This window comes from Salvelinus namaycush, chromosome 8 (assembly GCF_016432855.1).
Source record: "Salvelinus namaycush isolate Seneca chromosome 8, SaNama_1.0, whole genome shotgun sequence".
Classification (NCBI taxonomy): domain Eukaryota; kingdom Metazoa; phylum Chordata; class Actinopteri; order Salmoniformes; family Salmonidae; genus Salvelinus; species Salvelinus namaycush.
The window spans coordinates 46,449,416-46,521,504 of record NC_052314.1 but is presented as its reverse complement, the minus strand read 5'-3'; positions in this window follow the sequence as shown (position 1 = coordinate 46,521,504).

Here is a 72,089-nt window from a genome sequence, read left to right as displayed (position 1 = left end):
TTGACAACTTTGCCAGCGATGTTTTTACGTAAGGACAAACCTTTTGCGCACAAGTTAGGCCATAGGATAATCAATTATTATATATGTATACCTGCCTAATTAATACGCAATACACATAGCTACATGATACGCCTATACATTTAATTTACACCTGGCGCCAATGCGTGATTTAGCCTACGCATAACTAGACTCAAAGGAGGGCACAGACGCTCAACACAGTGGCTTATTATAATACCGTTGTAAATGTGACTTAATCAAAACGCTCAGATGCATCAAGATAAAACATAAAATACGCACACACACACATACACTATTTCCCAGCACATGTATAACACACAACATACACGATTCATGTTTTTTAAACAAAAATGCAACAAATGGGAAACTCTTCTTTATGAGGTTGTACTTGGCGAGAGGACAAGTTGTAATTGCTGATAGTTTCTGAAGAAGGAAGGGAGGCTGCCCCTATCTATCAATCTTGTCCGTGATGAAAGAAGACTTTCACCTTCGACTGGAACCCATTATAAAGTCGGTCATGTGTAATCTATGTCTGTGGGTTGCAGACAGATGGATGACGATAGATATCAACTCGCACGACCAGCGCATGACAGATGTAGCGCCGAAGACGCTCTAAATCATTAGGCCTAAATGGCACATTTAGTGTTGTCACTTTATGTAATTCAGTCACAAGTCTAAATGACACAGGTTGCTGTCAACGTGTAGGAACATAGCCTATGCCAGAGCTCTAGCCTATGCTGCTTTTGGTAACAATGGAGCAACGCGCAGAAGCTAACGTTTCAGGACAGAGACTCCCTGAATAATTATGATAGCCTAACTATTAGGTCTACAAACTAGCCTACACAGTAATACGAAAATAAAAATAATACTGTAGTCGTTATGGTAGACCATTCATCCTCATATTGTAGACTATGTAATCATGTTCCAACGCCTGCTATTCGGTGGAAATAAATAGGCCTATCCCATAATGATGGCTTATTTTTCTTTCAAATAATATTGAAACATTTAGTCTATAACGAATGTTGGCATATCAATTGGTTCGCCATATTCATATTTGTGTAACACAATAATTTTCACTATTTGTTTATTGCAGGAAATACATGAAAATGCATGATAACACATCAGGTGCCTACCTGTTTTAGGAGGATACAAATGCAGACTAGGCTTAACCCTTGTGTTGTCTTAAATTATATTTTTTCAATTTGAAATTTGATGACTTTTCCTAGAGTGACCCCAACATTAGAAAAAGTAAAACGTCACCTTTGTTCATATTTCCATGAAAGCTGTACACCACCAGGGCACAAAGATTGTCTTAGGGTCATTTTTGACCCAGCAGTTATAAAATCATATACACACACACACACACACACACACGCACACACACACACACACACACACACACACACACACACACACACACCACACACACGCACGCACACACACACACACACACACACACACACACACACACACACACACACACACACACACACACACAATGAGAAATTGAGATTATGTGTGCTACTGATTGAACTCAGACAAAACTAAAACCTTCTTGTGCATGTGCAGCATCTACACTCCATGACTCCACACATGACTCAAGTTCACAGACAACATTTAAAAACAATTCTGACAAAATAAACAGCATTTCAGACAAAATAAATGTTTCTTGAAAGCATTGTTTACAAATGGGGAATGCAGTCAGAGGCTATAAAGGTGCTGTAGATGACAGTCCCCCCAGTTCTCTCTTTGCTGAAGCCACGAGTGCACGTTTCAGTGCCCAACAGGTTGTAGATGAGATTTTTTCAGATATCCAGGAGGAACAAGAATGTGGTCCTCCTGAGCACACTGCACAAAACGGCTGAGATCAGTGATCGTGAGGACAGGAAGCCAGCCATCATCCTGGACTACAACCAAAACAATGGAGGCGTGGACAACCTGGACAAGGTGATTGGAACTTACAGCTGCAGGAGGATGACTGCCCGCTGGCCCCTGGTCATCTTCCATAACATCATTGATGTGTCTTCATACAATTCCTTCGTGAAATGGAACAAGATCAACCCTATCTGGATGCCTGATAAGCAAAACAAGAGGAGGGTGTGCCTGGAGCAGCTGGTAAAGGCACTTGTAACCCCACACATTCAAAGAAGGGAGCGCCTCCCCCGCACAGCAGCCTCTACAGCACTTGTGAAAGCTTTTCTGGGAGCTGAATCTTGTCCTGATCCACCTGAGGCTGCAGCTGGGGCAGGCAAGAGGAGGAGATGCTAATTCTGCCCACCAAAGAAGGACTGTAAAACAAATACTATGTGCTGCACATGTGAGAAATACATCTGCAAAGGCCATGCACACACACTTGCACAAACACTTCCTACATGTGCTAATTAGAGTTGATTGATTTATGTTCTTCACGTTTTTGTTTTGTATCTATTATCTTCTTTTATTCTTATTTATTGTTGTTTATACACCTTGTGGGTGGGGGCAATGGTTAAAAAATGGGAGAAGACTAGTATTTTGTAGTTGAATTCCTCATTGTACAGTATATACAGTTGATGTCGGAAGTTTACATACACTTAGGTTGATATCATTAAAACTAGTTTTTCAACCACTCCACAAATTTCTTGTTACCAAACTATACTTTTGGCAAGCCATTAGGACATCTACTTTGTGCATGACACAAGTAATTTTTCCAATAATTGTTTACAGACAGATTATTTCACTTATAATTCACTGTATCACAATTCCAGTGGGTCAGAAGTTTACATACACTAAGTTGACTGTGCCTTTAAACAGCTTGGAACATTCCAGAAAATTATGTAATGGCTTTAGAAGCTTCTGATAGTCTAATTGACATAATTTGAGTCAATTGGAGTTGTACTTGTGGATGTATTTCAAGGACTACCTTCAAACTCAGTGCCTCTTTTCTTTACATCATGGGAAAATCTAAAGAAATCAGCCAAGACCTCAGAAAAATATTGTAGTCCTCCACAAGTCTGGTTCATCCTTGGGAGCAATTTCCAAACGCCTGAAGGTACCACGTTCCTCTGTACAAACAATAGTACGCAAGTATAAACACCATGAGACCACGCAGCCATCATACCGCTCAGGAAGGAGACGTGTTCAGTCTCCTAGAGATGAACGTACTTTGGTGCGAAAAGTGAAAATCAATCTCAGAACAACAGCAAAGGACCTTGTGAAGATGCTGGAGGAAACAGGTACAAAAGTATCTATATCCACAGTAAAATGAGTCCTATATTCACATAACCCGAAAGGCTGATCAGCAAGGAAGAGGCCACTGCTCCAAATCCGCCATAAAGCCAGACTACGGTTTGCAATTTCACATGGGGACAAAGATTGTACATTTTGGAGAAATGTCCTCTGGTCTGACGAAACAAAAATAGAACCGTTTGGCCATCGTTATGTTTGGAGGAAATATGGGAGTGGCTTGCAAGTCGAGGAACACCATCCTAACCGTGAAGCACGGGGGTGGGCAGCATCGTGTTGTGGGGGTGCTTTGCTGCAGGAAGGACTGGTGCACTTCACAAAATAGATGGCATCATGAGGAGGAAAGATTATGTGTATATATTGAAGCAACATCTCAAGACATCAGTCAGGAAGTTAAAGCTTGGTCTCAAATGGGTCTTCCAAATGGACAATGACCCCAAGCATACTTCCAAAGTTGTGGCAAAACGGCTTAAGGACAACAAAGTCAAGATACTGGAGTGGCCATCACAAAGCCCTGACCTCAATCCTATAGAAAATTTGTGGGCGGAACTGAAAAAGCGTGCACGAGCAAGTAGGCCTACAAACCTGACTTAGTTACACCAGCTCTGTCAGGAGGAATGGGCCAAAATTCACCCAACTTATTGTGGAAGCTTGTGGAGTTTGTGAAACGTTTGACCCAAGTTACACAATTTAAAGGCAATGCTACCAAATACTAATTGAGTGTATGTAAACTTCTGACCCACTGGGAATGTGATGAAAGAAATTAAAGCTGAAATAAATCGTTCTCTCTACTATTATTCTGACATTTCACATTCTTAAAATAAAGTGGTGATCCTAGCTGACCTAAAACAGGGTATTTTTACTTGGATTAAATGTCAAGAATTGTGAAAAACTGAGTTTAAATGTACTTGGCTAAGGTGTATGTAAACTTCCGACTTCAACTGTAAGACTATCACTATTTTGCCAAAAAAGTTCAAGACTGTTATTGTTTCCCTTAAATAAAATGCATTCAAAACTAGTTTCTGCACATTTCCTCTACTTTCTTAAGCTATACAAGTGCTATCTCTAGCTAAAACAATTATGTTTACACCTATGCAGTACCTTTAACAATAATAATAATAATAATAAACATTTAGTTTAGTAAAGAAAACAATTATGACAGGTGTGCTGTAATAAAAACGAGTGGCGTCCACTGATTAAATGCAGTCTTTCTGCATTGTGAATAGGGAAAACCCAGATATTCACAAAGTTTGTGATGAATGACCGGTTGTTTCTTCATGCAAAATAGATTTGGAGTTGTACGAACTAAAGCACTTTGTAGTGAAAACAAATCGCAATATCCACTTGGCTGGCAAGGGGCCAACAATGTAACCACGTTACCATGCAATGAGCCAACACGTTTGCACATTTAGATTCACCAAATGTCCATTTGTAGCCTATATTAGAATTGGAACCCAATGGAAAGCCTACCTCAATAGGCTACATGCACCTTAAAGTAGTGTAATTTAGTGTTTACTTGGGCTGCACAAATCAAGAATATGTTTGGTCTATGGACATGATGCCCTGTTGTTGTAAATTGCATAGGCCAAATTTAGGCTAATTGATTTTAGTAAATTATCAGTTAGTATGCAGTCTTTGTATAGGCTATTGCAAAAAAAGCTAGGTCTATATAGCCTACTGAAAATAATTACGGTCTGAACGATACATTTTGGTCTTCTGAAGATAAGACGTCGTAACAGGTTCCATTGAGAAATTCACATTGTACTTTTATCCTGTTAAGGCTAGGGGGTGCTGTTGTCACTATTTATGGAAATCGTGTAATTTTTGAAACGGCTTCCTACAAACTTCTTGATCGTACAATATGCATATTATTATTATTATTGGATAGAAAACAGTCTATAGTTTCTATAGCCGTTGAAATTTTGTCTCTAAGTGGAACAGAACTCATTCTACAGCAATTTCCCTGACATGGAGTCAGATTTCACACATTTTGGCCCCTGTTCTGGAGTCAGTTTTAAGGCCACTGTTATTCCTATGAGTATACGGACACTGCTTACGTCTTCCCCTGGATGCCTTTACGTGATGACGCTTTGAATGGTATCGATTGCCCAATCACAGCCACTATAAATGAAAAAATCCTGTAGGTAGGACCTCTTTTCTAGGTGCGTCATGCACGCGGAGGATACCGACCTACTGTTTTTCCAAGCATTAGTGTAGCCTGTTATATTTCTCCGGTCATATTTTTACTCGTTATAGGAGTTAAAAACATCATAAGGTAGTTAATTTAAAGCGTTTTATAGCAATTTATATCCGTTTAGTGCGATTTTGGGACATTTATTTCTGAGCCACTGTGAATCTCTGGGCACCGTTCCAGTTCATGCCGAAGGCAATGTGCATTTCTGCATGGCAAGAGGACAGCTTTCGACCAAAAGACGATTAGACCCAAGAAAGGATTCTTTGCCCAAGATTCTGATGGAAGAACAGCTCAAAGTAGGAACAATTTATTATGATAAATCGTGTTTCTGTCGAAAAATGTTAGTGGCTTAGGACGCCATCTTTTTTGACGTAGCTTCGCTTGGCGCAAACTGTATTGAAAAGTAAGGATAATTTAAAAAATGTAATTCCGCGATTGTATTAAGAATTAAATTGTCTATCAATCGCTGTCCACCCTATATTTTTTAGTCACGTTTATGAGTATTTATGTATACGACTAGATCACTGTCTAATATGGCGCACGGCATTTTCTGACCAGCTCGGCTACTTTTCTCATTGTATAACCACGATTTTGGTGGCTAAATATCCACATTTTCGAACAAACTGTATATGTATGTTGTAATATGATGTTACAGGAGTGTCATCTGAAGAATTCTGAGAAGGTTAGTGAAAAAATTAATATCTTTTGGCGATGTTGACGTTATCGCGCTCTTTGGCTAGAATCAATGCTGGGGTAACGTTTGCATATGTGGTATGCTAATATAACGATTTATTGTGTTTTCGCTGTAAGACACTTAGAAAATCTGAAATATTGTCTGTATTCACAGGATCTGTGTCTTTCGATTAGTGTATGCTGTGTATTTTTACGAAATGTTTTATGATTAGTAATTAGGTAAGACACGTTGCTCTATCTATTTATTCTAGTCGATTTGTGACGGTGGGTGCAATTGTAAACTATGATATCTACCTGAAATATTCACATTTTTCTAACAAAACCTATCCTATACCATAAATATGTTATCAGACTGTCATCTGAGGAGGTTTTTTCTTGGTTAGTGGCTATCAATATCTTAGTTTAGCCGAATTGGTGATAGCTAGTGGTGTTGGTGGACAAAGAAAAAATGGTCTCTTTTGCTAAGGTGTTTACCTAATAGATTTACATATTGTGTCTTCCCTGTAAAACATTTTAAAAATCGGACATGTTGGCTGGATTCACACGATCTGTATCTTTCATTAGCTGTATTGGACTTGTTAATGTGTGAAAGTTAAATATTTTAAAAAAAATATTTTTTTTGAATTTCGCGCCCTGGCTTTTCAGTGGGGGGGGGGGGGGGGGGGGTGCCGCTAGCGGCACCCCAGTCCTAGACAGGTTATCCCTGTGCTGAGTTCCAAGAAAAAGCCTACAGTATTGCCTCTCTCGACTTTAGACGTTCATGTTTGTTGTCTTCTGCCGAAGGACCGGTGTTATTACGCCAAAAGAATGACGTGTCGAGAATGATAGATTCCTGCGCTTTCATCTCGCACCAGCATTCGTGCTCTAATTTCACCTCAGTAATCGTCGGACACACCCTCCCCCTCGCATGAACCATGTCATTTTACCTCTATGTTGCCAGCTCGTGGGTTTTTATCCAAGACAAGCCGGAAGGTTAATTGAACTACGCTGGGACCATGCTCACTGTGCCAATAGCGTTGAGAAAATAATCAGTAATTAATTTCACATTTATAATATAATGTTTGGCTGTAAAATTTCATTTTGGGGGGGTTCAATGTGTTGATGTGTATGTCACCCCTAAACCTTGAACCCCCTTAGTAACATTTCTATCACCACATCATGCTAATCTTGAAGTCTAGCATGGATAGATGCACAATGTCAAATATAAATGTCATGAGTCATGATATATTAGTCCCCTATGTGTTTGAGTTGAAATCATGGGTTTACACATTGTGACACATCTTGTGTGTCAGTTTGTTCATCAGCCTCAAACTTAACTTAGTGGGGATAGACTGAATCTACATTGACATTTTCTCACAAAGCTGTCTTCATGTCTACTCATTAAAACAGTATTCTTATTTTGTTTTGCAGGGCCTCCACAGATTCTGTAAGGCCATGCCTCTGAATTAGTATACCACCCCTCTCGACTCAGTGTGGCACAGTATACATCAACCACAAGTCATCAATCACCATGCACAAACTCAAGAATTTAACAGCATATGCTATTCACTGGCATTGTGAATGTTAGAATGTAATTTGCCACAGGGCAACAAACAAAATGTATTAAAGGTGATTTGTCTTGTACTCCCTAAGAGCATGGAATAGATATCACCCTTTGGTTGACAGGCAGACCACTGACTTGTAAGTTCAGTAAGTTCAGGATGTAAATTCAAGACTGTGGTGTCCCACAGGGTTCAGTTCTAGGCCTATTTTCTGTTTAGCTGTTCCCCCAATGTCATGTCATTAGCTGGTATATAATCTCTCTTCTCTCATGTTGCTGATGATGCACACATCTCCTTGACTCTGGGATGAAAGCTACTACCAACGTTCCTCAACTCAACAGTATGAAAACGATGTCCTTTCTTATATACATTTACATTTTAGTCATTTAACAGACGCTCTTATCCAGAGCGCCTTACAGTTAGTGCAAAAACCTAACAGAGGTAGTGATGAGGATTGGAGGGATTGATGAGAGTGAAATTAAATTGAGAGGTATTTCCGATGAAAGGATACAGATTGAGGCATGAAAGGGAAAAAATGCTCTAATGATAGAGGGATGGACGTTGCTGGGAAGCAAGTGATAGCAGGGTTACCAAACTTGTGACCTGGTTAGGTGGGGTGGTGGACACTTGTCATAGCTGTGCAAGGTGAGGGACAGATGAGAGAGAGAGAAAGAGAGTGAGCAGGGGAGGCTCAGCCTCTCGTTAAGACTGTAATTATGTGTGCATTATGGAGGAGAACAAAGCCAGGCCCTGCAGCTATGGAGCAGGGATGTGCCCTTACTGTGGCTTTTATTCACACTGGGGGGAAAAAGTTAATAACAATACTTCTAAACTCAGCCCAGACTGCTTGGCGTCTCCCCTCCCACGTGTGTGTGTGTGTGTGTGTGTGTGTGTGTGTGTGTGTGTGTGTGTGTGTGTGTGTGTGTGTGTGTGTGTGTGTGTGTGTGTGTGTGTGTGTGTGTGTGTGTGTGTGTGTGTGTGTGTGTGTGTGTGTGTGTGTGTGTGCAGAGCACATATGATACAAAGAAAGCGCTGCACTTTACAGTATATAAAATCTGTCTTCATACACAATTGGAGTCAGTCTGAAAATGTGTACATTTAGACCTGGATATAATTTCCTTTCAGTTTAAGGTTTGGTTTGGACCCAATCTCAGGTCTATTCTGGGATGGAATGAATCTCTGTTTTAAAATATGTGATCTTCAACATGGTTTAGCCGCTGGTGGCCAATTATAAGCTTTGTTCGATGCAATTGATAATGAAGTTTAATAAAATAGATAAAACATTGGAGCTCCTCAGGGCTCCTCTCTACCAAGGCAAATGTAACGTGAGACTAATACTTGTGCCGTATAGAGTAATCAGCCACAGCCTGGCCATAACCACAATGGTGTTACAGAATGAGGCCCCCTGGTACAGATTATGTTTTATTATGGCTACACCTGTAGAGACTACAAATGTCTATTTTTCTCATGCAGTTTCTACTTTACAGGCATTTAGTGTTTTTGTTGTTGTGTTTTTTAAACCCCACGCTGACAGATCATGTGGGCAAAATAAGAACATCGAAAGTGTGCGTGTGCATCAGTGAGAGTGACTGAGGTGTGTGCGTCACACCACAGGCAACCAAAAGCATCAACAGTTAGTCTTCAATAATCAATGGATTTGTCTATTTAAGCCATGCTTTTGGTGTGCTGTCTGTCCATCTAATTTATTGTGGATTTTATTAATCGGGATTCTAGGAAAATAGGAATAGGAAAATCAAAACGTAGCCCATGTGCTCTGTAAATTAATTAAGATGGTTTTATTAAGTTTAGGCATTATATTGTATAGGCAAATTACACATTTTGCACATATTAATCAATATTTCATATCTGTAAATAAAATAATACATGTCCAGTGAACATTTTTGTAAAATGGTGGACAAGAAATGCGTAATTTCTCATTCTGATTATTAATAACAGACACATTCACGATTTCGCGTAGCTATAAACTTGTCCTAACCATGGTCAAAACTACCTATTTTCCTCAACAAATAGAAACATTCTGACACTATTATCAAATTAAATTGTTGGTCCATGTTTAGAACTTGCGGATATTATAAAAACAAAATCGTTGTTTAAAATACAATTTGCCATTTTTGTCGTTTCCGAAATGAAGTGCATGCAGTTGAATCGAAAAGATAAGCTAAATGGGTTTATATGCCCTATAGAAATATCGCCAATTCATCAAACTTGGCAATGCCAACCATATCATTTCGAAGTGGACAATAGGAGAATTGATTAATTCAGCCTTATGCTATTTTTGCAAGACTATTGATTTGATTATTTGTAAGATGTAGGCATTGCGCACGAATTGTCGTGTGTAGCCTGTTGTATTATGACAGATTTTTATCTTATTTTAGGTTGATGGATTGCAGATGGCGTTCGTTGTTATACTTCTGAATACATATTATAAAGGCTTTTAATGAAATAAAGAACGTCATTGGTTGGGTCAGGGTGGGTGTTAGTACTAGACAACAAGATATTTGAAGAACAATATTTTTTATGATGAGAAGGTATTAGCCTAGGCTGAACAGTTTTCTCGATATTGTTCGTTTTATTAGCCAAAGGACAAGGCTTTCACTTTCGGGAATAGAATATATTGAAAGGACCATGAAATTCACTACTTTATGTTTATCTCTGCTCTCCTCCCCATAACCTTGACCATTGTCTGAACTTAAACCTAAAGCTTCACAGAATAGATATAGGGTTACCAGCTGTCATAACAGAGTACTCATGCATTGTTTCCCGACCCAATACTTTTTTATCCGTTAACTGAATAGGAAATTGATTTATTTATTTAACTTTTATTTATAATTGTGAGCAATTCAAAATGGTTGAATAATGTCTCTTTGTCTGTCTGAGTGTTGGCTACGACAACACTGAGTCATACAAGGACAACAACACTGAGTTATACAAGGACCAGATGCATTACTTCAGCAACAGTTAAATGTTAGGCAATTCAGGATGGTTCCATTAGGAAGTTACAGAAGTGGGGAGACATTATTTTCACCAAAACAGCAGAAGCCTGAGTGATGGCATCAGCAGCATGGGATTTTCCCACAGCAGAAACCAGTTGCTTATAAGTCTTAAGAGTTCCAAAAAGAGGGAGTCCTTTATTAGGCTACTGGCCAATCCTTAAAAAGAGAGAGATACTAGCTGAGGTATAACAAAGTAAAACCATGTTATCCATATCTCTGAATTCAAGCACAGATATTGCTAAAATGTGGAATACAAGTAGTCAGTTGTCTGCCCTACATACACAAACAAATAGCATGAGGATATCTTAATGCGTCTGTAAACACACAGATACAATACGCAGAAAATATCAACAATTACAATGTATTATGAATGTAAACCTCACTTTTTGGTGGCTGTTCAATAGACAACTTTCCAGGTCAAATTTGCTCTCATTCAGTGCTGTATGGTCCTGACTGACCAAAATGCATTTAGTTAATAATACAGTGTAGACATTGTTAATGTTGTAAATGACTATTGTAGCTGGAATCGGCTGATTTTGAATGGAATATCTACATAGGCGTACAGAGGCCTATTATCAGCACCCATCACTTCTGTGTTCCAATGGCACGTTGTGTTAACTAATCCAAGTTTATCATTTTAAAAGGCTAATTGATCATTAGAAAACCCTTTTGCAATTATGTTTGCACAGCTGAAAACTGTTGTACTAATTAAAGAAGCAATAAAACTGGCCTTCTTTAGACTAGTTGAGTATCTGGAGCATCAGCATTTGTGAGTTCGATTACAGGCTCAAAATGGCCAGAAACAAAGAACTTTCTTCTGAAACTCGTCAATCTATTCTTGTTCTGAGAAATGAAGGCCATTCCATGAGAGACATTGCCAAGAAAATGAAGATCTCGTACAATGCTGTGTACTACACCCTTCACAGAACAGCACAAACTGGCTCTAACCAGAATAGAAAGAGGAGCGGGAGGCCCCGGTGCACAACTGAGCAAGAGGGCAAGTACATTAGAGTGTCTAGTTTGAGAAACAGATGCCTCACAAGTCCTTAACTGGCCGCTTCATTAAATAGTACCCGCAAAACATCAATCTCAACGTCAACAGTGAAGAGGCGACTCGGGGATGCTGGTTTTCTAGGCAGAGTTGCAAAGAAAAAGCCATATCTCAGACTGGCCAATAAAAAGAAAAGATTAAGATGGGAAAAAAATACAGACACTGGACAGAGGAACTCTGCCTAGAAGGCCAGCATCCCATAGTCACCTCTTCACTGTTGACGTTGAGACTGGTGTTTTGCGGGTACTATTTAATGAAGAATTCCAAGTCACCAGCCTCTTTGCATTTGTGATGCACATTGGGATGTTCCGGTGCCCTCTTATCTTGTCCGGGTTGAGCTGACACATTGCTTCTTACAGACAATCATGTCCACGATCCTGGCTATCTGCACTGGAGTTGCCTTATATGTTGACTTGGTGACATTATGGTGTATGGGAAGGATACAACCATACATGACAAGCGCATAAGGCTACTATGAACCAACACAACCTGTTGCTCATTGACAAGAAATGCCATCAACTTAGTGGGGCTTCTTCACGTCATAGGAATTGCACCTCTCCAATGTCAATGAAATCCTAAATCTCCCAGAACTGTCCTCGATAGACCCACTCCATCATCAGTCCTCCCCTCTGGCATTTACTAGAGACAGAGAAACCATGGAACTGGACTGTCACATGTCATAAGACCATTAATCAGCCAAAATGCCATACCCAGAGTTGATATTAAGACAATAATACAGAATTCCCCTCGACCACGCTCACATATTGTGGAAAACAAATATTTTTTCCTATTAACCCCCATTTTAAAAGAGCCAACTTCATCGTCGATTTTGAGTTATAAAGAAATTACAAAACATGCAGAAAAGCTGCTGTGTTGTTCAATGTACATGTAAATAGGTCAAAAATCCTGACCTATGACTCGCAATGCTCCCAAGTAGGGAAATAGAGCCTGCGAGAAGAGCCCTATGGCTTCAGGCTATTCAGTGTGGGAGATGTCCAAGTAGGCTAAATGTAGCTATGTGTGTGGAAAACATTTAATCACAGGTAAGACATATAGCTTGTTTAATATAGTCAATTTACACTGTAGTATAGTTTAGTAACGTGTTTAGTATAACTCAACTCCCTACTTGTAGTGAGTACTTCTAGTCTGTTTGTTTGTGCTGTTGGTCTTGGCTAGCTTAATGTTCCATTCTGTAGCTAGCTAGCACTCACTCATGTGGCTTCTAGCACCATCATGAAAAGGGGCACGAGGGGAAGCCCTACAATAGTATGTTTTTCTAAGTAGTGAGAATACTCGGGAGCAGGCACTGTTAAAATTAATATTTAGATGTTGTACTTTTCTTACATGTAGTTTTGTAATTGACTAAAACAAGCAGACAACAAGAAAATAGTGTTTGAAAAAGGTAAAAGTATTTGCTGTGAGCCAATGGGGTAACCGAGGTAACCACAGGTTGTTTTCCCCACAGGTCCACGGCGTTCTATCTAATATTGACTGGGACTATCTGGAAATTATTGGCGTGCATTGCTGTAATATGTAAACTCAGCAAAAAAAGAAACGTCCTCTGACTGTCAACTGTGTTAATTTTCAGCAAACTTAACATGTGTAAATATTTGTATGAACATAACAAGAATCAACAACTGAGACATAAATTGAACAAGTTCCACAGACATGTGACTAACAGATATGGAATAATGTGTCCCTGAACAAAGGGGGGTGTCAAAATCAAAAGTAACAGTCAGTATCTGGTGTGGCCACCAGCTGCACTAAGTACTGCAGTGCATCTCCTCTTCATGGACTGCACCAGATTTGCCAGTTCTTGCTGTGAGATGCTACCTCACTCTTCCACCAAGGCACCTGCAAGTTCCCAGACATTTCTTTGAGGAATGGCCCTAGCCCTCACCCTCCGATCAAACAGGTCCCAGACGTGCTCAATCTGATTGAGATCCGAGCTCTTCGCTGGCCGTGGCAGAACACTGACATTCCTGTCTTGCAGGAATCACGCACAGAACGAGCAGTATGGCTGGTGGAATTGTCATGCTGGAGGGTCATGTCAGGATGAGCCTGCAGGAAGGGTACCACATGAGGGAGGAGGATGTCTTTCCTGTAACGCACAGCATTGAGATCGCCTGCAATGACAACAAGCTCAGACCGATGATGCTGTGACACACCGCCCCAGACCATGACGGACCCTCCACCTCCAAATCGATCCGGCTCCAGAGTACAGGCTTCGGTGTAACGCTCATTCCTTCGACGATAAACAGAAATTCGACCATCACCCCTGGTGAGACAAAACCGCGACTTGTCAGAGAAGTAGCACTTTTTGCCAGTCCTCTCTGTTCCAGCGACGGTGGGTTTGTGACCATAGGCAATGTTTTTGCCGGTGATGTCTGCTGAGGACCTGCCTTACAACAGGCCTACAAGCCCTCAGTCCAGCCTCTCTCAGCCTATTGCGGACAGTCTGAGCACTGATGGAGGGTTTGTGCGTTCCTGGTGTAACTCAGGCAGTTGTTGTTGCCATCCTGTACCTTGTTTATTTTTTAAACCTTTTTTTAACCAGGTAGGCCAGTAGAGAACAAGTTCTCATTTACAACTGCGACCTGGCCAAGATAAAGCAAAGCAGTGCGACAAAAACAACAACACAGAGTTACACATAAACAAACGTACAGTCAATAACACAATATAAAAATCTATGTACAGTGTGTGCAAATGTAGAAGAGTAGGGAGGTAAGGCAATAAATAGGCCATGGAGGCAAAATAATTAAAATGTTGCATTAACACTGGAGTGATAGATGTGCAGATGATGATGTGCAAGTAGAGATACTGGGGTGCAAAAGAGCAAGAGGATATGTAACAATATGGGGATGAGGTAGTTGGGTTTGCTATTTACAGATTGGCTGTGTACAGGTGCAGTGATCGGTAAGCTGCTCTGACAGCTGATGTTTAAAGTTAGAGAGGGAGATATAAGACTCCAGTTTCAGTGATTTTTGCAATTCGTTCCAGTCAATGGCATCAGAGAACAGGAAGGAAAGGCGGCCAAAGGAACTGTTGGCTTTGGGGATGACCAGTGAAATATACCTACTGGAGCGCGTGCTATGGGTGAGTGTTGCTATGATGACCAGTGAGCTGAGATTAGGCGGGGCTTTACCTAGCATAGACTTATAGATGACCTGGAGCCAGTGGGTTTGGCGACAAATATGTAGGAAGAGCCAGCCAATGAGAGCATACAGGTCGCAGTGGTGGGTAGTATATGGGGCTTTGGTGACAAAAAGGATGGCTCTGTGATAGACAATATCCATTTTGCTAAGTAGAGTGTTGGAGGCAATTTTGTAAATGACATCGCCGAAGTCAAGGATCGGTAGGATAGTCAGTTTTACGAGGGTATGTTTGGCAGCATGAGTGAAGGAGGCTTTGTTGCGAAATTGGAAGCCGAATCTAGATTTAATTTTGGATTGGAGATGCTTAATGTGTGTCTGGCAGGAGAGTTTACAGTATTACCAGACACCTAGGTATTTGTAGTTGTCCACATATTCTAAGTCAGAACCGTCCAGAGTAGTGATGCTAGTCGGGCAGGAGGGTGCGGGCAGCAATCGGTTGAAGATCAGGCACTTAGTTTTACTTGCATTTAAAAGCAGTTGGAGGCCTCGGAAGGAGTATTGTATGGCATTGAAGCTCATTTGGAGGTTTGTTAGCACAGTGTCCAAAGAAGGGCCAGATGTGTAAAGAATGGTGTTGTCTGCGTAGAGGTGGATCAGAGAATCATCAGCAGCAAGAGCGACATCATTGATATATACAGAGAAGAGAGTCGGCCCGAGAATTGAACCCTGTGGCACCCCCATAGAGACTGTCAAAGGTCCGGACAACAGGCCCTCCGATTTGACACAATGAACTCTATCTCTACGAACTCTGAAGAAGTAGTTGGTGAACCAGGTGTAGCAGTTAATTGAGAAGGCAAGGCTATTGAGTCTGCCAAAAAGAATGCGGTGATTGACAGAGTCGAAAGCCTTGGCCAGGTTGATGAATACGGCTGCACAGTACTGTCTATTATCGATGGTGGTTATGATATCGTTTAGGACCTTGAGCGTGACTGAGGTGCACCCATGACCAGATTGCATAGTGGAGAAGGTACGGTGGGATTCGAAATGGTTGGTGATCTGTTTGCTAACTTGGCTTTCGAAGATTTTAGAAAGGCAGGGCAGGATGGATATAGGTCTATAACAGTTTGGGTCTAGGGTGTCTCCCCCTTTGCCAACAATGTCGGCAGATCATTTTAGAAAGAGAGGGTCCAGATTGTCTAGACAGCTCTTTCAGAATATCAGCTATCTGGATTTGGGTGAAGGAGAAGCGGGGGGGGGGGGGGGTGCTTGGACAAGTTGCTGCAGGGGGTGCTGAGATGTTGGCCGGGGTAGGGGCAGCCAGGTGCAAAGCATGGCCAGCCATAACAAAATGCTTATTGAAATTATCGATTATCGTAGATTTATCGGTGGTGACAATGTTTCCTATCCTCAGTGCAGTGGGCAGCTGGGAGGAGGTGCTCTTATTCTCCATGGACTTTACAGTGTCCCAGAACTAGAATTAGACTACAGGATGCAAATTTCTGTTTGAAAAAGCTAGCCTTAGCTTTCCTAACTGACTGAGTATATTGGTTCCTGACTTCCCTGAAAAGTTGCATATCGCGCAGGCTATTCGATGCTAATGCAGAGCGCCACAGGATGTTTTTGTGCTGGTCAATGGCAGTCAAGTCTGGGGTGAACCAAGGGCTATATCTGTTCTTAGTTCAATTTTTTTTGAATGGGGCATGCTTATTTAAGCTAGTTAGGAAAGCACTTATAAAGAGCAACCAGGCATCCTTTACAGGATGAGGTCAATATCCTTCCAGTATACCTGTGCCAGGTGTATTAGAAAGGCCTGCTCGCTGAAGTGTTTTAGGGAGCGTTTGATAGTGATGAGAGGTGGTCGTTTGACCGCGGACCCATTACACACGCAATCAATGAGGCAATGATTGTTGAGATCCTGGTTGAAGACAGCAGAGGTGTATTTAGAGGGCAAGTTGGTCAGGATGATATCAAAGAGGGTGCCCATGGTTACGGATTTAGGGTTGTACCTGGTGGTTCATTGATAATTTGTATGAGATTGCGGGCATCTAGCTTAGATTGTAGGACGGCCGGGGTGTTAAGCATGTTCCAGTTTAGGTCACCTAACAGTACGAACTCTGAAGATAGATGGGGGGCGATCAATTCACATATGGTGTCCAGGGCACAGTTGGGGACTGAAGGGGGTCTATAACAAGCGGCAACAGTGAGAGACTTGTTTCTGGAAAGGTGGATTTTTAAAAGTAGAAGCTCGAATTGTTTGGGCACAGACCTTTATAGTATGACGGAACTCTGCAGGCTATCTCTGCAGTAGATTGCAACTCTGCCCCCTTTGGCAGTTCTATCTTGTCGGAAAATGTTATAGTTGGGGATGGAAATTTCAGGGTTTTTGGTGGCCTTCCTAAGCCAGGATTCAGACATGGCTATGAAATCCGGGTTGGTGGAGTGTGCTAAAGCAGTGAATTAAACAAACTTTGGGAGTAGGCTTCTAATGTAAACATGCATGAAACCAAGGCTTTTACAGTTACAAAAGTCAACAAATGAGAGTGCCTGGGGAATGGGAGTGGAGCTAGGGGCTGCACAGCCTGGGTTAACCTCTACATCACCAGAGGAACAGAGTAGGAGTAGGATAAGGGTACGGCTAAAGGCTATAAGAACTGGTCGTCGTGTGCGTTTGGAACCGAGAGTAAAAGGAGCAGATTTCTGGGCGCAGAAGAATAGATTCAAGGCATAATGTACAGACAAGGGTATGGTAGGATGTGAACACAGTGGAGGTAAACCAAGGCATTGAGTGACTGTGAGAGAGGTATTTTGCAATTTATTGCCCGGGCCACATCTGCAGTCCTCATGCCTCCTTGTAGCATATCTAAGGCACGTTCACGCAGAGGAGCAGGGCATCTTCCTATTGGTGTTTTCAGAGTCAGTAGAAAGGCCTCTTTAGTGTCCTAAGTTTTGATAACTGTGATCTTAATTCCTTACTGTCTGTAAGATGTTAGTGTCTTAACGACCGTTGCACATGTGCATGTTCATTAATTGTTTATGGTTCATTGTACAAGCATGGAAAACAGTGTTTAAACCCTTTACAATGAAGATCTGTGAAGTTATTTGGATTTTTACGAATTATCTTTGAAAGACAGGGTCCTGAAAAAGGGACGTTTCTTCTTTTGCTGAGCTTATTTATTTGGCTAACAACCATGGCTGGCCAGCCCATGTGACACCTGAAATGAAGATTGAGCTCTCATGCTGGAGTGACTCATGCATTAATCTGGGAAACTGTGCTGTAATCCCAACGTCTATAAGGCAAACAAGAGGCACCATAGGATGGTAAAACTTGCTGTATGTGATTGTTTATGGTAGCTGGGGATTGACTGTAAGATAGTGGTCTTTGTGCACCATAATTGATCGGCTCCACCGCCTCTGCAACCCTTTTACTGTCCATCAATAGACCAGGGATCTAAATGCATATATGTGTGGAGCTATGCTATGTCCCTTACAACCAACGCTTCTTAGTCATATGACCTAGCTACACTCTAAATAACTTCTAAGTAACCTGAAGTCACCCTCACAAGTTCTGTAAATCTCCTGCTGGCCATGCCTCAGTCCTTAACAGTCCTTAACCTCTTGACGCTAGGGGTCAGATTGTTTTTAAAATAAATAACGTTCCCAAGGTAAACTGACTATTTCTCAGGTCCAGATCGTAGAATATGCATATAATTTACAGATTAGGATAGAAAACACTCCAAAGTTTCCAAAACTGATAAAAATATTGTATTTGAGTATAACAAAACTGATTCTGCAGGCGAAAACCTGAGGAAATCTAACCCGGAAGTTATTTTCTTTTTTTTAATCTGTGTTTCCTTGCCCGTCTTTCTTCCATTTAAAGGGGTATCAACCAGATTCCTTTTCCAATGGCTTCCTTAGGCTGTGACCAGGCTTTAGACATAGTTTCAGGCGTTTATTTTTAAAAGATTTTTCAAAACTAGTCAGGTGTCCTTTGATTAGTTCCTGCTCGCGAGAGGGGTAGCTCTCCATTTTCTTTCTCTCTTTTATTGAATAGGTTACGGTCCGGTTGAAATATTATCGATAATGTTTGTTAAAAACAACCTGAGGATTGATTATAAAAAACATTTGACATGTTTCTACGAACATTACGGATACTTTTTGGAATTTTCGTCGAATGTAACGAGGCTTTGGTTTTCTGAACATAACGCGCAACCCAAATGGCGTTTTTTTGTTATAAAAGTAATATTTATCGAACAAAAAGATCATTTATTGTGTAACTGGGAGTCTCGTGAGTGCAAACATCCGAAGATTATCAAAGGTAAGCGATTAATTTTATTGCTTTTCTGACTTTCGTGACCATGCTAATTTGGGGCTAGCTGTTCTAGCATTGATTGATACACTCACAAAAGCTTGGATTGCTTTCGCTGCAAAGCATATTTTCCAAATCTGACACGATAGGTGGATTAACAACAAGCTAAGCTGTGTTTTGGTATATTTCACTTGTGATTGCATGATTATAAATATTTTTAGTAATATTTTGCGCCCTGCAATTCAGCGGTTGTTTAGGAAAATGATCCCGCTAAAGGGATCCGTAGCGCAGAGAAGTTAATCAATGCAAACCACACACAACCACACACAATATTGGCCAAATTAGCATCCTACCCAAAAGCAAACATTCCCACAACTTTCCCTTAAGAGTCTCATTATGTCATTAACTAATGTTTTCATAGGAATATTCCTGTGAAGTACAAGAAATGTTTCCAAGAGACCATTCCTTTAATGTCAAATGTCAAATGGTTACCATGTTCTCAGAATGTTTCATGGGAACGTGGCAAAGCATTTGTCTCCAGTTTTTTGTTGGTTAGGAGAATATTCCATCAACGTCTCACCAGACATACACAGAACACGGTTGCCATGTTCTCAGAACATTAGATGATAATGTTCTAGACACGTTTCATGGCAACATAACGGAAACATTGTGTCAAGTTTTCCGTGGGTTAGGAGAATATTCCATCAACGTCCCACCAAACATACACAGATCATGGTTGGCATGTTCTCAGAATATAAGATATTAATATTTTAGACACGTTTCGTGGGAATGTTGCAAGAACATTAATGTATCTGGTTTTTGGAGGGTAAAAGCCAATTTATGCTTGATCCAAATGCGAAGCCTCCGGAAGCATGCAGAGGCCAAATTGAGCTCCGTACCACATTGCCATGTGCCTCACAAATTTGTAACAATGTGGAGGGCTCCATATATTGACATGACATGTCATTGACATGATTGGTTGACAGTAGGTGGGGGAGGGAATTCCTGTACAAACACGAACTCAACTGCCTTCACAACAGCTCTGCTCAACAGCTCTACGCTGCTCTGTGAAGCGCAAGAAGTATGAATGCCCTGACTTCTGCAGAGGCCGTACCAACGTAAATGCTACACGGCCAAAGCAGATGTTGGATTGGCCATGCAGCACCTTTTAGGAGAATATTCCATCAACATCCCACCAAAAATACACAGAACATGGTTGCCATGTTCTCAGAACATAAAATATTAATGTTCCAGACTTGTATGCTGGGAACGTGGCAAAAACATTAATGTGTCCAGTTTTCTGTGGGTTAGGAGAATATTCCATCAATGTCCCACCAAACATACACAAAACAAAATGTTGGTGGCATATTAACCTGTTTTAATGATACTCCTGAATCACTAGGATTTTCTTGAGTGTACTTTTAACAGAGCTGAGATGTACTATGGAGCGCACTCACCCTATTGCCTACACCTATCAAGTTGTTTCAGATCTACACAAGTGCCTAGGGAGGAGGGGTTAGAGTTTGTTCTGGACAGAGCCTAACTATACTGGCCCAATAAGCACATGCCTTAGAGATATCTGTTATTGGGACAGTGGTTAGGGTGTTTGTCATTGGTGCTGGTGGCCTGGGTTTGAGACCTGTTAGAAGAGTCACCATACAGTCAAATTCTTAGCAATATATGTTAATGTCATTATTTGGCAACAGTTACAACACCAGTGCAGGCTCCTCAGAGGAGGAAGGAAAGGACCATCCTCCCCATAAATTTCAGAATAAAAATAATTGTGAAACATAATTTTTTTAATCCTTTTTGGATAAAACTATACTAAATATATTCACGTCACCAAATAATTGATTAAAACACACTGTTTTGCAATGAAGATCTACACTAGCCTCAGCAGAACTCTGTAGGGTAGCACCATGGTGTAGCCGGAGGACAGCTAGCTTCTGTCCTCCTCTGGGTACATTGACTTCAATACAAAAAGGCTCATGGTTCTCACAACCTTCCATAGACTTACACAGTAATTATGACAACTTCGGGAGGACTTCCTCCAACCTATCAGAGCTCTTACAGGATGAACTGATATGTTGTCCACCAATTAAAGGATCAGAGAATGAACCTAGCACTGAAAGAATAAGCTACAGCTAACTAGCAATGCAGTGCATAAAATGTAGTTGATTCAAAGAGAGAGAAAGACAATAGTTGAACATGAACAAATTAAGAGAGTGTTACACCATGATATGTTTCACCTGTCTTTGTGCTTGTCTCCATGCCCCACTAGGTGTCGTCCATCTTCACCATTATCCCCAGTGGACTTATACCTGTGTTCTCTGTTTGTCTGTTGCCAGTTTGTTTTGTTTCATCAAGCCTACGAGCGTTTCTTCCCATGCTCCTGGCTGTCTATAGTTCCTGTTTTCTAGCTTTCCCGGTTTTGACCATTCTGCCTGCCCTGACCCTGAGCCTACCTGCCGTTCTGTACCCTTTGGACTCTGCTCTGGACTACTGACCTCTGCCTGCCCTTGACCTGTTGTTTGCCTGCCCCCAGGTTTGAGTAATACACTTTTGTTACTTCGAAACTGTCTGTATCTTGGTCTTCTCCTGAGCCTTGAAAAAGAGAGAGAGAGCGAGCTAGCTATATTCCCTAATATATTATTTTTCACTTTCACTTACTTAGTTAGATTCAAATTCAGCTAGCTAGTTTAGCCTACTTAACCACCTGGCTCAAACAGTGAGGGATGCTATGTTAGCTAGCTGGCTATGGCTATCCAACAATGGAACTATTCCAGTGGTGATTTTACCATGTAAATCTTGGTGGAGCAAAAAATAAATAAAAACACAAACAGTGCCCACAAACTGTTAAGGCCTACATAAAGCTGTCCCAACAGTATAGCTTTCTTTTCAGCACCATGGAGTGAATCCTTACCACCGCTGCACCTGGCTATCAGCAGAGCCTTGTCTGGCAGCAAAACAGTTCATTCAGATTAATGTACTGCCTTTTTAAAACACATAGCTGATATAGCTGACTTGCTTAAACAAATGTGGTTTCTACTGACAATTGAGATGTACAAACTATGGCATAAACTATGGCAATCCGTAATTTCGATTAAGACATTAATGAGCAAGCTAAGACTAAAGTAGTCAATACAACTATTTGTTCAGTACTTTTGAAATGTACAGCGACAGAATTCAGAACATGGGCCGTTGTTACAGTATTCTCTCTGTACACCGAGTCAGAAATGTAGGATACATAAAGGGGGCATATAAGCAGACAATGAAAGCTCTTACAATATTCAATGATGACATTTCCCTAAAACAGGGCTACATGTATACCACTAAATGAGAACAGCAGGCTAAGTCATGAGGGAGAAAGGGACCAAATTATTAGGGTGGGGCACATGGGCTATTAACAGCTTACTACACAACATACACTTAGTATTACTTTCTTAGCTACGGTATACATATCTCCCTGGTATATTACATAATTTATGCAGCAGCATACAATACATTTTTGGACTCACCTCATTGTGCTGCGCTCACTTGAACAGGAAGGTGACACGGTGGTCGTTCTTGTGGGAAATTGTTGTCATTAAACTTTGTTATCAAAGTCTAGCATTCTCTGGATTTATGGTGCTTTCAAGACAACTGAGAACCTTGAAAAAAACAAGGTCGAATCATGATGTCAGTGATCTTCAGGTTGGATCTCTAGAAAGAGGCCCGAGTTCCCGACTTGGAATTCCGAGTTGGATGACCGTTCAAAACTTATTTTCACGGTTTTCCAGGTGTCTTGAACTCACTGAAGTCTTAGATTTCCCAGTTCTGAGTTTCCAGTTCTTTTGAAAGTGGCAGAAGTCATGCTGGATTGACAGCATGGCCAATGTACTCAACCTTTTCCAGCCCATGGTGTTGCTTGTGAATGTTATCTTTTTTTAAGCTTGGAAAAGAGACCCTTAAACCCAGACCACACACCCACTCCACTGAATAGAAGGTTAGTGATTGCTTGCAGTTAGCAACTGATTCCTTCTAAACCACTCATTGTTGAATTTGTGATTTCAACCATGTTGTGTAATGTTTATGTCCAAATTCAAACATAAAAAAAATAATCAAAAGACAATATCCATTTATTGCTTTTATGGTGCTTCAAGGGAAGAACAAGTGAAACGTATTCTAATTGGCACAACACATTGGTACAATGTTCTAACTGTTCTATTTCTTATTCATATTGTTACATGGATGAAATTGTATCTATAGTTTGAACGCTGTATTTATTTGGATTGATTGGAAATCTGACTATTATTCATGTAAATTGTTGACATAATGATATCTGCCGCTATTGCTTACTAAATATTAATTTGTTATTCTTCTTATGTTTTATTGTATTTTAGGCATTTTTTGTTTGTGTTGCTGGAAATATTGTACATGGTTAACACCTTTTGTCTTAACTGTTAGTTAGAGCAAGTTATTTTACTTGCACCAATGAGCACCAATGAGTTTTATCTATAATTTCTCATCATATGACAAGAATTGAAAATGATTTGCCAGTAGACTGTCGACTTGATTCATGCAGATGACTGCCTGTCTAGCTTGCTAGCTAAGATTTTGAAAGTATGATGTTGACATGATCAGTCCAATCAAAGCTACGGTAGATATAACATGATTTTACGTAATTTTATCTGTCACCAATAACTGTGAGCCTTCTTGGATGTGCACTTCTAATGTAAATCCATAGCAGCACCCAAGTAGCTTAAATGCTCGAGCTCCCCCTTGTAGATTTTGCGGTGGCGTAGTGTCCTCATGAGTGACAGAACACTGAGCAAATCACGGCTCAGCTAGAGAACATTACCAACCCTTACGCTGGTTCCGCCTACCACCACAGAAAGCACTGAGCTAAGCTGTAACACCTGCATTTTGGACCTGCCTTACTCAAGAAAGCAAAAAATAAACCACGTTTGTATGAGGCTTAATTAACTAAATTACTTATTTTTTTACATTGTTTGCAAACTGATATGTGACACGTATTAATGCCAAAATAACATGCAAAACAGACAAACAAATGTTATATAATATATATACTGTATAAAAGTACAGTACCCATCAAAAGTTTGGACAAACCTACTCATCATTCCAGAGTTTTAGTTTATTTTTTACTATTTTCTGCAATGTAGAATAATAGTGAAGACATCAAAACTATGAAAGAGGAAGGAGTTCCCATATATGCTGAGGACTTGTTGGCTGCTTTCCTTCACTGTGCGGTCCAACTCATCCCAAACCATCTCAATTGGGTTGAGGTCAGGTGATTGTGGAGGTCAGGTCATCTGATGCAGCACTCCATCACTCTTCGTCTTGGTCAAATAGCCTTTATACAGCCTAGCGGTGTGTTGGGTCATTGTCCTGTTGAAAAATAAATTATAGTCCCACTAAGCGCAAACCAGACGGGATGGCGTATCGCTGCAGAATACTGTTGTAGCCATGCACTTTGTCCCAAGAAGGCATAGCAGTCAGACGTCCTTTGTCCTCGTCTTGTCATGTCCCGTGTATATATATATTTACATCTTTCTTCGCATATCTTTTATATATTTTCTTTTCCAAAAACTCAACTTCAAAACACTCTCCTGCAACCCGCCTCACCAATTATTAAAAAAAAACGTATTATTTACCTCAAATCTGAAATTCACAATAGAAGCTAGCCAGAAGCTAGCCAGAAGCTAACCAGAAGCTAGCCAGTTTACTGGCTAGCAATAGTATTCAGCTAACCACGGTTTGTGGTCATCAGCTATCCTTTAGCTCGAAAAACTATCGGCAGTTTTGTACAATGCGACTCAGACCAGAACATACAGGACCTATTTTTCTCTCCATATCCCCGGATTTCAAGCTCTGGACATTTACACCTGGATCTCGCAGCTAGCTAGCTGCTATCCGTGTGACTATTGGCTTACGTCGATCCCGGAGCAAACATCAATTATTCCAGAGCTAGCCAGCTGAAGAGTTCCATCAGCCACTCCTGCGCTACACCTACCCGGACCCGTTTTACTGCCGATGCGGAGCCCCACTGGGCCTTCACGACTGGACTACCAACATTATCTGCCCGAGGGACTTATCCAACTGGCCCCTCCGTCGCGACGTTACCTGAACGCCCATCTGCGGCCCGCTAATCGTTAGCTGTCTTATAGGCTGCTATCTGAATAGGTCTATCTATCGGACAATTTTTCTTGGGTCACTATAACTATATCTATTTTGCCAATTGGATTGATCTCCTCTACCGCACAGAACCCCACTAATCTACCGTCGGAAACGCACGAGGTGGCTAAAATCAGACTTCCATCCTAAGCTAGCTTGCTACCGATGGCTCAGCTAGCTGTCTGAATCGCCGTTACCCCAACCAACCTCACTACTCACTAGACCCTTATGATCACTCGACTAAGCATGCCTCTCCTTAATGTCAATACGCCTTGTCCATTGCTGTTCTGGTTAGTGTTTATTGGCTTATTTCACTTTAGAGCCTCTAGCTCTGCTCATTATACCTTATCCAACCTTTCAGTTCCACCACCCACACATGCGATGACATCACCTGTTTTCAATGATGTTTCTAGAGACAATATCTCTCTCATCACCTCCACTGTATTCACATCCTACACTCCCCTTTGTCTGTACATTATACCTTGAAGCTATTTTATCGCCCCCAGAAACCTCCTTTTACTCTCTGTTCCGCACGTTCTAGACGACCAATTCTCATAGCTTTTAGCCGTACCCTTATCCTACTCCTCCTCTGTTCCTCTGGTGATGTAGAGGTGAATCCAGGCCCTGCAGTGCCTAGCTCCACTCCTATTCCCCAGGCGCTCTCTTTTGATGACTTCTGTAACCGTAATAGCCTTGGTTTCATGCATGTTAACATTAGAAGCCTCCTCCCTCCAGACCTATATCTATCCTACCCTGCCTTTCTAAGGTCTTTGAAAGCCAAGTCAATAAACAGATTAGCGACCATTTCGAATCCCACCATACCTTCTCCGCTATGCAATCTGGTTTCAGAGCTGGTCATGGGTGCACCTCAGCCACGCTCAAGGTCCTAAACAATATCCTAACTGCCATCGATAAGAAACAATACTGTGCAGCCATATTCATTGACCTGGCCAAGGCTTTCGACTCTGTCAATCACCACATCCTCATCGGCAGACTCGATAGCCTTGGTTTCTCAAATGATAGCCTCGCCTGGTACACCAACTACTTCTCTGATAGAGTTCAGTGTGTTAAATCGGAGGGCCTGTTGTCCGGGCCTCTGGCAGTCTCTATGGGGGTGCCACAGGGTTCAATTCTTGGACCGACTCTCTTCTCTGTATACATCAATGATGTCGCTCTTGCTGCTGGTGAGTCTCTGATCCACCTCTACGCAGACGACACCATTCTGTATACTTCTGGCCCTTCTTTGGACACTGTGCTAGCAAACCTCCAAACGAGCTTCAATGCCATACAACTCTCCTTCCGTGGCCTCCAATTGCTCTTAAATACAAGTAAAACTAAATGCATGCTCTTCAACCGATCGCTGCCTGCACCTGCCCGCCCATCCAACATCACTACTCTGGACGGTTCTGACTTAGAATATGTGGACAACTACAAATACCTAGGTGTCTGGTTAGACTGTAAACTCTCCTTCCAGACTCACATCAAACATCTCCAATCCAAAGTTAAATCTAGAAGTGGCTTCCTATTTCGCAACAAAGCATACTTCACTCATGCTGCCAAACATACCCTTGTAAAACTGACCATCCTACCGATCCTCGACTTCGGCGATGTCATTTACAAAATAGCCTCCAATACCCTACTCAATAAATTGGATGCAGTCTATCACAGTGCCATCTGTTTTGTCACCAAAGCCCCATATACTACCCACCACTGCGACCTGTACGCTCTCGTTGGCTGGCACTCGCTTCATACTCGTCGCCAAACCCACTGGCTCCAGGTCATCTACAAGACCCTGCTAGGTAAAGTCCCCCTTATCTCAGCTCGCTGGTCACCATAGCAGCACCCACCTGTAGCACGCGCTCCAGCAGGTATATCTCTCTGGTCACCCCCAAAACCAATTCTTCCTTTGGCCGCCTCTCCTTCCAGTTCTCTGCTGCCAATGACTGGAATGAATGACAAAAATCCCTGAAACTGGAAAAACTTATCTCCCTCACTAGCTTTAAGCACCAGCTGTCAGAGCAGCTCACAGATTACTGCACCTGTACATAGCCCATCTATAATTTAGCCCAAACAACTACCTCTCCCCCTACTGTATTTATTTATTTATTTATTTTGCTCCTTTGCACCCCATTATTTCTATCTTTACTTTGCACATTCTTCCACTGCAAATCTACCATTCCAGTGTTTTACTTGCTATATTGTATTTACTTCGCCACCATGGCCTTTTTTGCCTTTACCTCCCTTATCACACCTCATTTGCTCACATTGTATATACTCATTTTTTCTACTGTATTATTGACTGTATGTTTGTTTTACTCCATGTGTAACTCTATGTTGTTGTATGTGTCAAACTACTTTGCTTTATCTTGGCCAGGTCGCAATTGTAAATGAGAACTTGTTCTCAACTTGCCTACCTGGTTAAATAAAGGTGAAATAAAAAAATAAATAAAAAAAATGCTGGTTAAGTGTGCCCTGACCGACAGTGTCACCAGCAAAACACCCCCACAACATCACACCTCCTCTTCCATGCTTCACGGTGGGAACCATACATGCGGAGATAACCTTGTCTGTGTCTCACAAAGACACGGCGATTGGAACCAAAAATGGCAAATTTGGACAGAATGCTGTGGTAGCCATGCAAATTTGGACTCAACTCTGACTCGAAGCAATTGTATTAGCATAAAATAATATAATATCCCAATTTTTTTTGCATACAATATAGCTCAGTATTTGAGTTATATATTTTATAGTCATTATTGCCCATCTTTGTCAAGGGTGTCAATAATTTCAGAGCTCACTATACAGTGCCTATACAGTATCCATCCCCGTTAGGCAATTTTCACATTTGTTGCATTACAACCTGTAATTTAAATGGATGTTTATTTGGATTTCATGTAATGGACATACACAAAATAGTCCAAATTGGTGAAGTGAAATTAAATAAATAACTTGCTTCAAAAATATTTTTTTTAAAGAATGGAAAAGTCGTGCGTGTTTTCACCCCCGTTGCTTTGAAGCCCCCAAATAAGATCTGGTGCAACCAATTACCTTCAGAAGTCACATAATTAGTTAAATAAAGTCCACCTGTGTGCAATCTAAGTGTCACATGATCTCAGTATATATACACCTGTTCTGAAAGACCCCAGAGTCTGCAACAGCACTAAGCAAGGGGCACCACCAAGCAAGCGGCAGTACAGTACAGATCAGGGTTGGGTAATAAAAAAGATCAGAAACTTTGAACATCCCACGGAGCACCATTAAATCCATTATTAAAAATATAAATAATACGGGACCACAACAAACCTGCCAAGAGAGGGCCGCCCACCAAAACTCACAGACCAGGCAAGGAGGGAATTAATCAGAGAGGCAACAAAGAGACCAAAGATAACCCTGAAGGAGCTGCAAAGCTCCACAGCGGAGATAGGAGTATTTGTCCATAGGACCACTTTAAGCCATACTCTCCACAGAGCTGGGCTTTATGGAAGAGTGGCCAGAAAAAAAGTCTTTGCTTAACCTGTTTGGGCTGCAGGGGCAGTATTGAGTAGCCGGATAAAAGGTGCCCATTTCAAACGGCCTCGTACTCAATTCTTGCTCGTACAATATGCATATTATTATTACTATTGGAAATTATTATTATTATTACTATTGGAAAACACTCTCTAGTTTCTAAAACCGTTTGAATTATATCTGTGAGTAAAACAGAACTCAGTTTGCAGCAAACTTCCTGACAGGAAGTGGAAAATCTGAAATCGATGCTCTGTTCTAGGGCCTGCCTATAAATGTCCTTGATATTTATTAGAATACATGCACTTCATACGTCTTCCACTAGATGTCGACAGGCAGTGAGAGAAGAAATGGAGTGAATAACTTGATCTGGGGTCGAATAAAAGCTCTCGGCATGACGTGTCACCAGTTTCCTGTTTTCTGGAGAGCGCGTGAAGGGACCTGGTTTTGCCTTCTGATAAGCTGTCGTTATAGACGACTAATATCTCCGGCTTTGATTTTATTTGATACATGTGACAATATCATCGTAAAGTATGTTTTTTCAATATAGTTTAATTAGATTATTGACATTTTTTCGGGACGTTAGGCGTGTTGCGTTGTGTGCCTTTGTTCAGGGAGGAGAGCTTCGCGCCACTTTGCTAGCTTTCCATGCTAATTGACTGGAGAAGAGGACATTCTAAATCCAAACAACGATTGTTCCCGACAAAGGACCCCTTGTACAACATTCTGATGAAAGATCATCAAAAGTAGGACCCATTTTATGATGCTATTCCATATATCTGTCGAACATGTGAAATAGTCGTTTGCGCCCAGATTTTGGGTACTCTCTCGCTATACCTAAGCTGGATGTCGTAATGAAGTTATTTTTAGAATTCTAACACGGCGATTGCATTAAGAACTAGTGTATCTATCATTTCCTATACAACATGTATTTTTTTAGTAACGTTTATGTATAGTTATTTGGTCAGAATAGTTGAGTGCCATAAAAATATCCGCACATTCTGGGAAAAAGATGCTACGTTAGCACAATGTATAACCACTGATTTCAGCTCTAAATATGCACATTTTCGAACAAAACATAAGTGTATGTATAACCTGATGTTATAGGACTGTCATCTGATGAAGCTTATCAAGGTTAGTCAAAAATTATATATCTTTTGCTGGTTTATTCGCTATCGCTAACGTGCCTATTGCTATCGCTAACGTGCCTTGATGAATGAATGCGGTAGTGTGGTAGGCTATTGTAGTAAGCTAATATAATGCTATATTGTGTTTTCGCTGTAAAACACTTAAAAAATCGGAAATATTGGCTGGATTCACAAGATGTTTGTCTTTAATTTGCTATACACCATCGATTTTTCAGAAATGTTTTATGATGAGTATTTAGGTATTTGACGTTGGTGTCTGTAATTACTCTGGCTGCTTCGGTCCTATGTGTGACGGTAGCTGTGATGGTAGCTGCAATGTAAAACTGATTTATACCTCAAATATGCAAATTTTTCGAACAAAACATAGATTTATTGTATAACATGTTATAAGACTGTCATCTGATGAAGTTGTTTCTTGGTTAGTTTGGTTGGTTCTTGGTTAGTTAGGTTGGCTTTGTGCATGCTACCTGTGCTGTGAAAAATGTCTGTCCTTTTTTGTATTTGGTGGTGAGCTAACATAAATATATGTGGTGTTTTCGCTGTAAAACATTTTAAAAATCGGACATGTTGGCTGGATTCACAAGATGTTTATCTTTCATATGCTGTATTGGACTTGTTAATGTGTGAAAGTTAAATATTTCTAAAAAATATATTTTGAATTTCGCGCCCTGCACTTGAAGTGGCTGTTGTCATATTGTGCCCGGCTTCGGGCTTGCAGCCCAAAGAAGTTAAAGAAGAAAATAAGCAAACACGTTTGGTGTTCGCCAAAAGGCATGTGGGAGACTCCCCAAACATATGGAAGAACGTACTCTGGTCAGATGAGACTAAATTTTAGCTTTTTTTCCATTATGGAAAACGCTATGTCTGGTTCAAACCCAACACCTCTCATCACCCCGAGAACACCATCCCCACAGTGAAGCACGGTGGTGGCAGCATCATGCTGTGGGGATGTTTTCCATCGGTAGGGACTGGGAAACTTGTCAGAATTGAAGGATTGATGGATGGCGCTAAATGCAGGGAAATTCTTGAGGGAAACCTGTTTCAGTCTTCCAGAGATTTGAGACTGGGACGGAGGTTCACCTTCCAGCAGGACAATGACTCTAAGCATACTGCTAAAGTAACACTCGAGTGGTTTAAGGGGACACATTTAAATGTCTTTGAATGACCTAGTCAAAGCCCAGACCTCAATCCAATTGAGAATCTGTGGTATGACTTAAAGATTGCAGTACACCAACGGAACCCATCCAACTTGAAGGAGCTGGAGCAGTTTTACATTGAAGAATGGGCAAAAATCCCAGTGGCTAGATGTGCCAAGCTTGCAGCTGTAATTGCTGCAACAGGTGGCCCTACCAAGTATTGACTTTGGGGGGGTGAATAGTTATGCACGCTCAAATTTTCAGTTTTTTTTTTGTCTTTTTCCTTGTTTGTTTCACAATAAAAAAAATTGCATCTTCAAAGTCGTAGGCATGTTGTGTAAATCAAATGATACAAACCCCCCAAAATCTATTTTAATTCCAGGTTGTAAGGCAACAAAATAGGAAAAATGCCAAGGGGGGTGAATACGTTCATAAGCCACTGTATATCCCATGACTTTTGGAGAAATATTGTGTTTCGGTGTCTTTCTAAAATGAAGGGGGAACAAAAATTGAATGGGGGCTGTTTTTGTTGAATTTGCCAACCTTTGCTGATTTAAGGTCAGTTTCATATACTAGCTCCAAGATGTGTAGACTTGCAGTGGGCTGAAGTAAACTGACCCCATATCTGTGGTTAGGGGCAAGAAGAGATTCTTACACTAGGCTGGGTCACATAGGGTGAATAACGTTACACAGCTTAGGTCTCTTCACTCTCTCTTTGATGTTATGTCACCTTCATATGAGTACAGTTTCTGTTTTGACACATTTGTCCTAGTTGTAATCAAAAGGTATGAAAGTAGTCATACCCCTTCATACCCCATGAGTTACTGCACATTTTGTTGTGCTACAGCCTGAATTCAAAATTGAATAAATATTTTTTTTTCTCACCCATGGACACACAATACCCCATAATAACAGTGAAACATGTTTTTAAAGATATTAGCAAATGTATTGATAATACAGAAATATTTAATTTACGTAAGTATTCACACACATGAGTTAATGCATGTTAGAATCCCCTTTGGCAGTGATTACAGCTGTGAGTCTTTCGTGGGTAAGTCTCTAAGAGCTTTGCACACCTGTATTGTACAATATTTAATTAAAAATATTCTTCAAACTCTGTCAAGTTGTTGATAATTGCTAGACAGCCATTTTCAAGTCTTGCCATAGATTTTCAAGCCAATTTAAGTCAAAGCTGTAACTAGGCCACTCATCTTGGTAAGCAACTCCAGTGTATATTTTTCCTTGTGTTTTAGGTTATTGTCCTGCTGTAAAGTGAATTTTTCTCCCAGTGTCTGTTGGAAAGCAGACTGAACCTAGTTTTCCTCTATAATTTTTCCTAGAGGAAGACTCCCTAGTCCTTGCCAATGACAAGCGTACAAGAATGGTACTCAGTAATGTGCTGTGTTGGATTTGCCCCTATAATAACGCTTTGTCTTCAGGAGATAAAGTTTTTATTCTGTACAGGCTTTCTTCTTTTCACTCTGTCATTGAGATTAACATTGTGGAGTAACTACAATGTTGTTGATCCATCCTCAGATTTCTCCTATCACAGCCATTAAACTCTGTAACTGTTTTAAAGTCAACATTGGTCTCATGGTGAAATCCCTGAGGAGTTTCCTTCCTCTCCAGCAACTGAATAAGGAAGAACGCCTGTATCTTTGTAGTGACTGGGTGTATACCATTCAAAGTGTAATTAATAACTTCACCATGCTCAAAAGGACATTCAATGTCTGCTTTTAAAAAAAAATTGCACAACTACCAATAGATGCCATTCTTTGCGAGGCATTGTAAAACCTCCCTGGTCTTTGTGGTTGAATCTGTGTTTGAAATTCATTGCTCGACTGAGGAACCTTACAGATAATTGTATTTGTGGGATACAGAGATGAGGTAGTCATTCAAAAATAATGTTAAACGCTATTATTGCACAAGGAGAGTGAAAACATACAACTTATTATGTAATTTGTTAAGCACATTTTTACTCCTGAAGTTATTTAGGCTTGTCATAACAAAGGGGTTAAATACTTTTTGACTCAAGACATTTCAGCTTTCCATTTTTAATTAATTTGCAAACATTTCTAAAAACACAATTCCACTTTGACGTTATAAGGTATTGTGTGTAGGCCACTGACAAACAATCTCAATTGAATCCATTTAAATTCAGGCTGTAACACAACAAAATGAGGAAAAAGTCAAGTGGTGTGAATACTTTCTAAAAGCACTGTAAATGATAGATGAACTGAGGTTTGGTGGGAGAACGGACAGAGAAACTCACAGATCTGATCAGTTGAGTAGCATTCTCCGTTAGCTGGTGTGGGTTGTTAAAAGTGGTGTGTGTGTGGGTGCATGTCTGTGTTTACTAGGTATCTACAGAGTGCTGTAAAGGCTGAAGGATTAGGTTCCCCTTCGGCACAGGTGTGGAAATGCACCTTAGTCTTTTGTCAAACTAATCTCTAAGTATTTTGGTGCAAAGGGACGCCTCATCGGGACTAAGCCTCCTCTTGGTTGCCTGAAGACGCACCCACTTTGGCCTAATTGGTCTGGAGAGCGAGAAAACATTCCTGAGCCGAGCGAACGTGTGTGTGGTGTGTGTGTGTGGTGTGTGTGTGTGTGTGTGCGTGTGTGCGTGCGTGCGTGCGTGCGTGCGTGCGTGCGTGCGTGCGTGCGTGCGTGCGTGCGTGCGTGCGTGCGTTGTTCACTTCTTCCAGTATGTAGGGGAAAATGTTAACCTGCAGTCACACAACATCCTATGCTTGTCAACCATCTTCAAAAATAACAATCCTTGCCTTTATTGAGCAGCTAGTCATAACAATATAGTCCACAGACAAAATACACACAGTGTGTAAAATATAGGACAGGAGGTCTGAAGTCGGTGTATGTGTGTGTAACCTACTTATTCCAACACAGAGAGAGTCTAATGATAAATGTCCTGTCTCTTTTTCTATCCCAACCCTCTTTTTGTGTCTAAACTATAGTCCCTCCCCTTTACTTTAAGGAGGAGAAAGAATACAAATCCCTCCTCAATCGACCAGAGTCAAAGACTTTCAGCCAAAAGCAAAAGTACAGAGTAAAGCAAGGGAGGATAGATCTTATTTCCTCTCTCTTTCTTTCTCTGTCTCTCTCTCCTTCTCTCCGTTCCTGGTGGGAGATGATGAATTCCGTCTTTGGGCTTAGCCAATGAAGAACAACGTTAATGAGAAAGCACTAATCGCTGTCATCAATCCCTCAGCTCAGGGCCATTGTAAAGGGCAAATCTCTGATGAATGAAATAAATTATATATACGCAGTGATTTTTGAAGAATGTAACTGATAACTGACGAGCTTAGTTCAACTGTCCTACCGCATCAGAACCCAAAATAAACTTGTTTTACTCCACTGTTTGTAAACAATGTAAGCCCCATCCCCCAGCTGTTTACCAAAATAGTTGTGGGGTGTTTGCTCTGTTATTGTTTGTTATTGTTTGAAATGCAGATTGGCCCTTTAAGAGCAAATAATATATGTCTGAACGTTATTGCCTCCTCCACATATGATTATTAAACCAAGGAAATCAGGTCCAGATTCAAAAATCATGTTCATATTCCAGTCTTTGGGAAATGTTTCAATAATAAAAGTCAGCAATTCACAGCGGAAAGTATTTTAAATAAATGTGTCTATACTTGTGCCCAGCTAGATCCAATAAGGTTAGCTTCTATGACCAATAACGTTAGGATAGCTTCTATGAGCACATAATACTGAAACTTGAATTAGAGAAAACTGAGCTGAGCAGTGACCTTACACACCACTATGTTGTTAAACACTACCACTCCTGTGTCAGTTCTCACATAGCACTCTGTGTACCAGCAACACAATGAAATTCAACACGGTGTCCGTATCCACTCAGCTTTTAAAGCAACAGGGAATTTCCCATCATCTCTCACAGCCAATCAAACAGCCTGGGCCATGTTCAGTAGACACAAAATGGAATGAAACATTCTGAACTGGGGACTTTCTTATTGTTCAATAAGAAACACTTGTTTTTATTTGAAAAACGTTTTGCTATTGTGTGCCTCTCTATACTGAAAATTAGTCTGTTCTCAAGGGTTAACTGGTCTTAAGCGCCTAAGATTCCGCCTGGTTGGAGGGTAGGGCCTGCCACCACTCCTCTTGACAGTACCCACCGCCAGGCATAACCCAGGCTTGCCAGTGCCTGCTCCCAGATGTCAGCCCAGGAGATTGGGATGTTGGGGGAAGGGAGATGGAGGGGAGGTTAGGGGAAGGTTGTAAGGGAACGCCTCAATCAGGTGAGGTTCAAAGATGAGGCGAGCCCAAATTGCTTGGTTGTCTTTGAAGTCGCTAGGCTTGGTAGCCGTCAGACAGCAGGAGAAAATCTGTCTGCCTGTCGGTATAGTCAGCCGACCGACCTGGCCAATCCCCAGGCAAGCAGGCAGCGCCCAACTCTGCCCCCAACCAACTCACCAACTAACTACCTGGAGCTGATTTTAACACAGCCTAACCCCACCACACACACTTACACGGATGCACACACACGCAAACACACACACACACACACACACACACACACACACACACACACACACACACACACACACACACACACACACACACACACACACACACACACACACACACACACACACACACACACACACACACACACAGGGGCAAGCCCTTTGATGAAGCCTACGGCCAGAAACACCTGAAGCGGTACGGAGGAACAGGGTCACAAGGGCAGCAGAGTTAGATGCTCTTCCCATCAATGGTGTCACTTTCACCATTTACTGTAACACAAGCACTAAACAAATCGTTGTTTGCCATGGTGACTAATTGGCCCGAGAGCAGAGACAACATCACCATAACACCTTGGCTGGTTAAGCTCGGTTGAACTATAATTGGTCATGAGGTTTTATGCTCTCCAAGGGCATGCATCGTATCGTTAGAGGAGTATCCTAAGAAATCCCCTTCAAACTTGATCAGGGCTAAAAAGCAATAACAGGTGTATTTAGACAGTTTCACAACTCACAATGCATAATCATTGTGAAATACAACATGTGTTTTTAAATAAACTGACTGTGGCCGGAGAACATTGATCTAATGTTCACCAGCCACCAGCTCCTCTCCAAAAGGACTACAATGGAAATATGCTTTCAAGCTTTATTTTGTTACCCTTGATTATTTTCTTAAATTGTATGTGGAGGCGTCTCCAGGTGGAGCACCCTCATTCATTTATCTTAGAAATTCAATAAATCAATCAAACTAGGAAACCTGTACATTTCCGACTAACTGATTGAACGTGGCACGTGCATAACTACAACCAGTTAAAAATGTAAACGTTTTCTACTTCCGACTAGTGAACACAGCATTAGTCAGCATTTGCGATTGGAGGATAGCCTGATGCAGGGTTGGGGTCAATTCCAATTTAATTTGACATTTCTATTCTTGAATTCACGCATGAAGTAGAGAATTTACGTCGAATTCAATTAGATTTGTTTTTAAGTCTTCAGGTTATGGAATTGGAATTGAATTGGAATTAGACTGTTTGGACTTTTAGAATAGGAATTGAATTGGAATTGGGAAAACATTTTATCTTTGGAATTGAATTGGAATTTGATATCAATATATTTACCAGTTAATGGAATTAATGCACATAGTATCAAACATTTACTGTAGGATTTGTAATCATGTCAAACTGTATTCCTATATTTCCAGTATAGCTATATTTTTCAGTATAGCTTTATTTTCTATATTTTCAAGTATAGACTGGCTAAACAGTTCCTTAATGAATTGGACCACTCCCATAACAGAACACAAAATAGAAAACAATTCTGACAAAACTGCAGTTCCCCACATTAAAATGACAGCTCTTTATGAAGATTGTTTAAAAAAAAAGACCAGCTCTATATGACATTTAAACAATTGTTTAAGCAGTGATAGGAACTCCAGGTCCAATTCATTAAGGCAGGCTTTTGATCAGCCTGAAAACCTGAGGGAATTGAATTTGAATTTGTGGAATTGTTGGGGATAAAACTGAATTGAGAATTTAATTATTTAATTTACCTAACATTGGAATTCAGAGGAATTGAATTGCCTCTAATTTAACAGACTGACCTGGAATTTGAGTTGAATTAAATGGAATTTACAGTGAAAGAGAATGTAAATAGAATTTAATTTGTGGAATTGACCCCAACCCTGGGCTGATGGCACTCTGACTAATCTTGCTCTTTGTGTGTGTTCACAATATATGCCATGTACTGTACTGACTAATACATAAAAAGGATTAATCTTGTAGTGGCAGCAGCTTCAGGGGAAATTCATAGCATTTATGAAAGCAATCACCCTTTAAATCCGTGTAAAAGCCACTGAGAGTAGCAGCAAGTCCCAGCCTGCATCCTAAAGATCCTGTAGGACGAGGCTATGAAGCAGACCTCCAAACAATATAATCTCCTAAAGTGACGTGAATGACAGGGAAGGGAAGGGGAAGGGGATACCTAGTCTGTTGCACAACTGAATGCATTCAACTGAAATGTGTCTTCCGCATTTAACCCAGCCCCTCTGAATCAGAGAGCTCCTCATTTTAACTTGAATGACCCATCAACCTATCAGATTTGATGCCTATTCATTGGCATACAGTTGACTTCAACATAAATTAACTGTCAGAAATGTATACTTATCAACACCTGAATGACATCTCATCACCATCATGTGAATTACATAATGGAACGTGGGGCTAGAATCAGAATGGGTTGAATCAGGATTTGTTCAATGAGCCATCAGTTGTCTAACCTGAATAATTCATTTCTTTATCACAACAGTTAAAAGAGCAATCAGCAATTGAAACAATAACAAAGCGTTTTTCCCAACCCAGTTTCTGTAAAAACCTGAGGGATGGGGCTGGAGAAATGTAAAAACTCTCAAATTCATAGACAGAGCTATGGTTTCAAGGTCTGACCATCCATAATGCAAAAAATTATAGTTTTAACCATGTTTTCAAGCTATACAGTGTTTGTTTACATTGACAGTGCATTCGGAAAGTATTCAGACCCCTTGACTTTTCCCACATTTTGATACGTTACAGCCTTATTCTAAAATGGATTAACAATACCCAATAACGACAAAGTAAAAACAGAATTTTTGAATTTTATGCACATTTATTTACCCCCGCACACCTATTTGGTACCGGTACCCCCTGTATATAGCCTCGTTATTGTCATTTTGTTGTTTTACTGAATTTAATTTAATTTTTCTTTAGTAAATATTTTCTTGACACTATTTCTTGAACTGCATTGTTGGTTAAGGGCTTGTAAATAAGCATTTTACGGTAAGGTCTACACATGTATTCGGCGCATGTGACAAATAACATTTGATTTGATTTGAATTCATTTGACCTCATGGCTTGGTTTTTGGTCTGTCATGCACTGTCAACTGTGAGAACTTACATAGACAGGTGTGTACCTTTCCAAATCATGCACAATCAATTGAATTTAACACAGGTGGACTGCAATCAAGTTGTATAAACATCTCAAGGATGATCATTGGAAACAGGATGCACCCGAGTCTATTTCTGTTTTTAATTTTTAAAACATTTGCTGTTTTCACTTTGCCATTATGGGGTATTATGTGTAGATAGATTTTTTAAATTTTTTAATTTAATCCATTTTAGAATAAGGCTGTAATGTAACAAAATGTGGAAAAAGTCAAAGGGACTGAATCATTTCTGAATGCACTGTACTTTGTTTTAAAACATTGGAGTAAAACAATTGTGTGCTGCCTCATGGGTCTCCTGGTCGTGGCTGGTTGCGACAGAGCCTGGACTCGAACCAGGATCTCTAGTGGCACAGCTAGCCTTAGACCACTGCACCACTCGGGAGGCGCAGATTGCCCCTTTAAGGCACAAGCGCACTCTGAAAACCCATGCTCACACCACAGGCACGTGAGTTAAACACTGTTAGCAAAAAGATCAGCTTTAGGGATTTACAGAGAGAGATTTATCTCTCCCAGGATAAATGGGCATAGAGATGAGAGCTGAGGGTTATTTAAGCTATGATACAGAATGTAAAAAAATCCTATGTATTTTTATTGATAGTATCGGAATCAAATTTAGACCTGCAAAATAGAAATTTGGCATGTAACATAATGGATGTACCAGACATTTTGGGGTAATTCTTGAATTGCAGTTTCATTTGAAACCTTTCCTTTGCCTTGCCTATGAAACCATGAAAAACACTTTAAACAGAGATAGTTACACATCATACATGTTTTTGTTTATATTGAACTGTGTATCAATGATAAAACACTAAGTAATTTAAACTGCAAAACTGTATTTTTATGCATTGTTTAAATTACTTAGGGCAAGCATATTGGCTTGTCCCAGTAGTGATAAGTAGCATTGTAGTGACATGTTTTGGGGATTTAGAGATATCTATTATTTTGAAAGCTAGAAAGTAAACAAAATTATTTAACATGTTGTAAAGATCAATAAAAACAAAGAAGGCTATTCAAATACCTATTTATTTTTACAAATATAATATGTGTCCCTAAATGTTATGCCTTGAAAATCACTAATTACAAAGATAAACAAGGACCTTGAGCATTCAGTATCAAACTGCTATCGGGAGGAAGAGGTGTGAGGTGTGATTGTGTGGGGGTGCTTTGCTGGTGACACTGTCGGTGATCAATTTAGAATTCAAGGCACACTTAACCAGCATGGCTACCACAGCATTCTTCAGCGATACGCCATCCCATCTGGTTTGCGCTTAGTGGGACTATCATTTGTTTTTCAACAGGACAAAGACCCAACACACCTCCAGGCTGAGTAAGGGCTATTTGACCAAGAAGGAGAGTGATGGAGTGCTGTATCAGATGACCTGGCCTCCACAATCACCCAACCTCAATTCGATTGAGATGGTTTGGGATGTTTTAGACCGCAGATTGAAGGAAAAGCAGCCAACAAGTGCTCAACATATGTCTGTCTGTCAAGCGCCTCGACAACAATGGCCACATCCAGTCCCTCTCTCCACTTGCAACCCCACCTGAGTGTCTACCTCCTCACTGCCTTAGTCCCTCTCCAGCACTGACTACACCCCAGCCCCCACCTGAGTGCTACTTCCTCACCACGCTACCTCTCAGTCCTGACTAGATCCCAGCCTCCCTACCTCCTCACCACCCTCCCTCCATAGTTCTGGCGACACCCCAGCCTGGAGAGGTGGGCACCTGGGAAGGCAGTGGACCCCCTGTGGATTTTAGAATGAAGATGATTACACTTGCATGCACGCACGCACACACACACACACACACACACACACACACACACACACACACACACACACACACACACACACACACACACACACACACACACACACACACACACACACACACAGCCTGAATTCTCAGGGTGATTTGCAAACAAAGCAGTAAAATAGGAATTCCCTAAATCCCATGGGAACAAGACACACAACAAGATTGAGGTAAACATTATGGGGCTGCTTCCCAAACACAGATTAAGCCTAGTCCTGGACCAAAACACAATTCTCCATTGAGCTTGCCTTTTAGTCCAGGACAAATCTTAATCTGTGTTTGGATTTGATTTCCAAAATCTCTTTTGAATAGAGAACATAGAAGGAAGAATCTATCAAAGCCTAGGCAGAAATATTAAACCCATGTAATCGAGTAGCAAACAATGCTCTATTGAAGGGATACATTTATCTCTATATGGCAGTTTATTCAACGGCCGTTTCATAAAGAGTTCCTTCAAATAGTGCATATATTCTGTAAATAAACAGCCGCTCAGTAAACAGCCACTCAGCTACTGCACCTCATTTGGAAATGTTGTATACATCAACGGCTTGAAAATATAGTGACCACCCACCCACCCACCCAATACGCTCCACTAACACAGCATCACAGTATCAAAACCCCCTGGCTCCACTACCACTCACTAGACCAAAACAATGAAGAAGTTAAGATGAGGAGAAGCATTCATTGATCTAACTTTACTTCTCAGCAGACTCTCTCTTGCTGGCTGTACCAATTGCAAACTTTCCTTTGCAATTGGTATGGCCAATTGGCTTTGACAGGATGGGCAAATGTAATTGAAACTAATATACTACATAGTGGAACTATTAAGGAATCATCTACTACCAGCTGTAACCATTCTGATGGATTGGCTGAGCTTGTACTACAAAAGTGACATTTTAACACGCACATCACCATTTTTTCTCTCTGTTGTGGTGCAGAGAATTATACCCCCACAGTTAACTTCTATACCTAAGTTAGATATCTCCCGCACAGGACTCCAGAAGAGGATTCCCCATTATCTTTTCTTGTTCGTACTGCAGCCTTGTGAGGTAACTAATCTCGGCCACCTTGCCAACCTCACTCACACTACTGAAATGCTGCACACTGCCTGTTACCAATCCAGCTAGGCCCAGAGGGCCACGCACATAAATACACAGCAGGACAACTATATCACACTGACAAATCAACAACAGTTGTTGGAAGGAGTACAATAAACTGAGGAAAATAGAAGTCGGACCAGCGGCGGTGTCTGCCGAGGGGGTTTGCGGTCTGTTTGCGTCTTGTGTGTCGGAGATCAGTGGAAAGAGCTGTGGGGCAAGTCTGACACTTCCATGTCGTTAAAATGGCTGTGAAACCTGGAAGGCCGCAACGCTCGTTCTTGGCAAAAGGTGAGCGAGAATTTTTTTGTTGTTGTTTTATTTCAAGCTGAGCTGTAGCTTTGTGACCCTTGTTCCATCATAATGTCTATTACAGGTATTTTCAACCCTTGTGTGGTGTTCATGTTTTTGTTATTCACCCAATGTTTGCGGGTCTGATGGACCCACAACACTATTGGGTTAAAAAAAAAAATACAGCCATAATAATTTACGTAAAAATACTTCATACTTAGATGTTGACTTATATCAATTACAAGCAATATAGACAGCATACATGCTTAATATTTGCCATTTACCTCTGCTAGATTATATTTATCAATAAAAGCTATATACATTTTTTAGATCAAATTAGATTTTTGAAAAAACTATATATATAATCAAGACATGGGTGGAATAAATCATGTTTATCTTGAACAAATATAAATGAAACAAGGTTTTCATCACTATTGATGTTTATTGCTTTGAACTGAACAAATTGGAAGGACAAATTTTACATTCAGTATTTTATGAAAATTATAGATGAACCCCATTGAACACAAATTAAGGCCGGTCTACACACTACATGAGGGACAGAGTTTTACTGTGTGTGTGTGTTGCAAATGTATTTGTTACACTTGATGCATGTGTACTGTGTCTTCCTGTCCTCCTTGGGTCCGCACACATCGCAGCGCTTCTTCTTGTTGCTACCGGCTGCAATCTAGAATGATGTCAACACTTAGTTTAGGAATTTTACTAACATCTCACTCACATACAAACACTACCGTTCAAAAGTTCGGGGTCACTTAGAAATGTCCTTGTTTTTGAAAGAAAATTTAAAAAATTGTCCATTAAAATAACATCAAATTGATCAGAAATACGGTGTAGACATTGTTAACGTATGTTGTAAATGACTACTGTAGCTGGAAACGGCAGATTTGTAATGGAATATTTACATAGGGGTACAGAGGCCCATTATCAGCAACCATCACTCCTGTGTTCCAATGGCATGTTGTGTTAGCTAATCAAAGTTGATCATTTTAAAAGGCTAATTGATCATTAGAAAACCCTTTTGCAATTATGTTAGCACAGCTGAAAACTGTTGTTCTGATTAAAGAAGCAATAAAACTGGCCTTCTTTAGACTAGTTAAGTATCTGGAGTATCAGCATTTGTGGGTTCGATTACAGGCTCAAAATGGCCAGAAACAAAGAACTTTCTTCTGAAACTTGTCAGTCTAATCTTGTTCATAGAAATGAAGGCTATTCCATGTGAGAAATTGCCAAGAAACTGAAGATCTCGTACAACGCTGTGTACTACTCCCTTCACTGAACAGCGCAAACTGGCTCTAACCAGAATAGAAAGAAGAGCGGGAGGCCCCGGTGCACAACTGAGCAAGAAGACCAGTACATTAGAGTGTCTAGTTTGAGAAACAGACGCCTCACAAGTCCTCAACTGGCAGCTTCATTAAAGAGTACCCTCAAAACACCAGTCTCAACGTCAACAGTGAAGAGGCGACTCTGGGATGCTGGCCTTCTAGGCAGAGTTCCTCTGTCCAGTGTCTGTGTTCTTTTCCCCATCTTAATCTTTTCTTTTTATTGGCCAGTCTGAGATATGGATTTTTCTTTGCAACTCTGCCTAGGCCAGCATCCCGGAGTCGCCTCTTCACTTTTGACATTGAGACTTCAGATTCTTGGCAATGTCTCACATGGAATAGCCTTCATTTCTCAGAACAAGAATAGACTGACGAGTTTCAGAAGAAAGTTCTTTGTTTCTGGCCATTTTGAGCCTGTAATTGAACCCACAAATGCTGTAATTGAACCCACAAAGGCAAGTTTTATTGCTTCTTTAATCAGAACAACAGTTTTCAGCTGTGCTAACATAATTGCAAAAGGGTTTTCTAGTGATCAATTAGACTTTTAAAATTATAAACTTGGATTAGCTAACAAAACGTGCCATTGGAACACAGGAGTGATGGTTGCTGATAATGGGCCTCTGTACCCCTATGTAGATATTCCATAAAAAAATCTACAATTTCCAGCTACAATAGTCATTTACAACATTAAAACAATGTCTACACTGTATTTCTGATCAATTTGTTCTCACCTCATTGTAAAGGCTGGAACGGAATGAATGGAACAGCATCAGTGTGTTTGATACCCTTCCATTAATTCCATTCCAGCCATTACTATTGCCTGTCTTTCCTTCACCAGCCCTGTCCCCAGCCCCTGTTCCCTGTCCCCATCCCTGTAGCATCTCCTGTCCCTGTCCCCTGTCCCTCCACAGACTCCCCATGCCCCCACAATCTGGAGATGCCTATCAGTCTGAGGCTAAGCTGTATTCATCCTCCCTCCAGTCTCTCTCTGGTCTCTACCCCATGCTGCCTTGTGGTTTCCCCCGGAGGTCGCACAGGGCTTGGGGCACACAACGCCTGGTGGTAACCTGGTGTGCCTGGTGGCGGTCCTGGTGGTCCGGTTGGAGGTGCCCCTTCCTGAGGAGGGCAGAGGCGGAAGCGGCTCCGCGGCTGAGATGTGGTTAATTAGCCTCTGTAATTAGAGCCCTGTGGATGTCTGTCTGTCTGTCTGTCTGTCTGGTGCCTTTGAGAGCATGTTTTTCCTCCTGGCTGCCATGATAGGTGGTGGGCACCAGGCGGGAACACCCACCCCACCACAAGATGGTACCAGCCCATTATTTCTGGTGCCTTTTGGGGCATTTTCCCCCTGGTGACGATGATGGTGGTGGGCACTGAGCGGACACACACACACACACCCCGGGATACTCTACCCCATCCCTACCCAGCACAGGGTGTGCCACCCAGTCTGCCACCCTGCATGGTGGCACTGTGACTTGAAAAAGAGGTAGGCCTAAGTCAAACTTGTTAGTCAAAGTTAGAGTGGTCCTCTTCCATAAAGATGTCTGCGAAACACGATACAGCATGGGGGTACAGTATGTCATCCCTGTTACATGAATGTGTGATTAGAATTCAAGTCTGATTCTGTCATCACTCATTTGCCAGAAACGGATGGTTATCCAGCTTCTAGGTGCAGTCAATACCTCATGAAGCGTATAGTTGTGTGTTGTTCAACACGTCTGTACATTCGAGCCACCAATTGTGAAGTAAAACTTGACAATCTGATAATGTACATACCAATGGGGATAAAAGAAAACAAATGTTGTGAAATTCAAACACAAGGAAAACAGAAAAGAAGTAAGAAGGGAAAAAAAACATTGGAATTTCTTCTCCGATCTTCAGGGTTTCACAGCAATTATTGTGAAGTGTTACCAGATGCTTTTATCTTATCCTTGAGCTTTCTCAGATAAAAATAAATAAATACATACACACCACACCAATACAAGCAATTAATCAACAATGATTTATGCTGTCATCCACTATGTGCAGCTAAACCAATACGGGACTGATCTTTTCCATTTCTTTCTTTCGCTCCTTCTCTTTCTCCTTCTCCTTGGACTTTCAAGGTGCACAAAACATTTTAACTTTTAACTTTTCTTCATGCAACAGCTGCCTGTACTCTAGTACTAGCCTGAAATGGATTGAACATTCTTAGACTGGGGGATCAAACCAAAATTACCCAATCATTTGGCTAGGAAGAAAAAAGATCACTGTATTTTTCTGACATGGGTTGCCGTTTCAGTGGCTTAACCCTGAGCATATCATGTTTCAGTCGTCAGATGAGTACATATTTCAGAGGGAAACCAAATACCTCACGCAGCACTGCGTGGAGGATTATTGCTAGTCCAATTTTCTGTTTTTCGGGGTGAAATTTTCTAGCCTACATGGGCGTTTGGGTTTTTATTCAATGCAACACATAGGCTGTGACTTGTTTGTGAGCCAGGTTTGGAGCCTCTCCTGGGATCTGGTAATTGCCACGGAAGCCCAGCTACTAAGCGCCAGCCGTCCATTTCTCTGATAGGGATCAGTGGGCAAGGGAGCGTGGAGCCCGAACCAGGCCCGTTCGTTACACACACACACACATGCACACGCACACACACACACATACACACACACAGCCAAAGGAAAAAAAATATTCTGACAACAAAATAGTATTGAGCTAACTCGGCTACAGTTCCACCAAAGTCCTCACTCAGTACCACTTAACATCAGGGCGAACTGAGTTCTTCTAAATGTAAGGAATATTCCTGTAAAATACATTTTAACAGCGATGGAAAATACAAATTCATTGAAGCGTGTGGCAAGGTGCCTAAGAAGTAAAAGAGGTGGGAGGTGCAATAGCCAGCAGACCTGGGTTCAAATACTATTTTAAATCTTTCAAATATTTTTTTGCATTTGGACTTCCAGATGGGTGTGGTTTGCACTTTTGTGACCATTCTATTAGTTCAATTGTGCCAAGCCAGCTCAGTCAAGCCTAGCTAAAGTATTAGAAATGATTTCAAATAGCATTTTAACTCCCACTGTAACGGAAAATTGTAAATTATAAGGTAATTTGGGGTGTTATCAACAGTAAAATACATTTTACTGCAGCATACTGTAAAGTCTGATGCATTATGGGAAAATGTTGTGGGCGGAGCAAATAATTGCTGCATTTTGAATGGTACTGTAATTCCACCCCACAGAATACAGTACCGTACCTTATCTTTGGAGCACCAAAAACCTTCTGAACACTAGTGGTGCATGGTATTGTTGTTTCTGGCTCTTTAACATATTTTGAGGCGTGTCTTGTAAGCAGATATATTTGTTGCGCCCATGAGTGAGAATGCTGTACCAATTTAACCTGTATGTGGTCATAGTGTCCCATCAATTTGTGCAGGGGACAGATTGGAGTGGCAGCAAGTCTTACTGTTTAAAGGTTGAGTATTTTGCCATATCTTTTTGGTGTGTTTTACCCTGTAGTTGCTGCCAGTTTGGAAGCCTTTGTTATGGCCTCATTAATATACTAATTTGATACTGTGTTTATATTATAGTCGGTGTACTGTAATATGAAATACACAATTTTACTTGCCACCGAGCTGTCTGTAAACTACTGTCAAATTCACAGTAACCCCTTTACAGTGCAGGTCTGGTAACTGGTTCCCCTGGTTTGCACTAAAGAGCCAGCAGCACGCCCAAAGTGCAATTTTTATTGAGATACAATGACATGTTTATGGTCTCGTAATGCTTCACTGAAGGTGCGTTTAAACATGGCTACTGATTCAGGTTGGATTCCAAAGATACCGGTTGTGATTATAAGACGGCATGGTTGTGAAATGCTATGAGGACCAAATAGCTGAAACGAGAAAGGAATAGAAATCGTCAAATATGTTGTTGAAGTGGACATCACAGAACTGTACTGATCATGAGATGAGTCACAGAAAATTGTCTCTAGGGAAGGTGGGACTGTTGTCAGTGTGTGTTCTAGGGATTTTCCACGTCTGTCCCTCTAAGGACAGTTAGTGTGTGTGTGTTTCTGTGCATGCTTGCAAGCATTTGTGTGTGTTGTCAGTGTGTGTTCTAGGGATTTTCCAGGTCTGTCCCTCTAAGAACTGTTAGTGTGTGTGTTTCTGTGCATGCTTGCGAGCATTTGTGTGTTTTCCAGGGATGCTGATACACTTACATTGGTTACCCACCTTAATTAGTGGGTAACCAGCTATTCAAGGTGTGGCGTAAACAACATACCAAAATATTTGATCTGGGAATAGGGTTAAAGGTAAATGGATAGGTGGACATGTATACATACATACCAAAACCAAGGCTATCCTTTACTTACACCACATGAAGAGCCAAAGACACCCCCCCACACACACACACACACAGACCCCCACCCACCCACACACACACACACAGACAGGGATATAGCAGAAGAGGTGGCAGGGGGCACAGGGCAGCTAGACCCCCTAGTTTGGCAGCATATGGCTGCAATTGAGCTGAGCTGGGGGTGGCAGGCAGGCAGGCTCACCATCACTACCATAATTAGCGGGCGGCCTCTTCACGATGCCTTAAATAGCACCCTTGTTTAGATAAAAAATAAACAGTAATTTGGAAGCGCTGACCTCTGACCCCTGGCCACAGCTCACAAAGTATGGCGGCCATCTTGACCGTGGCCCAGTAAATAGCAACGAGGTGGGGTGGGGGGCACTCACCCTTGAACTGTAACAGGGAGCCTTTCCTTAGTTCCCCCACTTGCTAACAAACATATAAATACACACAAACACACACAAACACACACACACACACACACACACACACACACACACACACACACACACACACACACACACACACACACACACACACACACACACACACACTCACTCACTCACAGGGGAGAGTTAATGTAAATGACAAAAAATGTAATGACTCAGCCCCTCAATTAGTGTACCCTCAGGTGTCCACCTGCAGCTTCACTGCACATACACAGCTCTGTGGTAGCAGCGAGACAAGGCCTACAGACTGAATTATACGGGAGAGAACAGAGAAGTGATGAACAACAGAGTTTCATAACAAAGCTATATCATAGTACACAATAATACTATGCAGTTGAAAGATGTTAGAGAGAAAATGCAATGACACCTTGGATCAGAAAGGCCTTCTTCAAACATTGCCTCTTAACTGACTTCCTGTCCTGTCCAGAGAGTCAGTTCTAAACACAAGATTTACAAGGGTCACAATGACAATGACTCCCTCCCACAGCTGGACTGGATTAAGGGCCAGCTCCAGAGTAGCACTACTAATAGGACCAGAACAGCTGTCCAGCTTTAGCCAGGGGCCCAACATCAACAACACAAAGGCCTAGTTCACTTCACACCTGGCAACGCTCTCCATGGGACCCCCTTATCCTATATGCACAACCTGGCAACGCTCGGCACAATCTTTCATCCCCTCGGCCCTGTCAGTCCACCAATGTTCCAACCTTCGACAGTTTGCCAAGCCCCTATCAGATGAAATGCTTTTTAATGATGGCCAGAGAGATGGCCCTAGCTGGTGCCCACATGTGGTCCAGTCACCGCAGTAAGCGGTATACTGTAGGGCTGGTTGGTGTGTGTGCGCATATGCACACATGTGCGTGTGCTTGTGTGTGTGTGCATGCGCGTGCGTGCGGGGCTGGTTGGTTGGTGTGTTGCCGGTCTGGTCTGTGGCTGGGGAGGCTCATCCTCTAACCGACACATGTGGGAACAGCGCTGTTTTTTCCATCAGAGGTTCCATACGTTAGGTTACAGTCAGAACTGCCAAAAGAGAGAGAGACGGTGATAGAGATAAAGAGAGAGACAGAAAGAGAGAGGGGATAGAGAGAGACAAAGTGAGACAGAGAAAGAGAGACAGAGACAGAGAGAGAAAGAGAGACGATACAGTGAATGTTAGACTACATTTAATTATACTATTCACTCAAATTACAAGCCCTGGCTTTAGTTTGTACTGTATGTAGGCTGATTGTTTGGGAGGTAGATGTAAACTCCATCTTGGTCTTGGTCTGTTATTCCCAAACATCTTGTGAGGTCTGTAAATGATAGAACCTTTTATACATTGGTGTGGTCTGAGTTTGGCTGTAACAGGGTGGTAATGTCAAGATAAACCTTCCCGCACACGCACACGCACGCACACACACACACACACACACACACACACACACACACACACACACACACACACACACACACACACACACACACACACACACACACACACGGACTTACTTGGGGCCATGATCCCTATCTGCACTGTTTGGGGGTCACCTTGTGGTTAGCGTGCCCCTGCAGCAGCCAGATCTGTACTGAGAGGGAGACACAGCAGGGCAGGCACGACCTTTAGAGACATACTTCTACTGTCCTCTGGGAGGCTGTGACACATACATGCCCTGTGCATTTTCCCTGGCTAGGTCCCCACTTGGGAGGCTCCGAATTATAGGGACTGATTGCTCCAACATGTGCTCTGGATGTCCTGCTTGGCTATGCTATCCCAGGCCAGGCTGAACCTTGGGCCGGCTGGCTGAAATGATGCCCAGAGGGGAGGACGCCACCGGGAGGACACACGGCCAGTGGAAGGGGAAACAAGTCCTCATTTCTTTCCACCCCTCAACAATTACCCACCATTCAGCTAAACGCAGTGTGTATGTGCGTGCCATGTGTGTGTGTGTGTGGATTAATAGTTGATGAAACCAGCTAGATCACTCGTGATACAAGTCAGTATTCGACATCCATCCGTGTCTGAGGACATCGGGAGACATCGTCGAAACCGGCCACTAGTGGGTAAAAGTTAGAGCTTTTACCTTCAAGTAGGTTTCAGTTTTGCTAGTCCAATGTGGAAGGGGATGGACGTAAGCATCTGCCTCTGATTCCAAAGGTTGCAAGTTTGAATGCAGTGATAGAAAGTTATTTTTGTTTTGAGCCTATACCAAACATTAACCATTCGGAGTTAATGCCCAACCTTAAGAATTAGTAGTTAATGCCTAAACTTAATCCTAACCTTAAAAATTCTGAGTTAATGCCTAAACTTAACATGAAACATTCGGAACAACTTTGAAATTTGACGTTTGAGAAACACGGATGAACATTTAAATCTGACGTGAGACTGTGAGCGCTGGTAGGATGAAACAGAGATTCCATACCTCTCTCATCTCTCCCCCCCACCCCCCAACCCCACACACTCAATCACATGCACACTGAACCATCTAATCTGGAGTGTTTTAAGTGACAGGTGGTAAATACTGTAATCATATGGTAGACATCTCATAGTGAGCATTAACACCAACCCTTAATCCTCCACAGTCATGTCTATGGGAGAGCTGCATATAAACTCAGCTATGACTGGATACTGGCATCAAGCGTTTGGCAGGGGAGCCATCTAAGGAATCTACACAGCTAAAACCAAGAACCCATCCATCCAGAGTAACTCCACACCAGTAGAGGTGCGGGGAAGCCAATCGAGAGAAAAAGCCATATTAAAACCTATGGGTTGTGATAATTGCATTGTTTGCTCTATAACCTGTTAGTTCATATGCCTTGACGCCGTGATATATGCCTAAATCCGAATAAATTGGCAGAATAAATTCAACCACACATTTGTTTAGTTACAAAACCGGGGAGCAACATCGGTTCAGTGAGGTCCACAAAACATATTGCATTTAACAAACAATTATATGACCTAGTACAGCATGGTCAAGCAAGCTAATGTTTCCGACAAGTTTTTGGACTGATAAACAACTATTGATTTAGAACCACAGAGAGTTACCGCAAGTCACAATGAAAACAGCAGCTGCTTCCACTATTCCAGCACCATTTCAACTTCAACATTGTAACATCATCTAATCACTTATGCTTAGTCTAATACAGTGACAACAAAAAGATACCAAAAACTATTTAGTGCAGTCAACGTAAGCTAAATATGATGTGGCTGTCCATGGTACTGATTAGAGGTCGACCAATTATGATTTTTCAACGCCGATACCGATACCGATTATCGGAGGACCAAAAAAAGCCTATACTGAATAATCGGCCGATTTTTATATATATATTTGTAATAATGACAATTACAACAATACTGAATGAACACTTTTATTTTGACTTAATATAATACATAAAAATCTATTTAGTCTCAAATAAATAATGAGACGTGTCCAATTTGGTTTAAATAATGCAAAAACACAGTGTTGGAGAAGAAAATAAAAGTGCACTATGTGCCATGTAAAAAAGCTAACGTTTAAGTTCATTGCTCAGAACATGAACATGAAAGTTGGTGGTTCCTTTTAACATGAGCCTTCAATATTCCCAGTTAAGAAGTTTTAGGTTGTAGTTATTATAGGAATTATAGGACTATTTCTCTCTATACCATTTGTATTTCATATACCTTTGACTATTGGATGTTCTTATAGGCACTATAGTATTGCCAGCCTAATCTCGGGAGTTGACAGGCATTAACAGCGCTGTGCTTCAAGCATTGCGAAGAGCTGCTGGCAAACGCAGAAAAGTGCTCTTTGAATTAATGCTTACGAGCCTGCTGCTGCCTACCACCGCTCTGTCAGACTGCTCTATCAAATATCAAATCATAGACTTAATTATAATATAATAAACACACATGAATACGAGCCTTAGGTCATTAATATGGTCAAATGCGGAAACTATCCTTTCGAAAACAAAACGTTTATTCTTTCAGTGAAATACGGAACCGTTCCGTATTTTATCGAACAGGTGGCATACATAAGTCTAAATATTGCTGTTACATTGCACAACCTTCAACGTTATGTCATAATTATGTACAATTCTGGCAAATTAATTACGGTCTATGTTAGGACGAAATGGTCTTCACACAGTTCGCAACGAGCCAGGCGGCCCAAACTGTTGCATATACTCTGACTCTGCTCACACAGAACGCAAGAGAAGTGACAAAATTTCCCTAGATAATATCGCCTGCTAACATGAATTTATTTTAACTAAATATGCAGGTTTAAAAATATATACTTCTGTATTGATTTTAAGAAAGGCATTGATGTTTATGGTTAGGTACATTGGTGCAATGAGAGTGCTTTTTTCATCACCCGTTTGGCGATAGGCTGTGCTTCGATGATGAATTAACAGGCACCCCACTGATTATTTGCAACGCAGGACAAGCTAGTTAAACTAGTAATATCATCAACCATGTGTAGTTAACTAGTGATTATGTTAAGATTGATTGTTTTTTATAAGATAAGTTTAATGCTATCTAGCAACTTACCTTGACCCCTTGCTGCACTCACGAAACAGGTGGTCAGCCTACCAGCAGTCTCCTCGTGGAGTGCAATGTAATCGGCCATAATCGGTATCCAAAAATGCAGATTACCGATTGTTATGAAAACTTGAAATCGGCCCTAATTAATGGGCCATGCCGATTAATCGGTCGATCTCTAGTACTGATTTCTGTGTGTGTGTGGTGTGTGTGTGTGCGTGCAAGTAGAAAAAAAACATGTTGACTCACCCTACTTGTAGAGAAACGCCAATGCCATCCTACTCTTTCATGTTGCCTAAACGGTCTATAACTCTGTCATACAGTAAACACGTTTAGTTTTTGTTGTCTTAGCATCCTACATCTAGCTACATGTTCAAACTTCCATCCTCTCAGGCCAGAGGCACAATGCATGAAATTATGGTTGGATCAGAATCGCCGTTTTAATCACTGGCCAGTACGGAGAACTAAGTAAATCCACAAATCCAAATCCCAATGGCTAATTTAGGAAAGGGACGATTTTAGCTAGCTAGCTAGCCACCGGAGGACAACAACACAACAATAATGACATTTGGCTTGTGATGTATTTGGTCTGAAGCCAAATCCAAACTGGCTTCCCTTTGTCGTGGAAATTACCACCAGTGACACCTGAAGTCAATCTTAAATGAATAATTCTTTATTATCAGCCTGCTGGAAAGGATCAAACAAGCTTAATGCACCAAGTAGTACACATCTGTCAGGAGCTCCGCCGGGGCAGTCACGTTAGTTCTCTTATATACTGCCTTCAAAGACAAGTTATATTTGCATGATTTAGCTTATTCATTATTCATAATTAATTCGTAATTAACGTTTGGCTCATGCATGTGACCAACCAATACCTCACAAGGATTTTTCTTCTCTCCAAGCTGAGACCTTGAAACTGAGACACCCCTTTCTGTTCTCAAAACAATGGTAGGGGCGTGCTTATACTGATAAGAGGATTCCTCCCAGGCACAATCAGTCACTTGCATAAACCCAGTCAAATTTGTTATTAGAAAAGCCCAAAGATAACATTTTCCTTCACACCTTGACAATAATTTTTTGGTGCGCCAGGACCATTCACAGCTGAGCTCACTCAGTTTAGCTCAACGCTGATTGGTTATTATAAAAAAAAAAATCAAGGGAGGCCAAATGTTCGCTGGCTTCCCTTGCATTCAATGCGATGGGTGGCAACAATGTCATACTCTTTCTTACCAGAAGCATCAGATAGATACACTACACCTACTGAGAAAGAAGAGTGCTGTTTCGTTCGCTCGGATGCTTTCTCCGGTGAGATACATTTCCTTCAATTCGCAAGAGGCTGAATGTATGAAACAAAGAGAGACAAAATATGAATTATTTTGTAAGAATTATTATTTTTATTTTTTGTACATTTTGGGGGGAAGCCGGGCTTCCCTTGGCTTCCATGAATACATGCCGCTGCTCTACACACTCAGTGGTGACCAGTCATTCAGGCCCCACATGTTTCAGGCCTCACTCTCATTCAGGCCTCACTCTCCCCCCCCCCCCCCCTGATTTGAGCCCCACCTGTTTAGCAAAAAAACAAACATTGTTTTATTGCCTGTTTTGCATGTTATTTTGGCATTAATACATGTCACATATCAGTTTGCGAAGAACATTGCGTTAATAAAGCCTCATAAAACACTTTTTTGCTTTATTGAGTAAAGCATCTCCAAAATGCAAGCGTTTCAGCCTAGCTCTAGTTGTGCTGTGATTGGCTCAGTGTGCAGTCACTCATGGGGACACTACGTCACCGCAAAATCTACGGGGAGAGCTCAAATTTTCAAGCCGCTTGGGTGCTGCCATAGATTTACATTAGAAGTGCCCATCCAAGAAGGCTCAAGGTCATGGGCCACAGATAAAATGACATCAAATCACATTATATCTACCCTATTTTTGATTGGACTGATCATGTCAACATCATACTTAAAAAATCTTAGCTAGCAAGCTAGACAAGCAGTCATCGTCATGAATCATCATGAATCAAGTTTACAATCTACTGGCAAATCCTTTTCAATCCTTGTCATATGAAGATAAATTATAGATAAAACATATCAGAAACATATCAGTGCTCATCGGCCACTGGACATAAATATTACACAACAAGTTGGAAATCTCAAATTCAACAATGAGTGGTTTGGAAGGAATCAGTGGCTAACTGCAAGCATTGCAAAGCAATCAGTAGCCTGCTATTCAGTGGAGAAGGTGTGTGGTCCAAGTTTGGGTTTAAGGGTCTCTTTTCCAAGCTTAAAAGGATAAACATTCACATGCCATGGGCCAAAAAAAGTTGAATTCATTGGCCATGCTGTCAATCCAGCATGACTTCTGCTGTGTTCAAAACACCTGGAAACTCGGAACTGGAAAATCTCAGACTTCCGTGAGTTCAAGACAACTGGAATGTCTGAAACAAACGAGTTCTGACCGGGAAAATACGTTTTGAACGGTCATCCAACTCGTAATTCCAAGCTGGGAACTTGGGCCTCTTTCTAGAGATCCGACCTGAAGATCACTGACGTCATGATTTGATCTTGTTTTTTTCTGAGTTCCCAGTTGTCTTGAAAGCACCATAAATCCAGATAAGGCCAAACTTTGATGACAAAGTTTGATGACAAACTTTGCCCACAAGAACGACTGCCGCACCACCTTCCTGTTCAAGTGAGCGCAGCACAACAAGGTGAGTCCAAAAATTTATTGTATGCTGCTACATAAATGATGTAATATGCCAGGGAGATATGTATACTGTAGCTAAGAAAGTAATACTAAGTGTATGTTGTGCAGTAAGCTGTTAGTAGCCCATGTGCTTCACCCTAATAATTTGGTCCCTTTACCCTTATAACTTAGCCTACTGTTCTGACTTGGTGGTGCACATGTAGCCTATAGCCTGTTTTAGAGAAATGTAATCATCGAATATTGTACGAGATTTCATTGTCTGCTTATATGTCCCCTTTATTTATCCTACAGTTCTGACTTGGTGTACAGGGAGAATGCTACATTATTTCACTCTACATTTCAAAAGTGATGAACAAATAGTTATATTGACTACATCCGTCCTAGTTCGCTCAATGTCTTAATTGAAATTACGGATTGTCTCTTATCCGCTCGTTGTTCCCTTTTGCCATAGTTTGTACATCTCAATGTTCAGAAGAAACCACATTTGTTTAAGCAAGTCAGCCATATCAGCTTTTTTAAATGCAGTAAATTAGTCTGAATGAACAGTTTTGCTGTCAGACAAGGCTCCGCTGATAGCCAGGTGTAGCGGTAGTAAGAATTGACTCCATGGTGCTGAAAAGAAAGCACTGCTGTTGGGACAGCTTTATGTAGGCCCTTACTTGCTGACCAGATTGTGCATGTGTCTGTGTGCACCATCACGCGCATGTTGATTTTGTTCACCTACACCCGACGCGATCAGGACATGCAGGTTGAAATATCAAAACAAACTCTGAACCAACTGTATTAATTTGGAGACAGATCAAAAAGTATTACATATTTATGGCAATAGCGAGCTAGATTGTTGCTGCTAGCTAATTTGTCCTGGGACATGAACATTGGGTTGTTATTTTACCTGAAATACACAAGGTCCCCTACTCCGACAATTAATCCACAGATAAAAGGGTAACGTTAAACCGAGTTTGTTTCTAGTAATCTCTCCTCCTTCAGGCTTCTTCTTATTCTTTGGACTTTATATGGCGGTTGGCAACCAACTTTAAGGTGCATTACCACAACTGACTGGATTGTGGACCTCAGTTCATCTTTCAATCACCCACATGGGTATATGCTCCTAAAAACCAATGAGGAGATGGCACGTGGGTTTATGCTCCTAAAAATGAATGAGGAGATGGGAGAGGCAGGACTTACAGCATCTACCACTTAAATTTTTTTTTTGTCTTTGCCATGAAAGACGTGTGCTTTTGAGTCTTCGTCATGTGGATCCCCAAAACACTTTTAATGATTCAAATCTGTCCTGCTGTGATTGTGCACCAGACATGATCCAAGTAGGAATGCTAATCTGAGATCAGTTTTACCTTCTAGATTACTGTAACGTCCTGACCAGAGTTCTTATGTGTTTTGCTTGTTTAGTGTTGGTCAGGACGTGAGCTGGGTGGGAATTCTATGTTGTGTGTCTAGTTCGTCTGTTTCTATGTTCAGCCTGATATGGTTCTCAATCAGAGACAGCTGTCAATCGTTGTCCCTGATTGAGAATCATATATAGGTGGCTTGTTTTGTGTTGGGGATTGTGGGTGGTTGTTTCCTGTCTCTGTGTTTGTATTCTGCACCAGATAGGACTGTTTCGGCTTTCACGTTTTGTTATTTTGCTATTGGTTAATGTTCACCGTTTATTCTGTTGATTAAACATGTTGAACACTAACTGCGCTGCATTTTGGTCCTCTCATTCATCCCAGGAAGAAAGCCGTTACAATTACATGGAAAGGAGGGACCTAATACTAGATCAGCACGCCTACTCTTCAGACACTTTATGAATACGGGCCCTGGTCCTGAGTCATATGGCCATTAATTAACCTGGTTCGATCCACACATTAGTCAGCAGCTGCAGGACTGGTAATGTGGTAACAATATGTGGTGGTGGGACTGACTGGAGAGGAAGTTGGAGGAAGCTGTTTGGTTTGTTGCCTAGAGGAGCTGGGGGGAGGAATGTTTATCCTGTCCACTGGCTTTGATCTTATACAGTTAATAACTTCCTGCAGAGTATACAGTACGTGCACTGTGGCATTGCCCTCTGCGGTGTGTGTGTGTTAGTTTGAGGACTGCCGAGGCTGTCTCCTTCCTCTCTGAATTGCTCGATGTCTGAGAGAGATAAGAGAGGACCAACGACCAGATGAGGTCATCGGTTGGAAGCATTGGTTGTCTGGGTCAGAATCTAAGAGCTGTTTCTGGAATCCCTTTGTAGATGAATGGAGGACAACCCCAAAAGAAGGGGTAAATGAAGTATTCATGGCACTTGATGAAGTATTCATGGTACGGAATCAACTAATAAAAAATTCCCCGAAAACCACAGGGTTCCAAGGAGGTTCACCAAGGTGAACCCCTCTTTATTGCCCAAGCACAATGTTCTTCGATGCTCAGAGGTGGTGAGGTGCACTAACAGGTCACTAACAACATGTGCAGGCACTGAGTTTGAACACACACTGGCACAGACACACAAACCAACACATGAACGTGCACAGTCTCATTTCTCAGTGCATATTCATTTTCCAGTAGAGGTTTTGGGATAAGTTTGAGTGGGAACACCTTATCTCAGTACACTGTGAGAAAGTAGTTAACCTGAGGGTCAATAATAATGAATTTAGCAAGATTTGGACAGTAGCAATTTTATTTATTCAGCTTCTGGCATTTGCAAAAAAAAATAGTATAGTCATTTCTCACGCATAAAATGTAAATACAATGTATTATTTGACCACTTGAAATTGTGAAGCTTTAACATGAAGTACCTAACCATACTCTCCCCCTTGCATTTCCAGCCAAAGTATACACTAAGTTATTATATATTTTTGTCTGTCACGTTCTGACCTTTATTTCCTTTGTTTTTGTCTTTATTTAGTATGGTCAGGGCGTGAGTTGGGGTGGGCAGTCTATATTTGTTTATCTATGTTTTTCTATTTCTGTGTTTGGCCTGATATGGTTCTCAATCAGAGGCAGGTGTTAGTTATTGTCTCTGATTGGGAACCATATTTAGGTAGCCTGTTTTGTGTTGGGTTTTGTGGGTAGTTGTTTTATGTCTTTGTGTGTCTGCACCAGACAGTACTGTTTCGGTTTTTCACATTTGTTGTTTTTTGTATTTTGAGTGTTCACCTTCAGTAAACAAGATGAACAATTACCACGCTGCACCTTGGTCCTCTTCTTCTCCTCCAGACGACAACCGTTACATTGTCATATCACTCAAGTGCTGTATGCATTTATAAGATAATAAATACATATTAACTACTGGCAACTAATGTTTGTTTTTTTACCTTCAGTACATTTATCTGCAGATTTAAGCTCTGACAGCTCAGGACAGACGGGCGGCTCAGGTGGCGCTGGACAGACGGGCGGCTCAGGCGGCGCTGGACAGACGGGCGGCTCAGGCGGCGCTGGACAGACGGGTGGCTCAGGCGGCGCTGGACAGACGGGCGGCTCAGGTGGCGCTGGACAGACGGGCGGCTCAGGCGGCGCTGGACAGACGGGCGGCTCAGGCGGCGCTGGACAGACGGGCGGCTCAGGCGGCGCTGGACAGACGGGCGGCTCAGGGGGCGCTGGACAGACGGGAGACCCTGGCGGCGCTGGACAGACGGAAGACCCTGGTGGCGCTGGACAGATGGAAGACTCAGGTGGCGCTGGACAGACGGGAGCACCTGTAGTGAGGAGATAGAGAGACAGCCTGGTGCGGGGGGCTGCCACCGGAGGGCTGGTGCGTGGAGGTGGCACCGGATAGACTGGACCATGGAGGCGCACTGCAGGTCTTGAGCACCGAACCTGCCCAACCCTACCTGGCTGAATGCTCCCCGTAGCCAAGCCAGTGCGGCGAGATGGAATAGGCCGCACTGGGCTGTGCTGGCGAACCGGGGACACCATGCGTAGGGCCGGTGCCATGTACCCCGGCCCGAGGAGACGCACTGGAGACCAGATGCGTTGAGCCGGCTTCATGGCACCTGGCTCGATGCCCACTCTAGCCCGGCCGATACTAGGCGCTGCTACGTACCGCACCGGGCTATGCCTGCTCTCCGGGGACACCGTGCGCCTCACGGCATAACATGGTGCCTGCCCGGTCCCTCTCTCTCCAATGTAAGCACGGGGAGTTGGCTCAGGTCTCCTACCTGGCTTAGCCACACTCCCCGTGTGCCTCCCCCAAGACATTTTTGGGGCTGCCTCTCTGGCTTCCAGCCGCGCTTACGTGCAGCCTCCTCATACCACCGCCTCTCCGCTTTCGCTGCCTCCAGCTCAGCTTTGGGGCGGCGATATTCACCAACCTGAGTCCAAGGTCCCTTGCCGTCCAGAATCTCCTCCCAGGTCCAGGAGTCCTCCGATCGCTGCTGCTGCTGCTGCCCGTTACCACGCTGCTTGGTCCTTTTTTGTTATAGATAGTAGAATATGAAGGGATTCTCTATGGCACTCATCCTCCTCATGGTCCTGAAATATGGTGAGAGTTAGTCCAGTGTTACAGTTGAGACCTACTGTACCAGTGGGTTGTGTTACCATATTAACTTATTTTCTTGAGATTATGTTGTTCCTTGATATATTGTATTATTTTGTTTTTAGTTTAATTGAATTTCACAGCAACAAAATATGTTTAGGGAACAACTAGTAAACAAATCCCACAATTTCACGTATTTCCCTTCGCCCTTTTACATCAACAAAATATATGCAGTGGATTTTGTAGTGGCTTTTGTGATACTTGAAATGTGTACAGTGCCTTCAGAAAGTATTCACACCCATTGACTTTTTCCACATTGTTGTGTTACGGCCTGAATTTAAAATGTGTTAAATTGACATTTGTTTTGTCATTGGCCTACGCACAATACCCCATAATATCAAAGTCGATTTATGTTTTTTAAAATGTATTCCCGAGTGGCGCAGCAGTCTAAGGCACTGCCTCTCAGTACAAGAGGTGTCACTAAAGTACCTGGTTCGAATCCAGGCTGTATCACATCTGGCCGTGATTGGGGTCACGTAGGGTGGTGCACAGTTGGCCCAGCGTCGTCGGTGTTTGGCCTATTTACATCACTGTAAATAGGAATTTGTTATTAACTGACTTGCCTAGTTAAATAAAGGTTCATTCAAAATGAAAAGCTGAAATATTTTGAGGCAATAACTATTCAACCCCTTTGTTATGATAAAGCCTAAATAAGTTCAGGAGTAAAAGTTTGCTTAACAAGTCACATAATAAGTTACATAAACTCATTCTGTGTGCAATAATAGTGTTTAACATGATTTTTGAATGACTACCTCATCTCTGCACCTCACACATACAATTATCTGTAAGCAGTGAATTTCAAACACAGATTCAACCAAAAAGACCAGGGAGGTTTTCCAATGCCTTGCAAAGAAAGGCACCTATTGGTTAGATGGGTCAAAAAAGCAGACATTGAATATCCCTTTGAGCAAGGTGAAGTTATTAATAACATTTTGGATGGTGTATCAATACACACAGTCACTACAAATATACAGGCGTCCTTCCTAACTCAGTTGCCGGAGAGGAAGGGAAAAGCTCAGGGATTTCACCATGTGGCCAATGGTGACATTAAAACAGTTAATGGCTATGATTGGAGAAAATTGAGGATGGGTCAACAACATTGTAGTTACTCCACAATACTAACCTAATTGGCAGAGTGAAAAGATGGAAGCCTGTACAGAATAAAAATATTCCAAAACATGCATCATGTTAGCAATAAATCACTAAAGTAAAACTGCAAAAAATGTGGCAAAGAAATTAACTTTATGTCCTGACTACAAAGTGTTATGTTTGGGAAAATACAATACAACACATTACTGAGTACCACTCATGTTTTCAAGCATGGTGGTGGCTGCATCATGTTATGGGTATGGTTGACATCCGCAAGGATTAGTGTTTTTTTGGGGGGGTAAAAAGAAACGGAATGGAGCTAAGTACAGGAAGAATCCTAGAGGAAAACCTGATTCAGTCTGCTTTCCAACAGACACTGGGAGATAAATCCACCTTTCAGCAGAACAAAAACCTAAAACTCAAGGCTAAATATATACTGAAGTTGCTTACCAAGACGACATTGAATGTTCCTGAGTGTCCTAGTTACAGTTTTGACTTAAATCGTCTTGAAAATGGCTGTCTAGCAATGATCAACAACCAACTTGACAGAGCTTGAATCATTTTTTATCATTTTTACCCAGAAAGACTCACAGCTGTAATCGCTGCCAAAGGTGATTGTAACATGTATTGACTCAGGGGTTGAACACTTATCTAATCACGTTATATTACTCTTTTATTTTTCATAAATGTTTCACAAATGTTAGAATTTTTCTTCCACTTTGACATTACAGAATGTTTTGTGTAGATCGTTGACAAGAAAAAGACAATCAAACCATTTGAATCCCACTTCGTAACAAAACAAAATGTGGAAAAAGGGGTGTGAATACAATCAGAACGTATTCAGACCCCTTGACTTTTTCCACATTTTGTTACATGACAGCTTTATTCTAAAAATTGATGAATTGTTTTTTTCTTTCTTTATTAATGTCACTATACCCCATAATGGCAAAGCAAAAACAGGTTTTTTAAAGTTTTAGCAAATGTATAAAATAAAATTAACTGAAATATCACATTTACATAAGTATTCAGACCCTTTTCTCAGTACTTTGTTGAAGCACCTTTGGCAGCCGATTACAGCCTTGAGTCTTCTTGGGTATGACGCTACAGGCTTGGCACACCTGTATTTGGGGAGTTTCTCCCATTCTTCTATGCAGATCCTCTCAAGCTCAAACGGGTTGGATGGGGAGAGCTGCTGCACAGCTATTTCCAAGTCTCTCCAGAGATATTCGATCAGGTTAAAGTCCGGGCTCTGGCTGGGCCACTCAAGGACATTCAGAGACTTGTCCTGAAGCCACTCCTGTGTTGTCTTGGCTGTGTGCTTAGGGTCATTGTCCTGTTGGAGAGGTAAACCTTCACCCCAGTCTGAGGTCCTGAGCGCTCTGGAGCAGGTTTTCCTCAAGGATCTCTCTGTACTTCGCTCTGTTCATCTTTCACTTGATCCGGACTAGTCTCCCAATCCCTGTCTCTGAAAAACATCCCGACAGCATGATGCTGCCACCACCATGCTTCACCGTAGGGATGGTGCCAGGTTTCCTCCAGACGTGACGCTTGGCATTCAGGCAAAAGAGTTCAATCTTGGTTTCATCAGACCAGATAATCTTGTTTCTCATGTTTTCATTTAGTCTTTAGGTGTCTTTTGGCAAACTCCAATCGGTCTGTCATGTGCCTTTTACTGAGGAGTGGCTTCCGTCTACCATAAAGGCCTGAATGGTGGAGTGCTGCAGAGATAGTTGTCCTTCTGGAAGTTTCTTCCATCTCCACAGAGGAACTTGGAGCTCTGTCAGAATGACCATCGGGTTCTTGGTCACCTCCTGACCAAGGCCCTTCTCCCCCAATTGCTCAGTTTGGCCAGGTGGCCAGCTCTAGGAAGAGTCTTGGTGGTTCCAAACTTCTTCCATTGAAGAATTATTGAAACCACAGTGTTCTCAGGAACCTTGAATGCTGCAGAATTTTTTTGGTACCCTTCCCCAGATCTGTGCCTTGACACAATCCTGTCTCAGAGCACTATGGACAATTCCTTCGACATCATGGCTTGGTTTTTGCTCTGACATGCACTGTCAACTGTGGGACCGTATATAGACAGGTTTGTGCCTTTCCAAATCATGTCCAATCAATTGAATTTATCTCAGCTGGACTCCAATCAAGTTGTAGAAACATCTCAAGGAAGATCAATGGAAACAGGATGCAGCTGAGCTCAATTTCGAGTCTCATAGCGAAAGGTCTGAATAGTTATATAAATATAGTATTTCTGTTATTTCTTTTAATACATTTGCAAAAATGTCTAAAAACCTGTTTTCACTTTCTTATTTTGGGCTATTGTGTGTCGACTGATGAGGACATTTTTTTTATTAATCAATTTTATAATTTAACCTTTATTTCTTTAACTAGGCAAGTTAGTTAAGAACAAATTCTTATTTACAATGACGGCCTACCAAAATGCAAAAGGACTCCTGCGGATGGGGGGGATGGGATTAAACTTTTTAATTTAAATTTTAAAATATAGGACAAAATACACATCACGACAAGAGAGACAACACAACACTACATAAAGAGAGACCTAAGACTACAACATAGCATGGCAGCAGCACATGACAACACAACATGGTAGCAACACAACATGACAACATGGTAGCAACACAACATGGTAGCGTCACAAAACAGGGTACAAACATTGTTGGGCACAGACAACAGCACAAAGGGCAAGAAGGTAGAGACAACAATACATCACGCAAAGCAGCCACAACTGTCAAAAGAGTGTCCATGATTGAGTCTTTGAATGAAGAGATTGAGATAAAACTGTCCAGTTTGAGTGTTTGTAGCAGTTTGTTCCAGTCAGAAGTTGCTATAAGAAAGCAGCCTGTGACAAACTCCTGTCTAATGACTGTCTCTGGCACCTGTTGTGAGACCAATTTCTGTAATTGAGTGAGCAATCAAAATGAGAGTTTATCTCTGTTGAATAAAAGATCAACCAATGAGAGTTTAGGAATTGGGGCGATCCAAACAATAAAAAACTTCAAATACAGCTTCCTGTTGTATGATTTCTCCACAGATTTCTTTAACTAAAGACCAAAGTCCTGGAGTATTGGTCTCATTCTTATTTTATTCTGTATGGGAACATAATTAACACATAATTTACTTATGTTCAAGATAGGAAAGACCCTACACTCTCTGATACATGTCTGTAAGGTGGGTGTATGTGTGTTAGCTACCTCCCTGTGTAAAGCTCTGCCCTAGGCTGTATCCCAGGTGTTTGTCCCCTTCTGATGACATCAAAAAGGTCAGGTCAGTTAGATTGACGTGAACTGGACAGGTCAGAGTGGAGACATCACCCCATCAGGGATGGACTCAACCCAGTCAAGTCAGGACGTGAACTTAATTTCCAGTTCAAGAATGGATAGACAATGGACATTGAAAATAGATGGATTTTCAATAGACTTTCCTGCAGTTGGGGGGGGGGGGGGGGGGGATCTGACTCCCAGACTTCTGATCCCACAGCTTGTAACGGAATTAATGGGCCACTTGAAGAAGCAAGGTGAAGGGGGACTCAATAAGGAGCCATTGTTTAGTGATGTCCAGGCCCATACCAAAAACACAAATACGTGTGTAATGTAGGATGGTCTATACACAAACACACACATAGACATACAGGAAGATTACAGCTGACAGGCAGACAGACGAACGGACGGACATGTACAAAATACACCCACCCACACATATACACTACACACCCCTATATAAGTAGGCAATATATTTTGAAAAGGGGAAGGAGCCAGTAACTCAACACAACAAGGATAGCCTTCTGCCGAATCCAAACACTCACAACCACTCCTCTAGAAATCTGACAATGAATAATGCTCATTTGCAGCGTAGAGTATTCACAGCAACAGTGGACGAATCATGTTCAATGAGAATTTGGAGAAATCCTTTATCTGCTGGCTCAAGAGGGACATCTAGTGGTCAATACAAGAAGGTATAAATCAATGGATTACAAATCAATCAGTGTGTGTGCGTGTGTTTGTGTGTATGTGTGGCGCTGCTGTTGAGTATAAACACACCTCTTCACCACACACTTATTATGTGCCCTGGAAAAAACACACTACAAGAGACTGGTGGAATGTTTTGGATACACAGAGATAAAAGCAATACCAATAAAGGGAAACCCTATGTAAATATCACTGTGCCTTTTTTATCAGAGATGTGTCTTCCAGAAAACAGTGTTGTGTCTCTTTGATGATTTGCAACATTGGGAGATAACAGGTATTTACCTTTTTTCGGTTGTCGCTCTCTCTGCTTTTATATCTACGACATGTTTCACTTACTATGACTGTAATATGTGTTTGTCGTATCTAGCTACCTTAATATAAACCTTAAACATCTAAGGAAAGAGCAGGAATAACTCTGTAAAAAGACCTGTAAACAGCATGGACTCAGGCTATATATTATATCACACTGGGTATCATAGCTGGAGAGCACAGATCATCAGACAGGAGAAAACCCTATTCCAGTCAGCCGTCTGTGCCAGCACAACACCCCTAGCTCACCATATTAAAGGGAGTTAGATATGCATAGTTTTTTTTTCTGTATATGTAACAGTTTCACTTCTGTCCCTCTCCTCGCCCCTACCTGGGCTCGAATCAGGGACCCCCTGCACACATCAACAACAGCCACCCTCGAAGCATCATTACCCATAGCTCCACAAAAGCCGTGGCTTTTGCAGAGCAAGGGGAACAACTACTTCAAGGTCTCAGAGCGAGTGACATCACCGATTGAAACGCTACTAGCGCACACCCCACTAACTAGCTATCCATGTCACACATGGGCTTCATTAATGCCATTCAGACTTGAAGTTGATACAACAACTATGATAGCTGAGGTTCATAGATAGGTTCTGAACTAATATTCATACCAAACGTTTTAGGGTCCATACACAGATCGGCTGCATACTGTTGCTAGCTACACATCCATAGGCATACAGTTATATCTATCCTCCACTACACAATAAGCAAGTAAATAGTTAGCTATGTTACTTCAGCTGCATTGCAAGGCAAGCTTACACAATTGTACATTCAAATTGTAGTAAATGTTTCATAAGACGACAGCCTGGTTTGCTGGTTTTCTCAGGAGTCCCCAAAACATTAAACAACACAAATTACAAATTCATTCTCCCAACACTAGCTAGCTGGCTTATGCAAGCTAGTCAAATAACTTGCTAAATAGTGATTTTCGTAAATGAACTTTATGACATTAACTAACATATTTTCTACATTAAATAACATATTCATCTCAATTGTAATTTTTTTTACTTGACATGTTATGACATTATAACAACTTACATTTGATTCCACCGTAATGCTTTGTCAGTCATCTTCACCCAGGGATGGGTGGCTCGCGTCAAAATTCGTCATTGGAACCACTCGATATAATTGGTCATATAAAAACATTGGGACCCAAATGCATAATGAGTGCTCTAACTCCCCCTTGTGGTGGTCTGGAGCAATGAAGCCATGACGCTGGGTACCTCGGTGTTGCAGTGCAAGCTCGCAACTTTTAAAGGAGGAACCACTGTAGACCTATCATTTTCTATACTAGGAATTGCAAGCTATAAATGGGAAAATAATGTGTAGATATTTGTTGATTCCTTAATATGTTGGCTACGTTTTCCACACTTATAAAGTAATATTGTGAGCAAGCAATTACTTTATGTAAATAGATGTTGATTGAGCTTGCACAATGCTGGTTGAGTGTACATTTTTTTTAATATTTCACCTTTATTTAACCAGGTAGGCTAGTTGAGAACAAGTTCTCATTTACAACAGCGACCTGGCCAAGATAAAGCAAAGCAGTTCGACACATACAACAACAAAGAGTTACACATGGAATAAACAAACATACAGTCAATAATACAGTAGAAGAAGTATATATACAGTGTGTGCAAATGAGGTAGAATAAGGGAGGTAAGGCAATAAATAGGCCCTGGTGGGGAAGTAATTACAATATAACAATTAAACACTGGAATGATAGATCTGCAGAAGATTAATGTGCAAGTAGAGATACTGGGGTTCAAAGGAGCAAGATAAATACAGTATGGGGATGAGGTAGTTGGATGGGCTATTTACAGATGGCTATGTACAGGTGCAGTGATCTGTAAGCTGCTCTGACAGCTGGTGCTTTAAGCTAGTGAGGGAGATATGAGTCTCCAGCTTCAGTGATTTTTGCAGTTCATTCCAGTCATTGGCAGCAGAGAACTGGAAGGAAAGGCGGCCAAAGGAAGATTTGGCTTTGGGCGTGACAAGTGAGATATACCTGCTGGAGCACATGCTACGGGTGGGTGCTGCTATGGTGACCAGTGAGCTGAGATAAGGCGGGGCTTTACCTAGCAGAGACTTGTAGATGACCTGGAACCAGTGGGTTTGGCGACGAGTATGAAGCAAGGGCCAGCCAACGAGAGCATACAGGTCGCAGTGGTGGGTAGTATATGGGGCTTTGGTGACAAAACGAAAGGCACTGTGATAGACTGCATCCAATTTGCTGAGTAGAGTGTTGGAGGATATTTTGTAAATGACATCGCTGAAGTCGAGGATCGGTAGGATGGCCAGTTTTACGAGGGTATGTTTGGCAGCATGAGTGAAGGATGCTTTGTTGTGAAATAGGAAGCCGATTCTAGATTTGATTTTGGATTGGAGATGCTTAATGTGAGTCTGGAAGGAGAGTTTACAGTCTAACCAGACACCTAGGTATTTGTAGTTGTCCACATATTCTAAGTCAGAACCGTCCAGAGTAGTGATGCTGGACGGGCGGGCTGGTGCGGGTAGCAATCGGTTGAAGAGCATGCATTTAGTTTTACTTGCATTTAAGAGCAGTAGGAGGCCGCGGAAGGAGAGAGTATGGTATTGAAGCTCGTCTGGAGATTAGTTAACACAGTGTCCAAAAAAGGGCCAGAGGTATACAGAATGGTGTCATGTGCGTAGAGGTGGATCAATTACCAGCAGCAAGAGTGACATCATTGATGTATACAGAGAAGAGAGTCGCCCCGAGAATTGAACCCTGTGGCACCCCCATGGAGACTGCCAGACGTCTGGTCAACAGTCCCTCTGATTTGACACACTGAACTCTATCTGAGAAGTAGTTGATGAATCAGGCGAGGCAGTCATTTGAGAAACCAAGGCTGTTGAGTCTCCCGATAAGAATGTGATGATTGACAGAGTCAAAAGCCTTGGCCAGGTCGATGAAAATGACTGCACAGTACTGTCTTTTATCTATGGTGGTTATGATATTGTTTAGGACCTTGAGCGTGGCTGAGGTGCACCCATGACCAGCTCTGAAACCAAATTGCATAGTGGAGAAGGTACGGTGGGATTCGAAATGGTCGGTGATCTGTTTGTTAACTTGGCTTTCGAAGACTTTAGATTTGCTAGGCAGGATGGATATACTAGGTCTGCAACAGTTTGGGACTAGAGTGTCTCCCCCTTTGAAGAGGGGGATGACCGCGGCAGCTTTCCAATCTTTAGGGATCTCAGACGATACGAAAGAGAGGTTGAACAGGCTAGTAATAGGGGTTGCAACAATTTCAGCGGATAATCTTAGAAAGAGAGGGCCCAGATTGTCTAGCCCAGCTGATTTGTAGGGATCCAGATTTTGCAGCTCTTTCAGAACATCAGCTATCTGGATTTGAGTGAAGGAGAAGCGTGGTATGCTTGGACAAGTTGCTGCGGGGGGGGGGGGGGGGGGGGTGCAGAGCTGTTGGCCGGGATAGGTGTAGCCAGGTGGAAAGCATGGCCAGCCGTAGAAAAATGCTTATTGAAATTCTCGATTATCATACAGTATTTCCTAGCCTCAGTGCAGTGGGCAGCTGGGAGGAGGTGCTCTTATTCTCCATGGACTTTACTATGTTCCACATTTTTTAGGAATTAGTGCTACAGGATGCAAATTTCTGTTTGAAAAAGCTAGCCTTAGCTTTCCTAACTGCCTGTGTATATTGGTTCCTGACTTCCCTGAAAAGTTGCATATCGCAGGGGCTATTCGATGCTAATGCAGTACGCCACAGGACATTTTTGCGCTGGTCAAGGGCAGTCAAGTCTGGATTTAACCAAGGGCTATATAGACATCGGGCCTATACCGATGTTGGCATTTTTAGCTAATATTGGCCGATTCCGATATGTTCACAGATATGTTGTGCAACCTTAGCAATAATGCATGGAGGAGGTAGTTCACACATCCTGTGAGCATTGCTGCTTTGTTTCCATGTACTATCACAGGTCACATGATACCCGCTTTAACCATTCTTGGCGGGAATATTGGGTGTCCCATTGCTGTTGTTCCAGAATCACACGAAGGTCAGAACCCTGTGATGAACTCAATTCTACAGAGAGACAATGAAGCAGTGTCTACACGCCCACCCAGTATTCCCAGGATGCGTTCAGTACAAAAGAATACAGTACAACGTTTAATTCAACAGAAATGGCACTGTACTATACGACCAGTTGAAGAACGTTGTGTTTATCTTGGCCTAGAGGGCGATTGAGTATGGTGTACTACACAAGTTTTGCAATTTCAAATGATCATACCCATATAGATAATATAATCAAACTGGAGCAATCATACCTCAAAGGCTGTTGAAGAACGGTGCACACTTTTTTTGGGAAGTGTGTTGTTCAGTACAAACTGTCACACAACGTAGCAAACATTTGAAGGGAACTAAACGCGCCCCAGTACTATACCTAAATCAAATCAAATGTTATTGGTCACATACACATGGTTAGCAGATGTTATTGCAAGTGTAGCGGAATGCTTGTGCTTCTAGTTCCGACAGTGCAGCAATATCTAACATGTAATCTAACAATTCCACAACAACTACCTAATAAACACAAATCTAAATAAAGGAATGGAATAAGAATATATACATATAAAGATATGGATGAGCAATGACAGTGCGGCATATGCAAGATGCAATAGATGGTGTAAAATACAGTATATACTGTACATATGAGATGAGTAATGCAAGATATGTAAACATTATTAAATTGGCATTATTGGGGCAATTTATTCCACAATAAATGTTTGTTTTGGTCGATAAAGTCCATAATTTATGTCCAAATATCTCCTTTTTGTTCACGCGTTTAGTTCAAAAATCCAAATTCATAACGCACAGGCCAGACGAAAAGTCTAAAAATTCCATTACAGTTCGTAGAAACATGTCAAACGATGTATAGAATCAATCTTTAGGATGTTTTTAACATAAATCTTCAATAATGTTTCAACCGGAGAATTCCTTTGTCTTTAGAAACGAAAAGGAACGCAGCAACCTCTCACGGGGGCGCACCTGAGTGAGCTCATGGCACTCTGCCAGACACCTGGTTGAAACAGCTCTCATTCCCTCATCCTTCACAGTAGAAGCCTGAAACAATGTTCTAAAGACTGTTGACATCTAGTGGAAGCCTTAGGAAGTGCAATATGACCCCATAGACACTGTATATTGGATAGTCAAACCTACAAACCTCAGATTTCCCACTTCCTGGTTGGATTTTTTCTCAGGTTTTTGCCTGCCATATGAGTTCTGTTATACTCACAGACATCATTCAAACATGTTTAGAAACTTCAGAGTGTTTTCTATCCAAATCTAATATGCTCCTGGGCCTGAGTAGCAGGCAGTTTACTCTGGGCACCTTATTCATCCAAACTACTCAATACTGCCCCCAGCCATAAGAAGTTAACTAACCTCCAGACGTGCTTCAATGCCATACAACTCTCCTTCCGTGGCCTCCAACTGCTCTTAATTGCAAGTAAAACTAAATGCATGCTCTTCAACTGATCGCTGCCTGCACCTGCCATCCCGTCCAGCATCACTACTCTGGACGATTCTGACTTAGAATATGTGGACAACTACAAATACCTAGGTGTCTGGTTAGACTGTAAACTCTCCTTCCAGACTCACATTAATAAGCATTTCCAATCCAAAATCAAATCTAGAATCGGCGTCCTATTTCGCAACAAAGCATCCTTCACTCATGCTGCCAAACATACCTTCGTAAAACTGACTATCCTACCGATCCTTGACTTCGGCGATGTCATTTATAAAATAGCCTCCAACACTCTACTCAGCAAATTGGATGTAGTCTATCACAGTGCCATCCGTTTTGACACCAAAGCCGCATATACTACCCACCAATACGACCTGTATGCTCTCGTTGGCTGGCCCTTGTTTCATACCAAACCCCTGGCTCCAGGTCATGTATAAGTCTTTGCTAGGTAAAGCTCCGCCTTATCTCAGCTCACTGGTCACCATAGCAGCACCCACCCGTAGCACGTGCTCCAGCAGGTACATTTCACTTGTCACCTCCAAAGCCTATTCCTTCAGCCGCCCTTCCTTCCAGTTCTCTGCTGCCAATGACTGGAACGAATTGCAAAAATCACTGAAGCTGGAAACACATATCTCACTAACTTTAAGCATCAGCTGTCAGAGCAGCTCAAAGATCACTGCATCTGTACATAGTCCATCTGTAAATAGCCCATCCAACTACCTCATCCCCATATTGTTAATTATTTATATATTTTTTGTTCCTTTGCACCCCAGTATCTCTACTTGCACATTCTTTTTCTGCACATCTATCACTCCAGTGTTTAATTGCTAAATTATAATTACTTCGCCACTACGGCCTATTTATTGCCTTACCTCCCTAATCTTACCTCATTTGCACACACTATATATAGATTGACTGTACGTTTGTTTATTCCATGTGTTTCTCTGTGTTGTTGTTTGTGTCTGTAACGGTCGTCTTGTGGTGAATGAGCGGACCAAGGCGCAGCGGGTGATGAATACATGATGATTTATTTAAAGACGAACACGAACACGAAAAACACTTGGCAAATTACAAAACGACGTAGACAGACCTGAACATGTGAACTTACATAAACACGAAGAACGCACGAACAGGAACAGACTACATACACGAACGAAAACGAAACAGTCCCGTGTGGTGCGACATACACAGACACGGAAGACAATCACCCACAAACAAACAGTGAGAACAGCCTAACCTTACCTGGTTGTATGCTCCCCGTAGCCCGCCCAATGCGGGGAGGTGGAATAACCCGCACTGGGCTGTGTATGCGAACCGGGGACACCATGCGTAAGGCTGGTGCCATGTATGCCGGCCCGAGGAGACGCACTGGTGGCCAGATGCGTTGGGCCGGCTTCATGACATCCAGCTCAATACTCAATCTAGCCCTGCCTGTGCGGGGAGGTGGCCCGTACTCTCGCTCTCCACGGTAAGCTCGGGGAGTTGGCGCAGGTCTCCTACCTGACTTCGCCACACTCCCTTGTAGCCACCCCCCCAAGAAATTTTTGGGCTTGACTCACAGGCTTCCGTGCTAGTCGCGTACCCTCATAACTC